At 37.0% G+C, this 72089-nt stretch overlaps 5 protein-coding genes across 8 annotated transcripts; 1 reads left to right on the plus strand and 4 right to left on the minus strand.

Moving 5' to 3' along the window:
* Positions 1-5647: 5647 nt before the first annotated feature.
* Positions 5648-29016, minus strand: LOC121878272 (cytosolic Fe-S cluster assembly factor narfl-like). Of its 2 annotated transcripts, none has more exons than XM_042384367.1 (10): positions 26941-29016; positions 14195-14281; positions 13479-13591; positions 13117-13250; positions 12513-12665; positions 11966-12102; positions 9993-10104; positions 8498-8702; positions 7675-7832; positions 5648-6185 (listed from the first exon to the last, which is right to left on the minus strand). In XM_042384367.1, the coding sequence occupies exons 1-10, from the start codon at positions 26953-26955 to the stop codon at positions 5944-5946; spliced, it is 1356 nt and encodes a 451-aa protein (XP_042240301.1). In that variant the 5' UTR covers positions 26956-29016; the 3' UTR covers positions 5648-5943. The 2 variants fall into 2 exon arrangements, with proteins under 2 accessions (XP_042240301.1, XP_042240300.1); XM_042384366.1 differs by lacking the exon at positions 26941-29016 and adding an exon at positions 15620-15893.
* LOC121878273 (decapping and exoribonuclease protein-like) lies at positions 16211-28963 on the plus strand. Its single transcript, XM_042384368.1, has 8 exons — positions 16211-16436; positions 18915-19182; positions 20347-20498; positions 20717-20812; positions 21734-21861; positions 22838-23048; positions 24706-24841; positions 26129-28963. Exons 1-8 carry the CDS (start codon positions 16429-16431, stop codon positions 26333-26335), a joined length of 1206 nt encoding a protein of 401 aa, XP_042240302.1. The 5' UTR covers positions 16211-16428; the 3' UTR covers positions 26336-28963.
* A 1375-nt stretch (positions 29017-30391) lies between the features above and the next one.
* LOC121878268 (delta(3,5)-Delta(2,4)-dienoyl-CoA isomerase, mitochondrial-like) lies at positions 30392-45022 on the minus strand. 3 transcript variants are annotated; one of them, XM_042384361.1, is made up of 7 exons: positions 44974-45022; positions 41162-41330; positions 40205-40421; positions 39295-39421; positions 38703-38856; positions 36798-36924; positions 30392-30908 (listed from the first exon to the last, which is right to left on the minus strand). In XM_042384361.1, exons 2-7 carry the CDS (start codon positions 41317-41319, stop codon positions 30807-30809), a joined length of 885 nt encoding a protein of 294 aa, XP_042240295.1. In that variant the 5' UTR covers positions 41320-41330; positions 44974-45022; the 3' UTR covers positions 30392-30806. The 3 variants fall into 3 exon arrangements, with proteins under 3 accessions (XP_042240295.1, XP_042240293.1, XP_042240294.1); XM_042384359.1 differs by lacking the exon at positions 44974-45022 and adding an exon at positions 43406-43539; XM_042384360.1 differs by lacking the exon at positions 44974-45022 and adding an exon at positions 43460-43537.
* Positions 45023-45275: 253 nt separating this feature from the next.
* LOC121878269 lies at positions 45276-54923 on the minus strand. Its single transcript, XM_042384362.1, has 2 exons — positions 54896-54923; positions 45276-46163 (listed from the first exon to the last, which is right to left on the minus strand). The coding sequence occupies exon 2, from the start codon at positions 46161-46163 to the stop codon at positions 45585-45587; it is 579 nt and encodes a 192-aa protein (XP_042240296.1). The 5' UTR covers positions 54896-54923; the 3' UTR covers positions 45276-45584.
* A 2265-nt stretch (positions 54924-57188) lies between these two features.
* Positions 57189-64729, minus strand: LOC121878271 (collagen alpha-2(IV) chain-like). The gene is made up of 2 exons (XM_042384365.1): positions 64645-64729; positions 57189-59638 (listed from the first exon to the last, which is right to left on the minus strand). Exons 1-2 carry the CDS (start codon positions 64663-64665, stop codon positions 57824-57826), a joined length of 1836 nt encoding a protein of 611 aa, XP_042240299.1. The 5' UTR covers positions 64666-64729; the 3' UTR covers positions 57189-57823.
* Between the last annotated feature and the right edge of the window lie 7360 nt (positions 64730-72089).

Below are 72089 nucleotides of genomic sequence, written 5' to 3' on the forward strand. Positions count from 1 at the left end.
CAATACCTGTTTATATGTAGACGTTCCAGCCATAGCACCTCAGCGCCCCTGCCTTCTCGAGTACGAAGAATCCAATAATGACTAGCGTGAGTAACGTCGTCACTACCCCCCAGCCGATATTGACAACTCGAAGGTAAGGAAACTATCAATGGGCGCTGTACCAAGACAAGATGGCTGTTATCTCGTTTCGTTGGCTCACGCGTTTCTCATTTGTATTTTTATGAAAATTATAAATATCCCTAAATATAACGCCAACGAATCATTTACGCTTCACACTGCTGTTGGTTAACAAGCTATAATGGTAATAAGGTATTTAGTAACCCTCCCAGTTGGCGAGAGATAAATTGCTTGTTTAAGGACAAAGTTTGCCTTTCGCCCCACCATGCTCACGTTCACTATAAAATATGTTTTACACTCTGAATATCAACAATTGTGTTTACAACTTGACCGGCATTGTAGCCTTGTAATTCGAAAAGAAGAAATACTTAAAGTAAACGATGTACAGTATATTTCCATAAGATTTCGATCATGTTTACCCTCGAATGAGACATTATGAAAAATTTTAGTAGTAGTTTACATGGAGACAAGAAAGCCGTAGACTCGGAAGAATGCAAGAAGTGTAGGAGGAAATTATAAAATACGACATTAGCTACAGACTCGCAGGCTGTTATAATATTTATTTCATTATTTCTATGCAAAAAAAAATGCATCTGTAATCACTTAATGCAGAGTAAGGTAATTCTATGCCAGTTTTTTGAGTAATTGCAAATAATTTTGACATAAGAGAGAACATTCAAATTTTATTTTCACTCAGTACAGACCTCTAGTATTTAACTATCATTTGAAAGTCCTACAAGTAATTATTTTATATTATTATTTTTGCTGCGGATAAACTGTAAGAGGTGAAGGGAAAATTATAAATAACTGAAATAACATAAAATTTTCTTGAAATCCGAGACAGTAAAAAGACCACACATTTTACAGTTGTTATAATATTACTGGGCTTCAAAAACGAAGGTCTTTAAGCACGTAACAAGGTTAGTAATTACACTATTCTAACATTAAAATAAAAATTATGAGATTAAACTCTGTTGGTTTTCATTGTGTATAAGTACTGAATAATTATATAAATAAATTAAGGGTCAGTGACTAAACATAACCACTCTAAGCTAAATCTATTTCTAGTAATACTAACTAAATCTTATGTTAGATTGGTTAAGTTGGGTCGAACTGTTATTAGTTGGTTTGTGCTTACTGGCATAAACATAGCTTACCCAGACTGCTCTTGACAAACTAAACTGACAGCCAGATTCGGGTCAATCGCCAGTTAATTCGAATGGAAATGTATTGGGAAACAGAGTTGTATATTATACAACTTCCGTCAAAAGATCAATATGTTTTTTTTTTTACCCGCTCTACAATCGGAAAACATTTGACAATGAAGAAGTGCTAAATTACCGAAGGCACCCCTGGAAAAATATAAAAGAAAATGCTAAATACCTTCATATGAGAGCAGTAACTTCACTAGTTATTACACCAAGACCTGATGAACGTAATGTCAGTGCCAGCGGCGAAAATTTTGTATAAAATCTCTTCTCCAACACTTCATTAGTTCACTTTCCAACACACATTCTGAAAGTGAACATTAAAGCCATCGTAGATAGGGAAATGTCTGTATAAACCTCAGGAGCAGTGGTACATAATACATTTCAGGAAAGGGGGCCAACGACTCAAAAACGGAACATTATTTGATTTCCTTCCACTTTGACTAGTGGAACTTACCGATCTATTGGCGGCTTCCCCCTCTGCTATGAGATTGATTATTAACTTATTTCTACTTACACTCGCGAGCTGGTTGCTTTAGGTTGAATAATTTGAAAACAGTAGCAAATGTGTGTGTGAGTGTGGGGGTATTCAGCCATGGGCACCCCTTTCTCTATATACGTCACTGCTCAGGAGGGAATCATTAACATAATATAAACATAGTATAGTAGAACAAAATCAAGGAATAATAGTCAAACAATGAACATTGTTGAAGGAAGTAATATAGAACGCAAAGAAATTAAAACGCTGCCTTCTAATAAATTTTTAAATTTCCCAAAAGATTTTTACTTAAATGTCAATATAAACCGCTCAGCGACACGGGAACCAGCGAGCAGAAGTAATAGAACAAAATTTTGTTTAAAAGACGTCAAATGTTACTGTATGCCATACCCCCTTCCTTAATCCGTCCCTTTTTGTCCAGATGATATCTCAGGCCCATTTACGGTTAGTAGGGGACGAGTTGTCACGACGTATCTCTAACCTGACGTCAGGTGAGTGACCCCCCCCCCTCCCCCACCACTGATCCATCACTGAGATTAGAGTGAACACTGAAAAATGCAAGATATGTACAGGTAATGCTGTCAAATATAGTGCGAGATGCGTTAATGTGAGCTTGACAAGACGGAAGTCTACAGTGTACCAAAATTAGTGCCCCATGTTTGGTGCAGGTAATTTATATTTACATTAAACCGCCAACTTAGTCAGTCGGTGTCAAGTTGGCAACATTTCAAAGGAATCACCAAGCTGACTAGAGGTGGATAAATAAAATGTTATTGCTTAATATCGTGAATACATAAGATATAATCATGACGATAATCATAATTTCTTCTAAAATAATCCGGCTACTGTTTTGGTGAGCCATGGACACAATCATAAACATTCAGATTTGATTGGTGGCCAATTTACACTATTTTATCCATTTAAGCACCAAGTGAAGTACAGGGGGCCCCCAAATTCGAGGGTTGGGTTCTCAAATTGGCTGCGAATCGCCAAACACCCAAATAACATTTGCGGACCGGGTGGGGGTTACATTTTTACTAGTGTACAGAGAGATGTATATTCCTTTTATGTGTTTGCCCTTAGGACAATTATTTCTTTTACCTATAGTATTGCATGTGTGTGTAAACACACACAAAACACATTCAAATAAATAATAATTGGAAAATCCTCTCACAAATAATCAGAAACAAATTTATTAAAAATGCGAGTCTACCCTCAAGTCCGTGCTCTATTAAGTACTGTAATACAGAATGGATTTGAGGGTAGACTGTCACATTTTCAATAAATTTGTTTCTGATTATTTATGAGAGGATTTTCCAATTATTATTTATTGGTTGTGTTTTGTGTGTGTATTGTGGTGGACGTCTCCCCTACAACTGCGTATCCGCATTCCGATGCGCCGCCGTATCCTAGCAACCAAGCGAGCGGCTACAGCAGATGTTACCATAACCTAGCAACGGAACTAGAGACGGGCGACTTTCTCGGGTTTTCCCAACATGACTCATAGAGGACTCACGGCTGCTGGGTATATAAGCTCTGTCTCTCCACTGAGATTCATTCTGGTCTCCTCTTCTTGAACAAGCAACACCTCCTCCTCCGCCGCTGCCTGGCGGCCCTCGCTTCTCCTCGCCTGCCTGGCGGTCCTCGCTCCCGCCAGCGAGCATGGCGACCCACCAGCTGTCCTTCTCTGAGCTTCCTCACCAACCAGCTCTCATTCTGCCCATCTTCCTGAACACGCAACACCTCCTCCAGCAAGCTCCACGCTGTCAGCATTCATTCAACCAGGAGGCCAGCAACAGGCAACATCTTCTCTAACGAAGCTCCTGCACATCTCCCTCCTTCAACACGCTACTCACCGAACATCTCTACTGAGCAGCTCCTCACCACACGGCACCTCCAGCACCAGACTGTCTATCATATAACTTATATTATACAAGAAAACCACCTTAGAGTTTCCATCCATCCTGAGTGCTAGACAGTATCTACGAGGTTTGTCCAAAAAGAAACCAAACTTTTAAAAAAATAATTTTATTGCTTTACTTACAACTTAATCAGATTTGTTGATACACTGCTCCCAACATTTTTTTCCAGTTCTGGAATGCGTCTTGGAACACGTTTTGAGGGATGGTGTGCAGGTCTCGCAGCGAATTTTCTTCCATCTCTTGTATCAGTGGATTTCAACTTTTGGAAAAAAAAAGTCCGCAGGGGCCAAATCCGGAAAATAGGACGGCTGGGGACGATAGTCATCTCGTGCTTCGCCAAAAAGTCACGGATAAGGAGCGACGCGTCAGCAGGTGCAGTGTCACGGTGCAGCATCCAGGTCTTGTTTGTCCACGCCTCAGGCCTCTTCCTTCACACTGCCTCCCTCAAGTGCTTCAGGACCTCCAAGTAACACTCTTTATTGACTGTCTGACCACGTGGAACAAACTCACGATGAACGACGCCCTTCCAATCAAAAAAGACGATCAACATCACCTCCACATTTGAGCGATTCCGACTTCTAGATTTGGGATCGTCTTCTGTGGATGTTCTTCCCCTTTTGAAACACTGGTACCACACCTGGCATTGCATACGGCTCAAACAATCCTCCCATAAGCCTGTTGCAATATTTGAAAAGTCTCCTTAAAAGTTTTTCCCAATTTGAAGCAGAATTTCACGCAAACACGTTGCTCTTCAAGATCCTTCATTGTTCAACTTGCAACAAATCGCCAAGTGCACTAAACACGTTCACTCTAGCAGGTGTAGCTCGATGACTAATTGACGTGGCGAGATGCGGCTAGTGTTAGACTAAAGGTCAAGGTCACCGCTACACAGTGCTCCCGTCGCGCGCACGCTGCGCCGGCTCGTTGACGCGCTATTTAAACAGTTCGGTTTCTTTTTGGACAGACCTTGTACACACACACATGTATTTACAATACAGGTAAAGGAAATTACTGTCTCTAGAACGAATGGCTTTCTGTCCCAACCGCAAAAATGCCGGCAACTTTAAAACTACCCACAGACATTCTTGGGTACATCCAGGGTATCATCCGCGAATAACCGAGATCCACGAAGTAAAAATCCGCGAACTTGGGGGGGCACCCCCAGTACCTAGTTTATCTGCATAATGGGCTAATCACATATAGATCAGCAGCTAAAGTCATAAAGCACGGATTTGAGGGTAGACCGTCACATTTTTAATACATTTTTCTGATTATGCCGGCAACTTTAAAACGACCCACAGACATTCTTGGTTACATCCAGGGTGTCATCCGAGAATAATAGAGAACCACGAAATATAAATCCGCAAACTGGAGGGCCCCCTATACAGTAATCCAGAATATTGGCTGCTGTATGCTAGGCTAGCATTTCCTATATGCAAAATACAATGGGAAGCATGTAGGTTATACAGAATTGATAAAGTCTCTCATGATAAATTTAATAGACCATTTGTGAGACCTTTTCTCATATTAAATCTACATTACCAGGAAACCTAAAAATTGGGAGGAATGCCCTCTCCTGGCCATGTGACAAATGACATGGTATTGAAATCAGCACACCATTAACCAAAATAAACACAACCCAAAATTTGGAGTACAACATGCCTATTATTTTTTCTGAAAATTTAAGTGCATACAGTACTCCATGGGACATAATTCTATCTCCTTAAGTTATAGATAATAAAGGCAAAACTTACCAAGACTGAAGGGACTGGTAAAAGTAGAACAGAAAAGTACTCAATCTGTAGTAGTTTAAATGCAAGAACTGGTCCACTAGGCCATTTGTATTCATATTTTAAAAAATAACTTGGATGGTTTAATTAACATTGGAAGGTACAGTACTGTTGACTTTATAGCTTTATTTCTCCGCATAAATGTGCACGACACACATAGAAAGTACAGTACATACATATACAACTTAGTGACAGGTTTGACACCCCACCGTAAGCTGCCACCCGAGACCATGACCTAGCTGGTCTATTCAGAAATCTGGCTCTGCCCTCAGTTAGGTGCAACTGATTTTCAATTTGTGATATTTGCATTCCCTGAGGAAATATCAAAACAGAATCTCACAGAAGAAGGCAGAATATACTACATACAGTAAAATATATACAAAATATATATAGAGAATACTATTTTGTTACCACTTAATACCTAAAGCATTGGTAGTCTTTTCCACAGCTTTATATTTTGTGTGTAAAAGCATTTGAGTCTTCTCTGAATCTGCTCCTCCAAGCCATTCTGAGTAGCAATTTTCCACTCTGAGATCATTACTTGGATTAACAGATGGTAGCAGTTCATAGGCTTCTTCTAATTTTGATATTAAATCTTTAACTGAGGTCCCACTGTCTGGACGAATCTGTGCTCCACCATTTAAACATCCTGTAAAAACAGAAAAAATGGATGTTAAACATTTTATGGTGAGTAGTGAAGCATTGGTGTAGAATTACAAATTGATAAGAGGGATTGGAAATCGAGTTACTGCTAAATGCAGGTCAGAATGGAATAAATAATTGTTACACTTAACAATAAAGGAATGTTGGAGAGCACAAAGAGAAAATAAAGAACAGTACATATGTTAGATGGACAAGATGCAGATATTACAAAATCTTAACTGCAGCATTTGAGAACACAAGAGACTTGATAGATTATTTGCTATTACAGTACATCATAACACCGATAAAATGCAGTTGCCTGCTGAATGTAAAAATATTTTGGTTATAGAAAACCCAAGTTTTTACATGGTTTAATGTGACATGATTCAGAGCAGTGTGACAAATGAGTAAAAAAACAATTCTTCCATGGGTCTCTGCATCAATGCAATTTCTACATAAAAAATCACATAGGTGTCCTATGGTGAGAGGTGATGACAAGTAACATCATTACTTATAACCTAATCCACTCTAAGTCAAGAAAGTTTCCTACAGCTGTTACTTTACTGCAATAAAATTCAATGTCAATTAACCATAAGGGAGTATGAGTAGTTCTTAATTGCCTGAGCAAATTGCTTTCCAGTTCTTTATGTTGTGATTAAATACCAGTACGTACATTTTTAATACAATAAAAAGTCAGACACCACACAAAAATAATCAATAATTAAAGCAGGGTTTATAAATGGTAGGATGTGTAGAGTGATACAAATTTTAATGAGTCTGACAATGTAATTCACAGCTGGGGAAGCTGAGCATGAGATCACCGATGGAGGTGTGGCATGGTAGAGATGTGAGGTGTTGTCTGTGTACTGATTGGCTGTTTAGTATTTGACACCTTTACTCCACCAGAACAACCTTGATGACTTTGTGAATTCACTGCCCAATTTCTGTTCACCACCACAAACCCAGGGTACCATCCCAAGAAATAAATACAACAGATAACAGGGGATGGGCCTAGTTCTGGTGACCCGGTTGACATCCGGCAAATTGAAGCAAAGTTTTACGGATGGATGCCCTTCCTAATGCCAACCCACAGGGTGCCTTTCTGTAAAATGAGGTTTTAAAGTACTATTCCCTCCTAGTATACTAAAATAATCTAATACCTGGTCAGAATACTTGTAGTAAGAAATAGAAATGAAAAAACCCATAGAGCAAATCATGAAATTCTGTTCCTAAATTCATAGTAAATAGTCTCAATGGTGTTTGGTAAGTCAGAGATGGTGGGAAAGCACACGTGCTGTGGAAACCACTCTTTCCCATATTCTGTATAAGCCACTTATACAGTATAAATCAGTTTCAATTTAATCTTACTCTAAGCATATAAAACCTTTTAAGATCAGGATAAGAATAACGGGGGCAAATATGATTAAAAGCACTGTGTCCAATTTAAGGTGTCTAATGTAAGGGTGTATAAGACAACAAAAACTGCTAAGTCTTACCTGAGGGGCAGGCCATGACCTCAACATAATGATAGTGACTTTTCCCTCTCTTAAGTTTCTGCACAAAGTTCTGAATATTTCGGAAGCCATAGGCCAGTGCAAATCGTAACACAACTTCTTCATTGACTTCCAAGGTAACCTCACGGAAATCTGCATTCCTGAATTGAAAAATACATCACATTAAACTTTCTTTGCTGACTGTAAGAGCACATGCAACATTGACATTTCTATAAAAAATAAATAAATTGTGCATGAGCTCCTCCCCGACTTACGACGGGTTAGGGACCCAAATCCAGGTCGTAAGTCGAAATGGTCGTAAGTCGGAAATGCTTAAATAATACATAGAAAATCGAAAATGGGTGTCTATTTTTCTTCTCAGCACCACAAAACACTCACTTTTAAGCTTGCCAGCCATTTTAAAGTGAATTACGGTACAAACAAAAATGTTGTCTGTGTACCGACTTTGGGACTCGAAAATACGTAATTTTACCAAATTTTGGTACGACTGAGGCAGGTCGTAAGTGCGGGTGGTTGTAAGTCGAGTAGGTCATAAGTCGGGGAGGAGCTGTACTGTATATTTTTATACTTATAATGTCTAAGCAATATTCAAATAAAACTAATAAGTTGCAAGTTACAGTACAGTACAATACAGTACAGTACTGTACAGGGTATAAACAATTATAGTAGACTGTCTCCTACCTACAGACAACCCGTTGCAGAAACATAACACAGATGAAAGATTATTATAGGCTACAAATAGTTGACAAAATCATGGGTAGTGATGGAATGGCACAATTAGTGGATAATAAAGTGTCTACCTTACCTTAAGGTTTTCCATTGTAGCTTATCTTGATCCTGGTTAAAGAGTTCCTTGGCAGCACTGATAAATACATTGTGAGCATAACCCCCAGATGATGACCCATGATGGGAGGTCAACACAGGCCCAGAGCTCAGGTCAACATCCAATGATACTGGGCTAACAGAGGTTATATCAACCTGATCCCTAATCAGCATTTGTTCAACCTCCACTGTAAGAGTGACATTTGAAACATTAACAGATCATGAGCAGATGAAGACATATACAATACAGAACAGTCAATAAAATAAGTACTGTAAGGACTACCCTGCCGTGTGTAACAACATGAAACATGGTGCGACAACCATAACTCTGGTTACTGGCGTCAGTTGGTTGTTATCACTCATTTTCTATTTCACTGACCTTGGGGTGGTTGATACTTATTTTACTGACTGTACCTATAATTAATGATTTGGAAGTGTAGGGCTGTTAGGGCATCTCAATTTTGTTCATTTTTGGGGGGGATAACTGAAGTTTGTATTTTTGAAATGCAACCTGTACCAGTAGTGTACCTATGGTATTGGTTTATATCTTAACAACTTATTACTGTATCTGGTGAGTTTATATTAAAAATATGTAGTAATTCATAATATATACTGTTAAACTTTTTATTATAGTGTGCTTACATGGGGAATTAAAGTACAGTACGGTACTGTATATTTTTATAATTACAGGTATATCAATATTGTTATTTTATTTCATTAGACTAAATGGTAGGAAAGATAGAAGAAACACAGTACAGTGTAGTGGAGACAGCACAATTTTTTACTCATAAATATTTGGATAATTATTATTACAAAGAAACAGTAGACATCAACATGTAGTGTACATTATGTGTTTGTACTGAAAATAGTGGTTTATGAAATACAATAGTTAATTTATAGAATTTCCTCTCAAAATTCCTACCAACTGATTTTATTACATATGTCCAGTGAGTGGGAGATATTGTAGTTTAAACAGTGTTGGTCACATTCTTAAATGTACAGATAGTCTACCAAACACTCAAATTTTCCTTACTTATTCTGAGGTTGTAAATGGAAAGCAAAATGCAGAAGTATTATTCTATCATACTGTTCTTTACAGTATTCATAAACACTAATTAACTTGAGCTGAAGTTTTGAAAGATGAAGGATGAAAAAGTGAAAGTTGAAGTCACTAGTCATAACATCTGGAGATGAGATGAATTAGTACTGCAGCTTAATTTGTAACCATGGTAATGAGTCACAGAGTGATGGATGAAAACTCCCAACTCTCGCACAATTGGCCATTAATACCTTCAAATATCCACTTTGTAGGGACTATGGTTGAACAGGAAGAGATTTATTTTATGGATTTTTTGTAACTTAGTCCAGGTCAGACACTTAAGATTACAGGAAACCCTGGGCTGTCAAACCCATAAATATGGTGACTGCAAGAGCTAAGAAAATTGCTATCATATATTACAGGAATATCTCTACCATACCTGATGTAATAACACAATCCACCTCACGTGTTGCATACAGCTCATTGTAAAAGTCATCTCGAGCAGCTTCTAATTTCTTGTCAAAGCAAGGCATAACAGTCACATGATAAATCTGAAAAAGTTACATTTATGATACTTTTTCCCCTGTGTAATGCCTTTTTGGGTGATTCAGTAGCCTGTGAGTACAATACAGTATAGTATAGTATAGTATAAATGCAAGCTCTCCTGGATAATTAAAATAAAAAACAAAAGATAATATAGATATGAACTCTGTTGATAATTTAGCCTTCTAAGCTCCAGCATTTCCTTTAATCTAGGATAAATATTAATCAAACCTATTTCTTAATTAAAATATTCATATCGTCCAACATAGAAACCATTTCCATTATGTCAACAAAACTTTTAATCAACAACTGCCATATTCATCATTATGTGGTCCAGAATGATTCTGTGACCCCCAGATGCCATGAAAAAAATATTAAATAAAAAGTTAGACACAAAATTTTGGCCCTGACAGCTGAATAACATGTTCCACTAATGACCTTTCTTAATCACCTGACTAACTTGGGAACAGATAGTTTGCAAATACAGTGGTCCCTCGGTTAACGAACACAATTCGTTCCACAGAGTCGTTCGTTAACCGAAAATTTTGTTAACCGAATCCATTGTTTCAATGGGATATTGGGTAATTGGTTCCAGCTCACAGAAAAGTACATGCAAAGCAAAAAGAAATTGCAGTAAAGTACACTTACTATGAGGTGTGTATGTAGAAGGTTCCTGGTTGATGATGATGATGATGGGAATTAGAAGTGGGGGTGGAGGAGAACGGAGAAGAGAAGGAAGTGGGGATGGAGGAGAAATCACCTTTAAGGGGACCCATGCTTGATGTATTAATTTCACCAATAAAATTTTAAGTTTACTAAGTGTAATTCAAGATTATTTTATTTAAATTAACACTGCACTGAGCTATATATTATCAATATGTTAACTAAATTACAGAATGACCAATAATTTTAATGTAAAAATGCAAAAATATTCGACACCAACAAAATCGATGTTCACTCCACTGTAAACAAAACCATACTGACACCTGGTGGGTGAGTCAAGCAGCTGATGGGCGCACAAAAAAATAGTTCCCAGTACTGCATATATTATCAATATGTTAACTAAATTTTAAAATAACTAATAATTTTAATAAAAAAAATGCACAGATATTAAAGAGCACAACTTTCTTGATATTTACTCCACTGGAAATGAACGTAAACATAGGACAGATTACTGAATTGGCAGACTAGCCTATCAGCTGATCAGTTGATACTCACAACAAAACGTGTTTGTCGTAAGGATTTCGCTAATCGAAGTTTTATTCGTTAACCAAATTGAAGATCCTTATGGGAGGTAGTTTGTTAACCGAAATTTCGTTAATCGAACCGTTCATTAACCGAGGGACCACGTCAAAAATATTCATATACTGTACAACAAATTCAAAAATTAAAATTTGTTTTGCAGAATCCTGAAGCATCTAAAGGGGTCCATTCTTAGCTTTTGTAGAATACATTATATGCAGAGTAGGGGAGAGTACCTTAGCTGCAACTGTCCTATTGGACTGTAAGCCAGGAACTAACTGCTGTTGGTGGACAGTAGCCTTGGCATGGTGAGTGCTGATTGAGCAGTCACAGTTCTAATAAGACCTCAAGCCCAGAGGGGCAACAATTTTGCAATTTTCCCCTCAATTGAAACTAAAGATGCTAGGTGGAGGATAGGGTGATAAGTACTTAGAATATCCAAATGAATTAACAGAATAACCAAGGCTTACATTATGAAGGTTTGTACTAAGACATATGACTCCCTGGTTAGCTGCCCTTTACTGTATTTTGAGAGCCCTTCACTTGAGGGTAATAACTAGAAAAATCTTCAACCACATCTTGCCTAGCCTAACATATGCATAAGCCAAGACCTGGTTTTTTGCTCACCTTATTGGAAGGGATACCCTTCTGTGAGGCCCATAAGTTCTTTACTAAAGACCCCAGCACCTGCTGTGGACTTCTGGTAGTGCTGATATAAGGCAAAATAAAAGACCCATGAGTTTTTTCTGCATAACATATCCAACCTGTAACAAAAAAAAAATTATATTGATCATACAGAAGTTAAGTAGATCTGCATAAATTCAATAAATCCAAGGTTTTCTGAGAAAATAAGCTACACTAAATTCAAAGGCCTACTACGTATACTAAACCACCATGATGACATTAAACAAATTCTAATACTCACCATTTGCTCATTTAATTTATACACTGTCACTGAATTCCAAATCTCTTTTCTATCATCATATGCTTTTTCAGGATTATAAAATACTACAAGTGGATATTTTTCTCTTATACAGTACTTTTTAATGCAATCTAATTCACCAATTTTCTTTCTAATCTGATCCCACACGCTCTCCCCCAATTACACTCTTCTGTTGTATTACTATAAACATCAATAATATACATCATTACAAAAAATAATACTGTACTTAACCTGGGCAGGCAGAGGTAAGCATTGGTAAGGCTTTCGAATCAGATTCTCTTCTTCTGTATCGTTCTAGAAATTCCTTCTGTGCTTCCAACAAACTCAGGCTTCGTGCAAAGTTAGTGTCAAAGATGTAGTGGACACCCAACTTTTTTAAATAACCTGAGAATAGGGTGCAGTTTAAAATTAAAATCTGATCTGTGATTTATTAAAAAATTGCAAACAAGACCTATGGAGAGTGCTGATGGTTTGACAAGGAAGGCAGAATGATCAGCACAGTACTGTATATCAAAAATGGTTCAACAGATCAACTCTGGTTGGCAAAATGGTTGTAGTCTGAGAACCTAGAGCCCCAGTGATCAACTTGTATTTACCCAATATTGTAGTAACTATAAAATCCAGTAAAGTGGTCTAAAATTAAGGGTGCTATAACCAGCAAGCTACCAAGATTTTGGCATCAATTTCTAAAACTGCATTTGCCAAGTGACACATTTGTAGACAAGGTGTCTCAGATTCTCGGGCATTATGAACAATAAAACTACAAAGATTTACAAGTTTAAGCCTCTCAAGATATTTGACTATAAAACAGCTATAAGACAAATTCTCTACATACCTGCTAATCTTTGAGCACATTCATCAGCACTAAGGAAAAACTTAGCACCAATGGAAATTATTGCCTGGGGAGACAATGACACTACAACTGTCTTCTTCTCTGAATCCTGAAGCTCATTGTTTTCTGCAAGAACTCTGAAATGTCAAAAGCAAATTTAATGTGAAAACAAAATTGTAGAATACAGTACAGTAGTATGTTAAATAGCTATTTTCATAACATGTATTCTCCTTATAGTTTTTTAATAAGGTTTCACAGTAAACAATAACAACCACACGGTGTATGATTGTATGATAAAAAATATACAGTTTTTACATTAGAATATCTTTTATAACTTAAAAAAAATTTAAATCATTAATGCACACCTGTAAAATTCATCATGACTTTGTTGGTTGACCAGAACTACCTCCGCTGATGTGATACAGCCGCTGCATGCCAAGCAGTCATTCAGTGTAATCTTGGCCTTTTCAAACTTTGGCTGCAATCATCATAATAATTAGAACACAAACATTACCTACCAACATTTTTCTTACAACATAGTACAGTACAAATATAAACTAATTAATTGTATTGTTTTGTTTGTTTTACCTGAAATCAAAGGGTATGGCACAAAATATTTTATCAAATTTTACCTAATGTTGAGTGTACATGATAATTATATTTTGGAGTTATACAAAGAACAATTTTGCTTTTATTACCATATTAATTTTTTTTTATTTTTATAACATTTTAGTCACAATTTTTCTTTTGTTCTGGTTAATGTTTACAGCATAAAATAATGAATCCATAAATATTTTATTTTAATTTTGCTTCATGCAATATTATCCACTTCAATATGGTCATTTAATTTTTTTTATCCCTATCTTACCTCTCAATATCTTTCTTCCATCAAAGTACAAACATAAACTGATTAATTGTATTGTTTCATAAGCTTTATCAGCTTATGGAATAATGTTATCTGGCTGCATAAAGGAAGTGTGGAGGACCTGGCTAACATCATGGCATCCAGGCTATGAGCCTAGTGAGGTAAATGTAAATGACATACCAGTATTTCAAATTTCTATGACAAAATATACCATACCGCTGCCAAAGCATCTGCTCCATCACCATCAATGCGTATCACACCACGACCAGCTTTCTGTTCAACTTTCACTGGCTTGATGCATTCCTGTGAATAAAATCCAAAAATAATAAAAGAAATAATAAAATGTGGTAGCTAAACAGTATTGCTGAATAGCTCTCATTTTCACTGCAACTGATATTAAATATTATGGATTATATTTTCACCATTCAATAAAACATTAATTCAGTTTAGCGATTTTTGTTCTTCACCCTTTCTCACTTAACGTTCGGTCAAATTCTGGGCGAGCCCAGCCGTGCTCCCGTGCAGTTCGACTGCCTAAAGCATGTTGCAACAAAACTGTTTACAAGCCAACAGAATATTTTGAACTCAGCTTTATGCTGCAACAGAACCCTCAAGCAATTTCTTGCATTTTCCAAACAATTTACCCTATCTAGAGATTTTAGGAAAGTGACCAGAAAGTGAAATGAGTAGCAGCAATACCCCTTGGGTAAGATATTCTGCAAAACCATTACTTTGGATGTTCACAGTGGGCAGGGCTTTGAAGTAGAGGAAAAAAGTCGGGTAAAATACTAAAAATAACACTAAATAAACCATTGAAAACCTTATTTAATGTTTCTTAACTTGTAAAAATGTTAAGAATCATTTTCAAGTTTATGGATCACTCTTCATCTGAACATCTAAAACAACACCAACACATACTAACCACTGAAAACATGAATAAGGTTAGGAAATGGCAGGTCAGGTTTTCCATCATCTGTTTTGTGTTTTTTACCCCACATTTACCTGTACTTCAAAGCCCTGCTCACTTTAAACGAGTAATATTGTTTTAGAATTGTCTAAACTACTGATTCCAAAAGTTTAAATCCTAAAATTCGCTACAAGACCAAAACCATAATTTTACCGGTTAGCTTTGGTTAGCCCCCCCCCCCCCTAGTAACTGTAGAGTGGCCATTAAATTAAATAGTGTAAGTGAGTCCCACAGGCCTAACTGCCTGTTAGGGACAGTGTGGATACAGCACACTGTATATTAAGCCTTCAGTACACAAGGAGACAGCATGGTATTATTATCATTTCGATTATCCAGCGAATTTTAGGATTTTAAGCTTAGGTTAGGTTGAAAATTTGTTTTTGCAATGGTTTTTTATGTATTTTGAACAACTTCTGAATACCCGGATGACCGGGTACCCATTTACAGCTGGTTGAACTGGGAGTTCCAGGGAATCGAACAACCGACCCCTGGAGGAGGAGGCGAGCGTTGTATCCACTCGACCACCGCACACCACACACTTTCAGTAAATAAGGTAAAATAGAGGTATCCTAATTTTCTAAAGTGAAGCAGCACCTCAGACTTTCAAAACCTCCAGATTCCAAACTTAATAACGTCACAAGGGCTCCCAATTGTTAAATGTAATACATAATTACCTGGGAAGGTGCAATGAAATCATCCAGATCTGTCAACCTCAGCACTCCGCTAAACCCCGCCATGTTACTGATAATACTGTACAATACTAAATATGAGACGAATCTATTTCAAATATTACCCAGGGGTTGGGATAGCACTGAACCATTTGTCATATGAATTTCAAACACTATAATTGTTATATTTTCAGTGAAGTTTCAACAGCAGGCACAACAATGACTGAAGATGTACACTGTTGGAGACGAACCACTGCCATTAAATATTTTATTTCCAAAAATACGTTAACTAAAACTCCCAATATATCCTAAAATATTACTAATTAGTTTATAATATTTTGGATTTTATCGTTTATCCCAAAATATAATAAACATATATATGACTGTAGTACTAATTCAAGATGGCTTACTATATTGCCGCTGCCATTTGTTGTGTATGTAATAAAATAATGTTTCTTTATTTTGGTACTTTTAACATGTAACCTTTACTTTTATCCTCGCCTCTTGGCATTTAAATACCCAATATGAGCGACAAATAAAAATTACGGAGATAATTAATTTTTGTTAGAGGGCTAAATTTAACAACGGTACATAAACTAACAATCCGAATTCATGGTCGGCGTGAACTGTGAACACGACGCCAAACAATCACATGTTGTTAGTAAATAAAACGACAGGACTGATAGTCGTTTATGTGAGATTGTTTAAATAAAGAGGTTATCTATCCTGACCAGTAAAGGAAAGAAGTGTTAGTGTAAACTGCATGCAGAAGAGTGAATTAAAGCATATACTGTGAACATAACAAGAACTTTAACATGTCCTCGTGAGTATTAACCCAAACTTGGTTGGGTTACCGAATGTTAATTGTCATCCCCTGAAAGTCTTGGTGGTAAATTTGCATTTTCAACCAATATGGCTCTCTAGTTGAGCAATGTGTTTTTTCTATATTTTGTTTTTTTAATTCGATTTTGATAGTGATTTTTAGGTATTATCGTTTCGGTCATGTAGCGAATTTTAGGATTTTAAGTTTTTGGAATCAGTAACTGAGACAATTCTACTACACTGCTATAGCGTTTCCGTCAGAAATTTGGTCAATTTATGATAGTAGCTAGGTTTCGATTTTTTCCATAAAAAAACACATTTTTCCTATGATTCTTGTTGCGATTGGAACAAATCTGACCTTCGTTTCTGGTGCAAACCGCCCTAACCTTTATATAGTTTTAGTATTTTTAAAAGTTTGGAAACATTAGGTCAGGTTTTCAAAAGTTTTAGGTTTTTTTTTAGCCCACATTTTCCCACTACTTCAAAAACAATGGCCACTTTAAACAATTAGTATTGCTGGTAAAGGAATTTGTTGTATATGCATGAAATAGCTAATGTGTTAGCTATTCTGTCGGTGCATAATCTGCTGAGTTCCGCGGATGACTCCTTGAGAGGGAAAAGCAAACACCTTGATGAGGCATTAGCGTGTGCAACGCCCGAATAGCTAACAACCAATCAGCGAGTTTCTCCAGTGGGCAAATACGCAGATCATGGCCGCTTATGGAGAATATTTTGATTAATATTGAAGAGTTGAGGGCATGTAAGGCAATAAAAAACTGTGATTTAATAATAAAAATAATTCTGTATACAGTATTATATTGGATAGGACCTAAAACAAAGAGTATGGCGTGAAAAAAATTAAAAGGATCGCACCTAGTTGAAACTGTTTTGGATCCCCGCTTTTATAAGTGGGCGCTGTCTGATTTCATTAGCTGTTGGAAACTTTGGTGTAACAATATTGATAATTACTCATATTGATTGAAACCTTACTACCATTACTCATAAGATACTTTAAATAAGGATGAATAAGTTGATTACAGTTCTGTAAGTGTAAATATTAAGACTTAAACAAACCTGAAATTTGTCATATTTTGTGTATAAGTATGAGAACACCTAGCCACGAGAGAAGAAGCGTAGTGGAGCAGAATGCTCTGCTTGTTACGTGTGGTTTCAGAGTCCGGGAGAAATCACCATTACAACGGGCCGATATTTTTTTAGTCTTATTTATTTTTGACTTTTTTCCCTTTTTGTCTTTCTTTCCATAATTTTCCATATATTTCTTCGCAATTTCTTTCCATATTGTGTCCAAATAACAGTTCCCCTAATTTTATTGTTTTCTGAAGACTGTGTTGTACAACAGTTATTCCCAAGACGCAGCACGGTCATATTTTGAAATGACAGTCTGGGAAAGCTAACGCGTTAGCTATTCCGTGCATCTACAAAAAACGCCTTAATTTTATCAATTAAAATACTCAAAAAATATAAATTTCCGACGGAAACGCTAGAGAAGAAAAGTGTCTTAGAATTGTCTTAACTACTGATTCCAAAACTTAAAATTCGCTACATGTCCAAAACGATAATTTTACCCGATAGCCCCCCTATAAAAATCACCAAAAACCATTGGAAAAGCACATTGCTCAACTCAAAAATCAATCTAACCTCACCTCACCTCTAGAAGTTAACTTATGGGGTTACATCAAGGATTTATATCATATACGTAATAGCAAGTTCTTTGTTTAATATGCGGGGGGGGTCCAGAGAGTTGAGCCTCACGGCTAGTTAGTTAGGTGAGTTTCTTTGGTTAGGTTAGGTTAGGTCTTCTAACCCCACAACCAGAAAGGGGGGGCAAAGCCCCCTCAGTTAGGTTAGATACAGTTCTTGGGTTCTGGGGTGGGGTGGGGTGGGTTGGTTGGTATATCTAAATACAGGACTGACCGAAACTATATTTTTACCTAATTTAGAAATAACCACTTTTCAACACATTTGCCATAAATACAAGTGTCCACTATTAAAAAAAAAACATTGAAATTACGGCATTTTTAAATTTGTTTTCTATGAAAAATCAGCAGCTGTGGGGTCCTAGATAATTGCCACTTTTGGAATTGAACCAATATTTCTGGAACTACTATTTGCATGATATAAGACGGTAATGTTACATTTTCAACCGATATGCAGCCAAAGTTTTTTTTACTTAAAAATTTATTAGATCTCATTGAGAGCTAACTTCTGAACCCTACTTTTACTTGTTGCTATTGAATAATAACCAAGACATGGGGTGCCTTTGGCTCCATATTGGTTGAAAATGCAACAATACCGTCCTATAAAATACACCAATAAGTTTGATGTATGTAAGGCTTACCTAAATGAGAACATCAATCAGAAAATATTGAGTACAGTATATATACCAAGAAATTAATGTTGAATTATTTGAGAAAGACAGAAGAAAACAATAATGGAATTATTTTCTTTTCTGTCCCAGGTTAAAGAGAAAAATTAATCACAGGGAGACTTATATACCACCCTACAAGAGAAGAGAAACACGTGATTTATCAACAAATCGTGACTCGGGAAAAGATAACAATGGTGCCCAGTTCCAGGTTCATCCTCGTAACAAATATGACCATGATGCACCTTTGTTTAGAAGGCCTATGTTTGTTGGTGACTTTTCCTTAGATGGCAAACGACGATTTTATCATGACAAGAGAAATCTACATTACATCAGCATGGATTGGCAAACATCCAAGAAGGTACAGTATACGATCATACTCGACAGTATTTATTAAATGTTAATAATATGTACAGTACTCGTAAGTTTTGTTTAATAATTTTCATTTACTGGTAGTAAGTTTGATATTGATTGTCATGGTTTCTGAGCCCATACTGTATTCACAATGCAGCTCACCAAGTGGTATGTCATATACAGTACAGTACTGGCCACTGTAGTACAATATTTGGAGGTTCAGTTACAGAATGCTCCAGTATTTTCACTTCTATTGTACCACCTTACTGTTTATGTCACCACACCTAATTTTTATTTTGTGTATCTTCTCTTTGGCAGCAAAAATTCTATTTGCTTATTTATTACTGCAAATATGTTGCAGATATAATATATCTGCTACAATATACCCATAGTCTTATCTTTTATATTATAAAAAATATGACTGGGTATATAGTAGCACAAGGGAAAGGTGATTATATATCCAAAATAGAGAAATAAATCCACCCTGGTTGATATTATGGGGGTTGTCTAAGGACCATAACCCCCCAGTAACAAGTCCTACTTTACAAGAACTTCCTGGCAATGAACTCCATAAGGAAAATGAATTTCAAGATCAATCTTACATATACTGTATAACTGTCATGAATTACAATATTTTACAAGTATCCCTCACCGTCTGAATGGGTTAGGTTTCAAAGGGGTCTGGTTCCGAAGTGGGTAGGTTCCTTGAAAATTATCCAGTAATTGAATTTCTGGATAATGAATAACATCCCTGTAATACAGTAAATGGGAAAAACAAGGTTTCGTTCCCAAACAAAAACACCCCAATATTTAAAAAAAAAAAAAAATTAATTTGGTTCACAAACAACAACAAAAAAGCAATATTATACCTACCTACAAAAAAATTATAAAAAAAAAAAATACTATGTACTATGCAGTATACAATAGGTACAGTACATTACCATATGCATCTAGGGGCCAAAATGTAATGCGATTTGAATATTCAATTGGACCAACATTCAGATAGCAAGTAAGAGGTGTAAAAACAGAAAATTTGGATAAGTGAATTTTTGTATAGCGATCATTCAGATATTGAGGGATACCTGTACTTGCACAGTTTGATATATTTATACTGCAGTGTAGTTAGCTTGTGATTTTTGCATTCTTATTTCCACATATGGTGTATCATCAGGTGGATTATGATCTGAATGTGGCCATGGATAAAATGATACGGAAGAATTTTGAAGAAACTAAAACTGAAAAACTTGATCGTTTATTAGAATGGATTCTCCAGAACTTGTATAAGTTTCAAACAAAAGACTCTTCTGACAAACCACTTAAATGGTAAGCTTCATTATTTGTCCTTAGAACTTACGACTTTACAGTACAGTACAGTATTATGAGTATTATTGAAATTGAATCTCAAAATTGGTCAAATACACATCACCCAAGCTGAAAGAATTAAAAGAATAGTTAGATATTATTTTATTACTGTATTGTTGTCACAGTATTGCAGTATTTATTATAATTTTTACCATAACTTTTTTACTGTCACATCATAGTCTTTCAACAGATTTCGTCTGCTTTAGGGGACTGCTCACCGAGTTACTTTGTACACCATATGAAAGCAAAGAGGGCTGGATTATATGTGCAACCAAGTAAGTGGCTTTATGGTTAAGAAACAATATTCATTTGTTTATTTATCTTTTTTTTGGGGGGGAGAGGGTTTGGTGCATCTAGAATGAGATCAGTTATAAATTTTCTTGCTTATAGTTAACTTCTTACTTAGTTTTTTCTTTTAAAGAACTTGTAGTCAAAGCTTACAGTGGTGTAATGGTCAGCATGCTCACCTCGCAAGCGAGCAGACCCAGGTTCAATCCCCAGGCAAGCTGAAACTATTGGTTAGTTTTTTACGCCATTTGCCTCTGTCTACCCAGCAGTAATTAGGAACCTGAATGTTAATCGATTTGCGGATCATGTTCCTGGGTAATGGTTTAGCCCAAGCGGCTAATGAGCCGAACAGTGGTGAAGAGGATAAAAGTAATATTTATCAAACTCTCCCTTAGGTAGATGCAGTGAATCTGTTGTTGTCCTTAATTCAAATAACATGCAATAGACTTAATTACCCACATTGTAAAAACTGTACATATACTTGTACAGACAAGCACCAATTAGCCAGTCTTTGGCCATTCAAACAATTATCCCAAATTTTGTCAACTAATGAGAGCTCAAAATAGGCTATACACAGCATACAGGCCCAAGAAATAGTGCAGTTTTAATGACTTTATAGCCAATCACACAAGGTTAAACAAAACAGGTGCTTCACTTTAGCAAATGAGCAATACGATGAAGTACAGTTGATTGCATCTCAGCGTGTGCATCCCCCTGGAGCTTTGTGAATCTTGAACCAGCACCAAGAGCAAGGTAACTTCTGAACAAAAAATATAACATTTAAAGAGACTTGTAAATTTTTATTGGTTTAGTTGATGTGTTTTAAGCGTCACCATGGCATTGCAGGTTTGTATTTCCGATATACTTTTTCTTCTAAGTTCTGTAACACTAAATACTTTTTCTTCCAGGTTCCGTGACACTATATACTTATGTGCTTATGAAACTCCTGAGAAACAGTCCCAGCGTGAAAATGCGACCGAGTTGCAGAAGACAATGTCAGCTTGGGGTTACAAGTTTGAACAATATATGACAGATGGTATGTTTTTTTTTTATGATATTGTAAAACAAACACATATTTCGCTTCTTCCATTCTCAGCTGCCATTTCCATTTGGTCTCCATTTTTCTCATTCTCTTGAGTTCTATCCAGAGCAGCTTTTTCATTTTAAAACTTTGTGATAATCGTTTCCCCTGTATTTCACTTGCTCTTCTTTCACCATTCTCTTATATTCTCCTTTGTCGCTCTTTTCTTGTAGTTGATGCCCATAAGCCTTGTCTTTTCCTTGATGAACTCGGGCAACCTCTCTTTCCCTCTTCTTATTTCCTTTATTTTTTTTATGCCCATTCACCTCAGCTGCTTTTTTTTTTTTTTTTAAGACTGCACCCTCTTAAACTGTTCCCATTTTCTTCATGTACAATATGTCTTCATTTTGTCTCCAGTAATATATTCATAAATTGTTCAGTCACTTTTTCTTTCCTCAGTTCATCAACTTTTATAAACGCCCTCTCACTTATCTAACTGTTTCTCACTTCTCTGAATCTTCCATTTCCATATTAATCTTGCTTTTACCATATGATAGTTAGTTATCTATGCACCACTCTTCATAGTACAGCCACATTAGCCTACTTGCATTAAATTCTTCTGTCCTCTCTCTTCTCCATTATTTTGTCTTCATGTTAAGTGTTTGTTTTTCATGTATTCTCCATGATCACAAAATATTAAGTGACAAGTTTCTGGAACAGTGTTTCTTGATTTTGGTGCATGCTTGAGGACCAATTCAAAATACAGTAGTACTCCCTTTTACTGCCGCTACAAGCAAATGGTTTCTCTAGTGTGATGAGCAGACCTGATAATATAAGTTTTCAACAAAACATATCTTTTTCTTGTTTAGTACTCATTAATATGGTACTGGATGTGCTCACTAAAAGGAATATAATTTTATATATATATATATCATGTATGTATTACACATCCCTCAAAAATTTTAATAACAATTAGTCTTCACAATCATAGGGAGTGACCCAACAAAAGGAGTGAACGAAAATGAAGAGTACTGCTGTGTAATTCGCTCACGTTTAGAAAGTCATTCCCTTGTGTATGGAGCCGAGGTGGATGGAGCTGATCCTTCTACATATAAAACTCCCCATTCTGACCTGAAGTCTTTTGTGGAGCTCAAAACTGGTAAAGAGCCTGTACAAGACAGAGACTACCGTGCGCTGTGCAGGTGAGATTACTGTATTAAAGTTAGTAGTTAGGTTGATGCTCAGTTATTTTGAGAACTAAATATTTTAATGGTAACATCTAAAGGCCACTAATTGGAACATCATTTTGATATTATTTAATGTAAAATTATCTTTGAACTTTACATCTATGAAGTTTAAGATTAATATGGTGGTTCTCTTAATTCATGGTGTACGGAGCCTCATGAGAGACCTGGGAAAGAAATACACTGCCAAGCATCTCACAGACAGAAAGTGCTGCTGGTTGTACTCTGTACAGTATAGTGCTTGACAGCAAGGGACATTATCTTAATAAGGAATAAATTTCTCCAAACAAAAAATGCATAGCAACTCTCCAACCTTTTGAATCCATACAAATTCAGTGTTTGTCTCAGGAACTAGTAGCATTGGCAGCAGACAATGAGATAAGAGTGTAATGATGCAAGAGACCAAGGCAATACTAGACTGCGGGATACATCAGCCAATCACAGGTATCCCATGCAGTCATATGACAGTACTGTACAGTACTATGGCCAATCGTGCCCGGCACATGTAAACACATGATGCAATCTCGGAAATTTGTTCAAATGCCTGGAATGGTGGTATTTATTTCTGAATTTTCTGGAAATGTGGATTATGCAATCCTCGAAAATTCGTTCAGATACCGGTACCCAAATGGAAAAAATTTCCGGAATTTCTTAGAATGTTCAAAACAATAAATAAATAAAATCCGGCTAGTAATGGAGAGTTTTGAGGATTGAAGATTCAAGCTAACGGAGAGATAAAAAAATAAATACTGAACGATAATTGCTAAACTAAGTCAAATATACTGTCCTCCAGATTGATAAATTACCTTATCGGAGGGCAGTCAGGGCATCACCACGGGATGATTTGAATTTTCGATCAGACCCTCTTTCAAATAAGAGAGGATTTGTTTTCATTAAGTGGAAAAGACTTGGAAGAATAAAAATTTTGGATAAGCAAATTTTTCAATACTGAACATTCAGATAATGAGGGATATCTGTATCTGAACATAAGTACAGGTGCTCCTCTACTTATGAACGATTTACATTCGTGAGACATGTTTGCATGTTTAATTTCTCGTAAGTCCAACTTTCCTCTTGTAGAAATGAACATATTGTAAAAATTACAAAAATTATTGATATACAGTACAGCTATACCATCCAGTACAGCCTTAAACCTGACATACTCTTCGCCACTTCAGCAATGTATGTTCTATCTCGCATTTCTTTGATATAATCCAGTCACATCCACATTAAGCACCTGTTTTGGCAGGTAACCCCTCCTCAGTGATCATGTTCATAAGTATACTAGCACTTAATCAAAGTGCAAATGACTGACGACTGCATGAGAGGGGAGCTGGCTGCAAGATGCACATTTATTCATGCCACAGTAGTTGCCCGTAATTTTCAAGCATATGTATGATATTTAAAATTGCTGTACAGTATTAATATTTTATTCACCCCCCACAAATAGTCAAAAGGCACAAATATAAAATATACAAATAATCAGGGATTACTGTACTGTACATGGTTATTTGGTGTAATTTTGCCCCTTACAAGAATGCTGCTGACTAATTCATCTGTACATCTTTAATTTCTCTTAATTAAAAGGGTTTTTCCTTTTCTTCATTTTTATCAGGTTTAAGCTTATGAAATGGTGGAGTCAGTCATATTTAGTTGGCATACCACGTGTTGTTTGTGGATTTCGGAATACGGACGGAAAAGTCCACACTTTGAAGACTTATGATGTTGAAGAAATGTCATCCATAGCGCAGGTACAGAAATAATATATTATATATATATACTGTATATATGAAGACATTATTTGAACAAAGGAGAGATATTATTTTTAGCTGGAATGGAGGAAGTGAAGTGTTAAAAGATATCTGAGAATGGAAGAATCAAGAAATGGAAAGGTGAGTGATGAATTGAACTTAATTATAAATATAAACTTTGAAAGTAGTAGATGCATTAAGACATGTGGTTAAAGAGTTATATCATAGGAGTTAACTATGGGGATATGTAGAGGAATTATTGGGCCAATATTATATAGGGATGAAGAATGGACTTTAAATGCAGAAAGACAGAGCAAATTAAAATAGCATCATGGTACATGAATGATCGGAGTTCATCTCATTAATTAATTTTTGGTGAAGGACATGCTGCTATTGAGTGATGCTAAGTTGTGTGAAGCAGCAAGAATAAACCAGATGAATATATGGGGACTGGTTGTGGAAATGGATTACCACAGTAGAACAAATCAATTACAACAGTAAGAATGAGTGAATGAAGGGAGAGTTGTGTGAGGATTTACAATGATCCATCTTCTATTATAATGGGATATGCTTGAAAAAAAAAAGGTTACAATGAAGGAATGCAAGATATAATTGATACTGTACCAGGTAGTTATATTGGGCCTCTGGATATTGGTTTGCCCGAAGGAGGGTTATGCTTATGTAGATAAAAAAATATTTACAACTCACCCCTTTCGAAAATAAAACTAAATAAAACTATGATAATACATTTTATACAACAATAATTTTGGCCTATGACTTAGATATAAATGACAAATTAATAAATGTAATGAATAAAAAACAATAATAACTTGTAAAACACAAATAAAGGTGATTACTTATTTAAATAAGTGCTTACCTTTAATTCCAAAGGGCTCCTGAATGTAGTGCAGAGGTAGGTAGTGTGGGGCAGTTATTTTAATACTAATATATATGTACTGTACTACTGTCTCATTCATACACTAATTTTGAATCACTGTCTCAAAGATCTGCACTAATACACCTATAGTTCTTCATCAAACTCATCAGATTGTAACATCTGTTGAGGAGGTCTAAGAGAAGGTGTAGTAATATATACTGTATATACAGTATTGATTTTCATATTTACCATTTGTATTACAGTGTGCAAATGTGAAGAAAAATTAACTTAAAATTGGGAAAAGTGCAATATTTCTTGTTCATTAATAAATACTGTAACATCATTCATTTCATGAGTAACCATGCATGAGTACAATTTGGCATAGTCTAAATTATAATTTCTATTCACAGGATCACTGGAAGCCAGAAATAATGCTGAATTTCCTCAACAAATTCCTGGAATTTGTCAAGACCTGTGTGCAAGTCGATGATCCAGAAGCAGTATACAAGTTTCAAAGAGAGTGTAATGGAGGTGACATATCTTGCACATATTTAGGGCATGATCCACAGTGGGCATTTATGCCAAAATGGTATTATGAGAAAGCCTTTTCGGCATAACAGATATATACAGTACTGTATAGTGACGCTTTTATAAGCAGAGTAGTAATTTATTAGGATGGTTCACAGCAGCAGAAATTATATTGTAACAAAGTTTATACCACTTTCTTGCACCTCTAAGTGCAGCATTAACCTCAGACTATATGAGGCAGACACTTGTTCCAGAATGTGAAAGGTTAACCTTACTGCAAAGTGTCTATTGTTTTATCTAAAACATACTCTAGGTTATTATTACAGTGTTCAAAAACAATTAATGTATGGTGCATATACTAATTAATTGTATGGGAGGGAACCCAATCCTCGACTCCAGTTAGGAATCATATCCATGGCGTAATATGATGGTATGGACATAGTGAGAGAATGATTGGCAAAAAACAAAATATAAATGATTCAGATGTAGGGCATTGTAGTTTGTAAGATGGGATGGGATGGGATGGATTGAAGTATGCCAGGGGGAGGAAAGAGCACATTCACCCACTAGTAACTGATTTATAACTGAATTTTGAAGTTAGTACCAAAATGTAGAGACAGTACCTCCATGATTTATAATTCTACAACCTCAGTTCTGTTAAGTACAAGAGAACACTGACTAATGCATTACTTACAGCAGTTACAATCATCTGTTATCAGCACAGCCTGCTACTGGAACGTGTTGAAGGCAAGCTCAAATGGGGCGTTCTATTGGAGATATCTCTCAAGTCACTCATCTTTGTCCTCAGCTATAAAACATGTTCTTTTTTTGGTTCAATCTTTCAATTTTATACAAACTCAGTGTAAATAAATATAATGAAAACCCAATATAAAAATTTATTACAACTATGATATAAAACAGTATGGATTCAAAGTACCTATACAAGAAATGTTTGTAAATCTCAAAATTATATCATATAGAGTACTGTACTATATATATATATTTTAAATTGTAATAACCTCTGTTATCATCAGGTCCAACCATTGAGCTTAAACAGTGCTAAATTATTCAGAGAGAGACATTCAACCACTATCCTCAAGATATGGCCATTCACAATTTCTCTACCTTCCCCCTCATTTAAATCTCTTCTCCTTTTCTTGTATCCTTTATTAAACCATCTTACATTTCTTAAATCCTTATTAAATTATTTCCTTTGTACATATTTGTTGGGAAAACCTCCATTCTTCCATTTTTTAATTCCACATAAAAAGTTATATTTGTTGCACTATGTTAACAAACTTGAAGGTGATCAGTAAATGAAGTGCTCGAGGAAGAAATTTCATCTACCACACTAGGTAAGTTCATAGAAATTTAAATGATCTTCAAAACTATACCTGTAGTAATTTTGTGCAGTAAAATCTATTTAGAAAACAAATCCCATTAATTAATAAGAAAGAGATAAAAATGCAAGCTTATCAGGGTTCAAAAGTTTTTAAAATCATACACACTACTACACTGTATACCTTTGAATAATTTAGAAAAAAAAAATTGGACAGAATAAGTCTGAAATATACATAGGGTGAAGAAATTCTTTAAAGATACATGGATGAGTTAGGTAGGAAGGGAAGAGGTAGATAATTAAAGAGGTGATTCGAGTCAACAGCTAAATTGTTTTAGTACAAAGTAATTGTCAGCAGTGTGCCAGAGAGGGATAAAGAGACCACACACAAAGGAGAATAATGGAAGAGTTAATGGGCAACAAAGGTCTAAAAATGAAGCAGCTTAGTGAAGAAGATGTGAAGATTTTGCCAATATGATCCCGATTTAATTTTTGTCATACACAACAGGAATTGTATACTGTACTAACTTTAAGGAGTTTATTTACTTATTTTTCTAGTACTGTCTATAATAATTTTCTCATTCCACCAAGGTTTGATACAGCTATTCAACCCTACTGACTTAGAAATGGTAGATGGTGTTGAAAGAAAATTCATGATGTTGCTGATTTTTATGATACTGTACTGTATTTATGATATATTTCACTTGAGATCATTGTAATACCAAAAACATTGTCTCTAATGTATGACCAAATAATCATAAATTAATAAAGAAAAAAGGGCAATTTTTATAATTTAGTGTCCTATTTAAGCCTTTGTTTGGCTACCATTACTCTATAGATCCTAATACATGTAGTGGCCTTGTGACATGTTCTTCACCCCCTTCACTATGGGATGCCAATTTTAATATTTTATTTGACTAAAGTCACATGATTTTATTCAGCTCAGTGGGGACCCTAAACACAAGGGATTAAAGGCAAACTACCAATAAAAACATGTTCAGTTTCAATTTCCTAACTATTTCTTGCTTCCCTCTTTCTTACAATTTTTCTCAGTTCATATTTGTCTCTTCATCTGCTAGAGCAACCCACATTCATCTCACTTGTACCACTACTTTCATACCTTTTTGTCGAGGAAAATTAGCAACTGCTCCACATTGATGACAGCAAAAATTAAACTTAAAAGATCTTAGTTTCTGTGTTAACTTGTTACTGTAGGAAAGGCATCAATTTATGTTATAATGGACCAGTCAATATTTGAAAATTGATTTTAGAGTAAGTATACCCTTACATAAACACAGCTACCTTGGAGTGAGCTCTGTTTCAGTCTCGTAGGAAATGAGTTTGAACCTTTTATGTTAATTCATAGCGGTATCCTAAATGTCTCAATATAATACTAAAGATAGGAGTAATATATATATATATATATATATATATATATATATATATATATACTATATATATATATATATATATATATATATATATATATATATATATATATATATATATATATATATATATATATATATATATATATATATATATATGTATTTTTTCACTTAGCGTTTTCGCATATACATGCCTTGCTGAACTTTCACTTAACGCGGATTTTTCCACAGCAACGCGGTGAGTGTCCGGCTCGAGAGCTATTTTTAGATTCGCACCACCCCCCACCCGCCACCCTGCCTGACTGCCTGTTTTAGCTCATAAAATTCATACAAATTACCCAGCCAGAATATAGTTTACATTGCTGGAATTCTTATAATTTGGTGATCATTTTGAATATAAACAACATATTTTTTGCATTAAACATACAATTTTTAGATAAAATGTTTAATCTGAGTAAGTATGTTATCTTTTGTCCAAAATATATGACATTTATATTCAAAATATTCCTGGTCTTACAAGGAATCCAGCAATGTCAATTATATTATCCTAACTTTAATCTGAGGTATTATTTATTACTAAATGTTAAAAACTCTTGAATGGAGGATTGGTGGGGGGTGGGGGAGGGTTGGGACTGACCGCGCGGTTGGAAGAGGGGGGAGGCAAGGTGGGGTACTTTGATTGACAGATAGTGTTGAAGAATATATTTTTTTTTATTAACTGTAGATATTTGTTTTAGCTCATAAAATTCATACAAATTATCCGGCCAGAATATAATTTACATTGCTGGAATTCTTATAATTTGGTGATCATTTTGAATATAAACAACATATTTTTTGCATTAAACATACAATTTTTAGATAAAATGTTTAATCTGAGTAAGTATGTTATCTTTTGTGAAAAATATATGACATTTATATTCAAAATATTCCTGGTCTTACAAGGAATCCAGCAATGTCAATTATATTTTCCTAACTTTAGTTTGAGGTTATCCCACACATCTCCTTGGGACGGTTGGTGGGGGGTGGGGGGGGGGAGGGAGGGACCGACCGACCATCTGTTAGCTGGCTGTGTACTGTAGTGTGAGAGGGGAGGGAGTTGAGTCCATTATTTGAATGGACATTAACTTGGCGACTGTATTTCTCTTAAGTATTAATTGTGTGCATGTACCATCATAAAATTAAGATGTTATTTTTACTACAACATAGTTATTTGTCGTCAAAAAGTGGAGTTTGGGGGTCGGGCTGGGTTCTATTGGAATTAATCCCATATGTTCTGTTATTCACTTAACGCGGTTTTCACTTAATGCGGGACCCTCTGGGTTCAATTGACCGCGTTAAGTGGGGTACCACTGTATATATATATATATATATATATATATATATATATATATATATATATATATATATATATATATATATATATATATATATATATATACAGTAATGTATGTCTATAAATTAACATTTTTCACTACCACAACAGAAACACGTTGAAAATTTTCCAAAACCCTTTAGTTACCAAATCTTCCTCCAAAACATTAATCCTTTGTTTTATTGCCAAGATAAAGTGCAATGGGTTATAAGCACCATTTATATTTGTTAACAACTAATACAATTTGAAAGTAAACCCTAACTAAGGGACTGGTTAAATAATATGATTAAAACTGTAATTCATCATCCAATTTTCAGAAAATAAACTAGACAGACAGATTGCTCTATGAGTGTTTCACCAATGTAATTACTGTACTGGAAAAATTGGATACAAACCTTATAATACTACCTGTCTTCTCTTTACTACCAACAGCTTTTTATTGTCTTACGAAAATGTTGTATTTATAGTTTTGAAAATGTTGCCTTACTCTTTCCCTTGCTCATCTCTGCCATGGCAGCAATTCGCACATCTTCACTTTGTAACATTGACATATTCAAGTTTCCCTGTGAAAAAAAGAATAGATTAATGACATGATTTAACAAACACTAAAAGGAAAGGCTTTATATGGAAAACTTAATACAGTGTATAAAAATTAGATAAATATGAAATTTATATGATAAAATGAATGATTTAAATAGGCAATTACATTTTATCAGCAAGGGAAGAAAATATGCAATACCCCATACAATGTAATGTAAAGCAGAAAGATTTACACTCCTCATGCAGATAATGTTTATGCTAAAATATAGCCTTCTCACCCAGTGTGATTCTCTCAATGACCAAGCGGTCACTGCATTTCAAACACCTGCATCACTATAAGTAAACCTTGCACTAGGAAGGAAGGAGGGAATTTAAATCTTGGGTGCCATCCCCTCAGCCGTAACATAGTATTTGATGTATCAGTCCTTCATTTATAATCCACACAAGTGACCTGTGAAATCTAAACCACCTTAGGAATCGGAGCAGTTGGTGATGTGTCGAGATCCATGAGACATTCCTCTTTTTTTCTTGCTGTAATCACTTATGGTAAATGGTGATTATTTTTCATACATTTTCTGCTTCACAGTATTAGCACTAAGCCATTTCCTTGAGTGGTATATACTAATAGTGCAAGAGGAGTAACCTTTCAGAATTACGTATCAGAATGTTTTTCATATTCTACAGGCACAGTACATGTGTAAATGGGTAAAGGAGTTTATTCACATTTCACAGGTATTGCTGTCAGATGTCTTAATACAGTAATACAGTATCTCCGTTAGCTGGAATCCCTTTGAACGGGAACCCTCCGATAGCCGGAATTAAAATTTTCTCGGAAATCATTCCCAAAGCCAGAATTTTCTGGAAAATTACGGCTTTGGGAACGATTTTCCAAGGGTCACATTTTCTGGAGAATACCAAAAAAATTTCCCAGTACCCGTAAAATTCAGGGGATGGGGATTTTTTTCCGGCTTTGGGAGATGAAATAATGCATCATTCTGCAAAATTCCGAGAAAATTCTGGTATCCGGAAAATTTTAACATTCTCCGATTTCTTTGTAAATTCGAAAGTGGTTTATGGGAAGTGAATGTGGTTTTATCCTCAATGTAATGTTACAATAAATTATATTTTTTCATAGATTATAATGTTTTGTCTGTAGTGATATCTCCGTTAGCCGGAACAATTGGTGCAGAGCACTTCCGGGAATGAGAGATTTCCGGGTGACTCTCTCAAAGCCGGAAAAAGACGTTTTCTTCTAAAAACCAGTTTTTGTGATATACAATAGTCCAGAATGTGACGTCTAGCTTTATACCTAGGTATGTAAATGCCTAGCATTAATTTGCCAGGCCAACATACAGGCAATTAAAACATCTAATAATTACTTAAATACGTAATATTAGGAGGACAAGTCACTACCTGGCATTTAATTGCAATTTTCATAACCTCCTCCCGCACCCTCCACCCCGGAATTTTCCGGGTATTGGAAAAATGTTCTCGGAAGTTCCAGAAATTGCCCATTATATCATCTCTTGAACCCGGAAAAATATCACTCATCCCCGTAATTTTCCAGGTACAGCGAGTTCTGCTATAACGCGTGTTTTGATAACGCGAATTTGCTCTAACGCGATTTATGAATTAGGAACGATATTTGTATAACGCGAACGCTTGTTTGCTATAACGCGATTTTTGCTTACTATTTCTCCAATTTTGTGGTACAGTGGGGTATGCTATAACGAATCTAATTGGTTCTAGAACCTTGTTCGTTATAGCATTCGTTCATTATAGGATTAATCCGTTCCAGGCCCCCAAATACAACCACTTAACACTGAAAAATATAATATAAAATTGTAAAAAAGTGCATAAATATGCAAAATAAAGAATATCATTAATATTTGTAATAAAAAAACAATAAATTAGAAAAAAAAAAGTAAATAAATAAATAAATAATGTTCGTTGTAGGAGTTTCGTTCGTTATAGCATTCTCAATTTTATAGGTAAAACCGTTCGTTATAGGAATATTCGTAGTAGGATCCGTTCGTTATAGCATACCCCACTGTATTAACTGTGAATATAGTAAAGAAGAATATCAACAAGAAGCGTTCTGGTGATAGAATTCCCGGTGATGATCGTAAAAGAAAGGATATAACACTTGAAGAGAAGCTCGATTTTATCAACCTCAAAATCACCCTTCTCCCCCATCAAGTAAAGTGTTACATTTACTGTATGATTTCATTATTAGATATGAATGTAACATTTATTTAGACTGTGCTATCCTTTGTGTTAGGCTAACTACTAAATTTTTTCGATTTCGAGTAATCTGCACCTAACCCTATTTTCTCCATAAGCCCTGTTATTTCTATTACGCGATTTTCTATAACACGATATTTTACAAGAACACAATTATCGCGTTATAGCAGAACTACCTGTACCAGGAAAATTTTCTCAGAATTTTCCGGAAAATCGTTCCCAAAGCTGGAATTTTCCGGAAAATTCTGGCTTTGGGAAAGATTTTCCGAGAAAATTTCAATTCCGGCTATCGAAGAATTCCGGGTTCGAGGGATTCCGGCTAACGGAGATATTACTGTACTGACCACGGTTGTACATGTTAGTTTACGTAAAATCAGACGATCCATATTACGCTCAGTAGCCCATAAAACATGTAGCTGTAACTTCTTTACTGAGGCCCCCATTTTCTTACTGCTTCAGGAAGCCTGAGGCCTCCATTTTCTCTCAATCATGTACCTCAGAGACTCCGATAGCTCTTAATAACTCATATCGTGTTCAGATATTTGAAATTGAGAGAGAGCACAGTTATACTATGTCAAATTAGATATGTCTGATTACAGATGAAACATTCAAGATCCCTTATGAGTGATGTTGAAAGCTTCAACTGTATTTACTGTTAGTAAAATTGTCAAGTCAGTTTGAATAGAGTCTGCCAGTAAAAATGACAAAGCCCTAATATCGCCCGTAGGGATGCCCTGAGTGCCAAACTAATACAGTAAAACCTCGATTAACCGACTTTCGGATTAACCGTCAATCCCGAACTCCTAAAAAAAAAAAAAAAATGTTTTTTTTTTTTAAAGGGATTAGCCCACCCGGGCACATGTCACTGACCCATATCGAGGCCTGGGGGGCGATAATGTAATAATATTAATAATAATAATGGTAATAAAGAACCATAAATAAATGCAAAAATGAAAAAAAAATCAAGAGTGAGAAACAATATATGTATGTTGTGTTGTCAATAGTAAGAGAAGCAATTGAGACCCTGCAATTGTGTGTAAATGAGGTAGAAAGTCAGATCAGCAACCTGGGGCTTGGTCACAATTTTTGTGATGACATATGTTCTTTGACTTTTCCATTTTTTATTCACGGTTTTTGTGCTGGTTCATATTTATTTACTAAAGTGGTTAATGTTTTAAAGCAAATTTTATTGAAATATGAATGGCAAATGAACAAAAATGAATAGAGGGAATTAAATGAGGTAGGTTAGGGAAAGGTACTTTGAAAATGTATGTTTTATTTCCGTAGACTTTATGTACTATTAACCGACCTTTCGGATTATCCGTCGGCCCCTTCCCCCCATATGTGGTCGGTTAATCGAGGTTTTACTGTACTGAAGTTAGATCATTTTGATTCCCAATCATCAGAGAATCTGATGTTTGTATTGAAATTTATTGTCAGCTTTATATTTTAGAAAGTAATTAATAACCTGACAAGAATATGTCAGCCTTCTTATCTCCAAGATCTAATGGCAAATTATCAGGAGGCTTTTGTCTGTATTTCTCATGAGGCCTTAAGAAAGACGTTACCAGTTTGTGTGTTTAACGTCCAATTCAATATTGCCTGGCAAGCTCAACCTCTGTTTAGATTGTAAAAATAGACGCAAAAAATTCATCTGACCCATAACACTCATTTTCTTAGCCAAATGTACAGCAACTGATTTAAATGAAGTACTTGTATATGTTAATACGCGTAATGCCCGTTTGGCATGCCTGAGTTGCCAGTTAGCCCACATATAAACGCATGCACAAGGAAGCGCGACACTTTTGTGATGCCCCCCCTTGTCTCTCAGGCCCAGAATGTTGTAGCTGAATACCCGCAGTTACCGTGGATCGGTAGCCAGATTAAAACCAGGGAGTAACGAGCCCTGGGAACCAAGCCCCGGAGTTATATGTGCAAAGTAATATTGTTGTACATGAATGGAGATAATTAACAGAAATAAGTTATCCCGAGTTGAGTATTGAAACCATAAATGTTGCTATTGCCAGTATTAAATTTGTTATATGTGTGAGTAAACCATCAATGTATGCTTCCAAATTGAGAGGCTGGTATATGTTCCATGCTGTTCATTAATATCTGTGCTATTGACAAGTGTGTAAAATAACCATCCTTATTGTCAAGTAAATAATATGACAGTTGTTGATGTTGTAACAAATAATTGAAGATCTATTTTGTTACTTATAAAGTAAGACCTAGTGGTCCATTCTTGTCTGAGTGCATTTAAATTATCATCTTATTTACTTTTGATTTTAATAAATATTGATTTAGTGAACTGTGAGTATCACCGCTCTTTCCCTTCCAACAATTGCTTCACATAAAATAAATACTGTAACTCACGTGCCTAAGCTCGTGTCTACCACGCTACCTAACACCTTAATTATACAAGTTATATTCTAATAAAAGCCTGGGTGGTGGCAGTCTACCCTTGTGAAGGTATATAATTATACTAATACAGTAAGTGTTGTAAAAGAATAATATGGTTTTCCCAGGTTAATCCCTTGTATAGAATACAACTAAGCACTGATAAATATTGAAGTAAGAGGACACTATAATAAATGACACTGAAAGAAAAAACAGTAAGTAAGAAAAGTAAAATCTAGAAAAGAAAATAATATAACTAAAAAATTAAAGGTTATATAAGACAGAAAATATAAACAAGGAAAATAGAGAAAGTGATACGAAGATAAAGTGATGAGCATACAGAAATAAAGACTTAGAAACAGAGAAAATAAAATAAGATAAAAGAAAAGAGAGATATAAAATATACTATAGATATAAAAGAAAAATAACTCCTCTCACACAGATATATTAATGTAATAATACCAAAGAAACAAAATAAAAACTTATATTAATTTCTCCTCCCCTTACATGTCCTGATGATAAATGGATTTCAACCCCTTAGAAACTGCTAATACTGAAGGTCGGGGGTCACGAATACCAACAACTGAAATTCACAAATCCAGAAACTGCGAAAATTGAGTTTAATGTAATTATTCTTCTTTTACAGGTGCAAATTTTCTTTATGTAAAGGTAGTAGTTATACAAACTATTAAACCAAAGATTGAGTTAATCAACCACATGAGGGTTGCATTCCCAAAAAGTTTGTAAGAATCAAACACCTATGGTATTTAAGCATAAAAAATAGCAAATTTTTCTATTACAACCTATACAGTACTTTACTGGCCTAATCCAATTTTTAGCACTACCTCATAACATTCAAATGACAATCATCTTTGTAAAGAAAATAATAATATGTACAATCAACTGGGATGGGTAAATGTAATTAAAAACTGGGTCCCCATATTGATACAAAACCTTGGATGATTGGTAAAAACAGCCCAAGAACATTTAGAGTGGAGGACTGTGGTCGCCAACCCTCAGACATGAGGATGGTACTCTGACTGATTGAGAACATATTGCACATTAAGTGGGACCTTACTGTACATATATGTTTAGTGAGGATTGTGCTGTCATTAACGGCACACATGTTCATTCTTATTAAACAAATCTTATTGAAAATCTATTCATTTCTTTCTAGGCCAGTTTTTGCTTTAAAAATAATACCTTCAATAGTTTTAGAAGACAATTAACCAACAAAAAGGACTTAGCTATGTAACCTAGGCACTTACAATATAGTCCAGTCCCTCTTGAACAGAGTGGTCTCGGGCATGTACTAAGGCCATTTTAGTAGTCTGGACAGCTACAGGAGACTTGCTGGCAATAGTAGACGCCATGTCTAGGGCTCCTTCTACTAAGCTGTAAGTAAAACAAATAACATTTAGTTCAGAATAAGACAAAAATTATGTATTAATGTTTTTTTGCCCTTTTTCATGGAAATACAATGAGATGTACACAGAAACATATTTGTTAAAAATAATCATTTGAAGATAAAGACAATAAGCTGGGATCCACCATAATACTAAACCTCATCTCAGAATAAATTAGGAGTATTTTCTGTACTGTATAACAGAGGATAAAGTCTTCACAAAAGATACATATTTTCTTGTGCCTCTTGGGTAAAAAAAAATAAAAAATCTTGAGTAACAGTTTTAAGTACAAGGGTACAGTACAAAATTTTGTATTATTAAGTAGATGTGAAGATGTCGTTACCTTTAAATGCTGTACTTGTACAGGCATTCCCTTAAGTACAAAAGAGTTTCATTCCTGAAAAACCTTTTACCTGTATAAATAAATTTTTCTTAAATATGAAAATTTTTTCACATAAACTTTCATTATTAACCCTTAAAGCCTGGATAATGTTCCTCTACATCCTTAGTTTTTGTGCAAAGGATATTTATTTACTTGGCAACTCAACTCACACATAATCTTTGTCTAAAATCTAGTGGTCCAGTTATCCACCAACTATCATGATGGATGCACGTACTTCGACAGCTAGCTCCTCCACCCCTAAACGAGGGTATTTTCTTGACAGTACTGTAGTGCTATTCATTGAGAACTGTTTGACTTGAGTGGCACTGATATAGTATCGGGTGATGATTTTGAATATACAGTATAGTCTGCATTTACGCGGCTTTTGTTTACGAGTTTGGTCATTTACCCTTGCCAGAATGAAATGTTTTAATTACGCGATAAATTTCATCATTTACGCGGATGAAGTATAATTTGTTTATTTACTGAAGATATATATGTTTTTAGCTCATAAAATATATAATTTACATTGCTGGAATCCTTACAAGATGCTGATCATTTTAAATATAAACATCCTAAAATTTGCATTAGACATAAATTTTAGATGTAATTTAATTAGATGATGAAAATTAGCAAAAAAATTATCTTAAGTGCAAAATATATGACATTTACATTCAAAATATTCCCTGTCCTGCAAGGAATCCAGCAATGTCAATTATATTATCCTAACTTTAGTCTGAGGTATTATTTATTACAATACCTTAAAATCTAGTGTTTTCACCCAAACATTTCTCAGAGAGGGAGGAGCCAGCGAGCGTGGGAAGAGGGGGAGGGGGGGGAGTTGAGTCCATTATTTGAATGGACATTAACCGGGCTACTGTATTTCTCTTAAATATTAATTGTGTGCGCATACCATCATAAAATTAAGATGTTATTTTTACTACAACTAGGTATTGTGTCGGAAAAAGTGGAGTTTGGGGGTCGGCCCAGTCTCTATTTCAATTAATCCCATATGTTCACTTATTTCATTTACGAGTTTCTTGTTTTACACGGACCTCCACGGGTTCAATTGACCGCATAAATGCAGACTCTCCTGTATATATATATATATATATATATATATATATATATATATATATATATATATATATATATATATATATATATATATATATATATATATATATATATATATATATATATATATATATATATATATATAAGAGATAACAGAAAAAGTTTAGTTAATTTCGTGTAATTCACATCAGTCTGTACTCACCCCTGAAGATGTGAATTACACGAAAGCGCTTGGGAACTTCGTGTCTTCTTGTTTCCTTGTGGTGATCAGCATATACAGTACTTGGATCACAAATAAAAAATTTTACCTTTCTTTATCAGCAAAAATTCTTGATACAAAGCCACACTGAAGTGCTTCACTGGAAAACATTTTCCTAGCAGAGAACGACAACTCTCGAACAAGACTCTCATTTCCTATGATCTTTGGAAGGCGTTGCAGTGTTCCAACATCTGCTGCCAAACCTGTGGCCAAACCAACAACACTAATCAATAAGAATTGTGGTATACAGGTTAGCACATTGAAATTACTACACAAATATCTATTATTCCATGGTTAATCCCAGATCCCAACTGAGTAAGTTCTTGCATCAATACTTGTCAAATGGTGAAAAAAAATTAAACCATATAACACTTCACAAAACTGATAGACTACAGTACTCGCCTACCATGTGACTACAAAATATCTCTGCTGGTTTCTCCATTCAAAACTCTTTTAATCTATAAAAATTCTCTCATTCTCTCCATATTAATTTTAGTCTTCCTCTAAATACATCGCCTATTCACCACAATGACATATTTTCCAAGTCCATTTCTCTATATCACTGCTACCTTCACACTCTACTACTGTATACTGTACAGGGTAATTCTCTAATACAATGCAGAGAAATGTTAACAACTTACCAACATCCACTTCTTTTACTTGGAACCATGCATCAGAGGAGCAATATCTGATATCTGCAGAGCAAATAAGGTCTATTCCTCCCCCAACACAGGCATTGTGTACAGCAGCAATTATCGGCTTGGAACACTGATGATTGCAAGGCCATCACAGTGACAAGTATGGAATAGAAGAAAAAAAATTAAGTTCACAAGATTAATGCCTCTACAGAGAGCAAATACTATAACTTTGTATATATAAATGTTTCAGTACACCATTAAATAGTGGTCAATCTGTGATATTACTCTGTCATCGACAGTATGGTACAGTCAAATAAGCATAAGCCAACACATACTGTACATTTGTTATGATTACTAAAATATTCCTTCACTTCAATCAATAATGAACTATAATGCTGAGAAGCATATGACAGCAAGATCTTCTGATACCTGGCCTAAGTTTACAGTAGACCAGTCATCATCTTCAATATTTTTTGGTCATTTTCTAACATCCAGAAATGGTGGAACTAATCAGAATCTTTCTCAATCAATTGCTATAAATGGTCTCAGCACCTTAAAGTGTTCAATACTCAAGCAAGCGTTCATGGTGTCTACTTAAAAAAAACTTCAATGGTTGTCACACCATAAACCATTCAAAATCTATGATACCTAGTTAACCTTGGAGCTATGTATTACCTTGCTACAATTACAAAAAGTTGCAATTAAGAGACGGACTTAATATATGCTTAACTACTGTACTCTAGTCATGGAGATGCATTAGTTGATATGACCAGCATGCTGTTATCAAAATGGAAACAATTAGCAAACAAGTTACGGAAAATACAGTGTGATAAAGTATCGTAAAAGTTGTGAAATGCCGGGACCAATGTGCATCCCATCTCCCCCGGTATCCTAAACAGATAAAAAAACTAACCTTCTCTAAGGAAGTAAAAGATTCTTGATATGTTGTTATGACTTTTCTCATTGCACGGCATTTACGGGCCAGGTCGTCATCACTCATAACAATGCCAGCCAACATTGCCAAGTCAGAAAGATCAATTCCTGATGTAAACATTCTACCAGCAGCAGTGAGTACCACTGCTCTGCAGTCTGAATCATCAGCCAGCTGATTAAAACACTCACCTATCTCCCTGGAGGGGGATAAAAAGAAGAACAAATTATAATGCACTTATAAAACTGAGTTAAAATAATTATAAAAAAATAATGATAAGGTCAATCAAAGAAAAATTGCCTACTCTACCTACTAATTCTGATCCAGTACAAATAACTCCAGTGGTGGACAAAATACTGCAAAAAATTTGAGTAAAAGTACTGTTGCTGAGAAAACTTACTGAAGTACAGTCGTGTCGCATCTTATGCGCATCTGAAAGAAAATGAATAATCAAACAAAGTGTCTTCTCAACACTTATCTCACTTTAAAAGTAGTCACTTCATCTTCTGGAGACCAACCGGGAGGAACAGGAGTGTTGTTAGTCCTAAATCTAGCAGATAATGATGCGGAATAAGAATTAAATTTTATGGCTGAAGAGGATTTCAAAGCATGCAAATTGATCAACCTAAGTCAATCTTTTAAATTCATTGAACCTAAATCCTCCCTAGCCTCTGGGTCAACCATTGGTTTATGGAATTTGATGATCAGAATCAAATGGGTGAGAAGTGATACTCACCCAGTACAGTACAACATAGAACGCAACTACAGTATCTGCCCACTCTGAAGGGCACAGAGAGATAGCTTAATGGTCGTGTTGTCTCAGGTCACTCGTCACAACCCATCAGTCAAAGAATAAAGTAAAGTCATACATACAAAGTATCCCCTTGTCAAAGAATACAAAATTATTTAAAGGAAACCTAATATCCAAATGGTTCTTACCTCCAAAGAACTTTGTTCAAAGCATTAAGCTTATCTGGACGGTTAAGTTGAACATGGAAGACATTCTCCTTGGGCACAGACACTGCTAATGTCTCATATGAGTACCCATCAGTTGGTGGAGATGACATTGTGCGTATACTGAGCACTGCAGGTCTCATCCGCAGTAGTCCTGGAGTAGAGGAAAGATTGCAAAGTTCATTAAATTGTATGAAACTTAAACAGGTAACTGTTATAAATTATTTATCATCATTAACGTTTTACAACCATTTTCCAAATTTACGTGAGTTAGCCAGGGTTACATGGTGGGAACTCTCCATGCTGCATGGTCTCGTGCAGCCTCTCCCATCAGATTCTTAACTCTAATGTTATTTCAGTAAAGATAAAGGACCATCCACATTATTTGTGGACATGTCCAGAAACAAATGATGATCTCATCGGTCATGTTTATCAAGATTTATATTTGATTGAAATCTTTAATTTTTTCTAAAGATGTTGTTTGGATAATAGGAAGAAAATCAAAATGACAATGCACAACAATGCACAGGTTAGGAAGTTAGGTGAGGTTAAGTAAAGTTAGTTATATCAGGTTAGCTTAGGTAGGTTAGGAAAGGTTAGGTTAGGTTAGGTTAGGTTAGGTTAGGTAAGGTTAGGTCAGGTTCTATGCATTCTCGCCTTCATTTTCGTGTTCAGTTTCATGGAAATAATAGCTATCTCCAGAAATTGGTTCAATTCCACAAGTTATTTCTGATGATAACAGTCTCCTCCTCTTTTAGTGGTTAGCTCTTAAAACCACTCCTCATGTCATTCTTCACCTACCTCTGCCTCTCGCCTCCACAATTAGACACATGCATCTCTTGAACCAGTCGGTCTCATCCCATCCATTCCCTCCACATACCCAAACCATCTCAGCCTAACTCTACACAAAACTCTGCCAATATTCTCAATACCCAGCCACCCTCTTAGCTCTGAACAGGGCCTCCTGTCTTTCAGTGTCACATTACATATCCACCTCAGTCCTCACCATTCTCATTACAGTTCATGCAAGTCTGTGTATGTCATCCTCTTTAACTACCCATTTTCACTGCCATACAACATAACTCTACTCCATAATTATGCATTTCCCAAAACTGTTATTATCACCATTGGTATTATTGCATAAGTCACCCGGTATGGAGTACGGGTAATTTGGTATGTACAATCACTTTTCTTCTGTGACGTTTCTCTCGAGAATTAATTAAATATGCCAGGGGATACAGGGGGTGGAGTCCTCCCCCCCAGTTAAGAGGTTAAGTTAGGTAATTTTAGGTTATTTGCAAGGGAACATCATGGAAGTGTCTTAAAATTGTCTAAACTATCGGAAAAATCATAGTTTTCTCTTATCGCAAATTTACCTCAACATTGTATTCAGTATGAAAACTGCATTAATATTCTTGGTTTTCATGCCTAAGCCCTTTGCTAGTGTTTGTGGAATATTTACCAATAAAACAAACCATTATTAATTCCACAGTCATTCAAGATATTAACCATTATTTCACACAGGTTAATGTACAGGTACGTACAGTACTGTACATACCAGGTAGCACGTACAGTACTGTCCATACCAGGCTCTCTAGGTGAGATCTAGATAAAGAAAAGGCTGGTAGACTTTCAGTAAAATTATTACAGAAGTTCTCGCTGGTCCAAAATACTGTAAATTTATTATTTTTTGTAGTTATTTTTTATAGGGATTAGCCCACCCGGGCACAGGTCACTGGCCTGGGGGCAAAAAGATGGTGGTGGTAATAATAATAATAATAAATAAAATTTATAATAAAAAATATAAATATAACAATAATGATAACTACAATAATAACACTGTAATAATAATAATAATAATAATAATAATAATAATAATATTAATAATAACGAACCATAAAGAATTGCAAAAAAAGAATGATCAAAGGTGAGAAACAATATAAGTATTTTGAGTTGTCAGTCGTAAAAGAGACAATTGAGACCCTGCGATTGTGTGCAAATGAGGTAGAAAGTCGTAACATCCACCTGGGTTTCGATTTTCCCATCAAAAATACGTTTTCCTGAGGCTCTTGTTGTGAATCAAACGAATCTGACTTTGGTTTCTCGTGCTAACCAAAATGAAACCCGGTTACCATCCCACCGGTACATTGACCATTGAGAGCCAGATAGACTCCAGCCATTGTCCATTTCTAAATTATAAATAATATAAGTTTCACCACTATATCTTACCTGACATACACTTCGTACTGAGCATACTGAATTATATGATAAGAGTACTTCAACCTGATATGATGCCCAATCACTGGTTAACACAGAAGTCCCGTGGCCAACACAAGGAGAATACTTATAAATATTTACGTTTGATTGAGTTGAATAATAATACGCAAAAATAAAATACACATCTTGCATCCTTAATAATTAACTACGTAATGACCGGATAGATAGAAATTACCATTGCAATAAATATATTTGCCAACTAGACATAATCCTGATAACTTTGTCCTCTTGTTCTACCTTAATACAGCCCATGTTGTACTGCTTCCCTCATCATATTTATGTTTTTCAATTTCACTGTAAATTTTGTATATACTTTAAATATTGTAAAAAAGTAAATAAATAAATAGCAAAGTGATAACCGTGGTAACATTCTGATGTTTTCTTATTACCACCATGCTATGTGTACTATTCCAGATGTTACTGAATGTTGAATTGTAACAGTTTATTTAGCCAGAAAAATACAGATACAGAGTGGATAATAATAACAATAGTAACATGGCTGAGCCAGTTGAGAACCTGAGCTCTCTTTGAGGCACCTGATATATACTATACATTTATCTCAAGGAAGTATTATGTAACATTTAGTATCATCTGGAATAGTACAATAGCATGGTAGTAATAAGTACATCTCATAATGTTACCACGGTTATCACTTCAATATTTATTTATTTTATTATTTATTATTTTATTTATTTATTTATACATACATATACACATACCTATACATATACACACAGACACACACACACAAATACACACACATACATACACATATACATATAAATTAGAGTGGAATTTAAAAACATAAGTATAATGGGGGAGCAGTACAACCTGGGTTGTGCTGTAATAAGGTTGAACAAGAGGACAGAGCTTTATGTCTAGCTGGCAATTATGTGTAATGCAATGGTAATTACTTATTTATTTACATGATAATTTCCGATAAAACGGATTTGGTGGTACAATAAAAGCAGGTACTGTAAATATAGTAAGTGTTACAAGAAATTTTAATACTTCGACAAAAGATATTTTTTTAGAGATGATTTAAAGGAAGGGAGTGTAGTCTTTGCTCGGATGGGTGGGGTTAAGTTGTTCCACACATTCACACCATGATATTTTATGGAGGTCTGGGACTGAGAGGAGCGTATGGGGGGTGGTCTTAGTAGCTCTGGGTGCCTTAAGTTGTATCTCTGATTATTCCGGAACTGGAAGTAATTATTGTTGCATTATACTTCCTTGTGATAAATGTACAGTATATATCAGGTGCCTTCAAGAGAGCTCAGGCTCTCAACTGGCTCAGCCATGTTAATATTATGATCTTCAATCGACTCTGTATGTGTTCTGACTAAATAAACAGTTTCAATATCAATGTTTTGATATCAAACAGGGAGGTACTACCGCCTGGAAAGATATTGGAAGCTTAATGTGTTGTCTGATGGTAGACCCTGTTGCTATATGGCATCACGAAAATTGTCACCAAGTCGCAGGTTGCTGATCTGCCCCATTTACATACTTTTACTTACTTTTATCCTCTTCGCCACTGATCGGCTCGCTAGCCGCCCGGGCGATCGGTCACGTCTCTGTCACGCACTGTTGGCAAGTACTGGGCATGCACCGGCTCCTGACTGTACCTGAACCTGCTCCAGTGTTGGTCGTCGTGTCTTGAAAGAGCAGGGTCTCATTTGTTTCTTTTACCTTTACAACACAACATAGGTACATACATCGTTTCTCATTATTATTTTTTGTTCATTTTTGTATTTCTTTATGGTTCTTTATTTTTATTATCATTACAGTGCTGTATAGATAGGTCAACAAAAATACAAAATAATAATGAATCTGGTGTACATCTTTAATGGCTGGTTACCAGAAGATACAAGCTACTAGCTGTTATCGCTGTACCTTTAAATAGGAAGAACGATATGTGGAGGAAATAGGAAATAGTAATGGGTTTAACGCAAACATGCGCACACAGTTTGTCAAACATGCCTGTCACATCATGTAGGCCGTACTTCATTCTTGCTTGTACACTCACTAACTATAGTTTAAACTAAAGTAACAAGAGTCTAGGATGTACAAAGTTATAATTAAAAAAATGCAGTGGTTAATAGACTATGCAGGTTGTGTTATGTCGATCTTAGAAGGAACGCTGAGTGACGACTCGACTTACCACTCCGGTGCCAGCCTCAACGAAGTCTTTGGCATTGGTCACTGCTTGTTGGACGAAATCTCCAGTAGCCTGCCCGGTTTCCACGACGCCCTGCAGCACCATCTTCCTCACACCCTCTAAAAACTGTCCGTTGGAGTTCACTGCATCGCGAATTACGCCCAAAGTGCTCTGGGCAGCTCCCTCGGCGAGTCGTCTGGCCTCCTGAGCTCCATCGGCAACAAAAGTGTTAGTAGTCCTAATTGCGTCTCGGACCCCTTGCACATTCTGGTCAACTGTGTCTGTGGCAACAGCGGTGAACCGCTGCATCGTTTGTTTGCTGTTGTTCCACATATCCTTAATCACGTCGCGCGTGCCCTCCCCCAGCACACGGACTGAACCTACAGTGTCAGCAGCCAAGTTAGAGACAAAACTTCTAGCTTTTCCTGCTATTTCTGCTCCCCCAAAGTCCCCGGATGCGGCCATTGATGCTACGTCGACTAATTGCGGCCGTGCCTCCACTGACACGGTCACCACCACCATTGCTGTTAACCATCGTACGATCCACATCTGAAAAAAAGAAAGGGGGAGTTACTTTTTACGTACGTCTCACGTCCGTTTGTTTAAAAATTGAGCAGTTTCCATATAAAAACCTGAAATACTGAATTTAATTTGTATGCAGAGCACCTCCAAAACATTCATTTGTCCATTTTAAGAAGTATAAGCAAAATAACAGCGTCAGATTTTTTGTTGCAGTAAGTTTATCCTCTCAGCAGATCACTGCAAATTAACATTTCATGTTATAATCTAAAAATAGCTGCGTTAAGATAGAGAGCTGTGATTGCAATTGAGTTTAAGATGACCAGTGATTGACGATACAAGCAGCTCGTTTATGTATCTAGTCTTATATTTTCTACAAATATTTTTTTCATTAGCTTACAAAGTAATAAGCGGGGATTCACACAAAAAATGCGAAACATTATTACTCAGCTAGCAATAAATGAAAACTAAATGAAGAAAGTCTACCATGAAGAGATTGATAGCAAACTTTATCGAAGGATTTAGAGGCATTTTGGATAATTAGATATATGTTAAAGTTCGGACTGGAATGGCCTGAACGATACCATAATTAAAGCCCCCCAATTCGTTTTTTCAATGTGGCGGAGAAGTGTTCATTAGTGGCGATCTGTAGACCGCTTGCAAAAGTTTACAGTCGGAATCGTGTTGAGCAACGCTTCCACCAAGGTTTATATACGAGTTTTTGTGGTTTTCGGCGATTTTAATACACTAGAATACCCCAGTTGCTGTACTGTAGGCTGTATGGATAGAAAAACTGGACAACACAAATCTTTACAATTGTATCACGCCAAAAGGTAAATAGCTGATCGAAAAACAAAGACGTGTTGCAATTTTATAGGATACCTGCCATCAGTAGAGAAGAATGGAAGAATTCAAGATCAAATATCTCGAGTAATGATTTGTGGAGAACATTTTGTTTCTGGTAAGAATTTGTGTCCCTATTTTAACCTTTGGATTCCGTTTTAGTTTTCCTAAGTTCAAAGTAACTGCATATGGGGGATTAGGTCAAAGCTAAAACTGTCTTCCTCAACTTACGTTAGTATTGATAAAAGCATATTCCTTATTTATTTATACAAAGTAATTTGTTAGGGTTGATGAAACAATTCACTTTCTACTGAAATACTGTAGTAAAAGCCATGACTGCCATGTGCTTCAAGACAGTGACTAGGTTTTTCAAGGAATCTTTTGTAAACACGCTAGGAGAGTCCACTTTTTCAATCACGTCTCTCCATGAAATGTTGAGAAGCTTGGTGATGTCAGTCCTTGTCAGGGATGGCGAATAAATCTGCCAACCTCTATTTTGGGGTATGGTTAACTTTGATAACTTGTGCAATCTTTTTTCATTCCAAGGCCAAGAAATGAATCTGATATTTTCATGTATGCATTTACAACTCAACTATATTTATAACAGTGAATATATAGGGATAACATGTGTTTACTAATGTATTAGGCCGCATGTTTTGCCTCACCAAGAACACACACATTGTTTACATCCAACTGTTACGTCTACAATATATAACTTTAGATAAGAGAAGTAACTTAGTGAAGGTTAATAAGGCTGGTTCAAAATCTCCGTATTGACCTTAAAAGAGAAACCAAACAGTTGGAATAAAGAGGTTTAATTTACAATGGAAACGATACTCCATTCTAGAACTGACGACAATCTCTGAACGGCTTAACACAAAAGATACCCTGTAGTGTAGAACTTAATTTTAAGGCGTGACATGCTCTGCTGTTAGATGCCATGAATTGTTATTTTTTTGTACATTTGTAAAAAAAAAAATATAGTCAACAGATGGGTATTGTGTACTTAAATGACGAATTAAAACTTCAGTACATGTTAAAAAAAATATTGAAACTTCTCCAGTTTGATATATTCCGATAAATATGAATGACAGCATGTACAACTTAAATTCATTCTAAACTGGACAATATCCCCTGACATCTTACTGCCTTACAGCCCATATCTTTTAAATCCACACCCCACACAACTCTTGATGATCGGCAAAAAAAAAAAAAAGATGTAATTGATCAAAATAGATAAACAAACACAATTCTTGGTGACCATACACAAAGTCCTAACAGGAACCTCCTACAAACACACACAATCCGTGGAGCTCTACGTACCGCTGAGTAAGAGCACCGTGCGGACAGGCAAGGATAAACTAGATAGCCTAGCAATAAGTGGGGCCTGTATTTATATGCTGCGCCCAGTCAAGGCTTCAAGGACGGATCCCGCGGACTCACCACCACGCCTACTTTACCTTAGTAAAGTTTGAAGAATGAGTTGGACCGGCCTTGGCAGTGAAGCTTAGGGGTAATCCACATGGTGAACCAAGATAGAGTGTATATCGTAGGGAAAGGGACACTGAGTTTAAGAATACTCCAGAGTACAGTACAGTATACTTGTATGCCTCAAAGGGATATTGACAACCCGTAAGCTCCCTAACACATCTAACTGCTAAAACTATATATTCTCGCCCAAAAACTCTTACCAGTCACTCCACGAAAATACACAAATACAATTTCGCAAGCCTTACTTTGTGGAATACATATACTGTACTGTACATATTGTTATATGCTGAAAATATTAATTATACTAAAATCAGATATTTCTGTTGCATAATTGATACTTACTGATTACTGCAATTGATGAATAATATTTCTTGTTACATTTTGGTCACAATTATGTTGGAAATATTTAAATGAATAATAATTTATTTTATTTCATTATAACAGATCAAATTACTGTATATTGATAAAAATGTTTTATTTCATGTTAGAGTGGAGTAATAATGGTTTCTGTTAATTATTTTTATCACAGCTACAACCGATGAATACTGGTATGTAACTGAACTATATTTGTCAGTTAATTCTGTCAGTAATATGGTGCCCTAAGTATCAGTACAAATAAGTCTTTTTATTACACAGTTTATAGTAAATTTTATGTCTGGTGAAATTTTGGTAACTGCCTGGTATTATAGGCATTTGAGAATCTGGCAACATTCCAGTTTTTGCCAACAGTGTGTAACAGAGACGTGACTCACCGCCCAAGAGGCTAACGAGCCCATCAGTGGCGAAGAAGATAGGAGTAAAGTAAATTTGCTGTCAGTGTATTTACATTATGCATGTTCATCTGCTCTCAACTTCACCTTAAATTTTAGTTAGGTGGGTTAGATCAGGTTTGGTTAGTTCTTTTGGAATCATTAATGATTTAATCAGATATGACAACAAACATGACCTGTAAATATTCGGAAATTGCCATGGGAAATGGGTTTTATAATGTTTTTAATTGTGTTTCATACGAATTTGACCTTCTTATCCATTGGAAATAAGTAGCTATGGAAATATGACCCCCCCCCCCAATTACGAACATTGTGGGGTAAATACAAGCAAAAGCAACTCTCAAATATCAGTATACAATGTATACTATACATTGTCTAACTTAACCAGAGAAACCAAAAAGACCTGACCTATCACAGTATGGGAAAATTGGCAGTGTAGGTTTGTTAGTGAGTTACTCTTTGAGGTTCTGACCAGTATGACTTCTTGTACAGTACTTCACTGTGTCAGGTCATAAGCAGGAGCTGTACTGATCCTTGTTGAGGGATGGAAGTATCCATTATCTCTTGTGTTACTGTTTACAGAAAATTTCTTTTAAATATACAGTAATTAAAGTTGTATATAATTAAAATATTGAAAGCAGAACTGTGGCCTCATTCATGAATGTTGTTTCAGGCAGGATGGTCCATAACCCATTGGCCCAAGACATGATGGGTGACACCAAGGCTTCCCTTCCACCACGGCAAGGTGAGCACTACTTCTGTTTTTATTGTGACACAGTGGACAAGTGTCTTTATTAACATTTGGTGTTAACCATAAACAACTTTAGTATCATGGTTGTTCCTTTAGTTGAAGAGTACAATTATTGATTAAGGTTAAATAGAGGGACGAAACCTTTTTGGGGAGGGAGGCTGAATAGTTTTTGATATGTTTGTTGTAATGCATAGATGCAGATCTAACAGGAGAGTAGAAAAACACGTAGGAATGTGAAATATATAATTTTCCTTCAGAACTTTATGATCTTCCCATCAAACCTCCCTCAGGAAGGTACTACTGTTGGTTCATAGTCATTATCTAATTCTCTCCCACCTAATAAGCATTTTTACTTTAGAAAAAAAAGCCACAACCTTAAGATCTTGCCAATATATAAAGTGGTACAAGTGGCGACTTTCTCCTTAACCTGTATGAAAAATTTTATAGGAGTAAAGTGGAATATAATTTTAATCTGATTTTTTCCAGGTAAGTGACAACAGCTCTTCGAGGGACAGTAATACACCATAACACATCACACTTCAGGTATGTCCAAGTCAGTTTTATATATCAGATATTATTTGGTATTTGCTCGGGAGTCTTACGTCGCTGCTGAGTAAGTCGTCATTACCTCCCGTGCTGAAGATAGGTTTCACGTTTGCTGTATAAAGTCCCTCTAGAAATGTTCTTGATCCAGTGATTTTGTAGACAGTGACTTGCGTATATTATTAACTCAATCAATTTCACGAACTTTGAATTCCTTTACGCCATTATTACATGATCTTTTAAATATTTTTCCATTCTAGCATCATGCATACCCATCTTCTTAGAACTGGCACGTTTTGCAGTATTTCTTGTGATTACCAAAGATCGGGTCCAGAGTGTATCATAATACTGCATGCAAAAGTAATTTTTCACTGTACTTTTTGCAATATGGGATTCAATCTGGATTCAGTCAGATCTTGGTGATCCTTTCTGGAATGAGGGCGTCTCTTATATGTATGGTTCTTCCTTCAAGACATCCCTCCAGTCTGTTATGGTCTTCTGCTCTCATGCGCTGGTAGTTATTTGAAGGAAACAATACTTTATTCCTACTTGAATGTCGTGTTTTGTTTTTCAAATAAAATACATCGTCGTAAAATATGGTGCACACTGCACAAACAAAATAATGTAACTTCATTGGGCGTAAATTATAAATATGATTGAAATAAAATTAAGCTTCGTGACTGTACTATCGTCAACACTGACGTACACGCTGACAGGGTGGCATAGATCTGTGCAATATGGCACAGGATAACCCTTCATCATAACGCCTGTGAGTGGCCGGCCAAGTCAGGTAGAGGACACTGTAGGTATACTCCACCACCAGCATGTGTTACACGGTCAAGGTCACCTCCAGCACAGCCTGGTGTACGCTGCCAAGGGAAGCTGCTGGACCCTTGCGACTGGGGCCTCCCGGGTGTGACGAATTTGAGAGGCTTCTTCGTGCCCTAACATGTTCACTGATACATTTGTGAAAATGTATGTGATGCAATGTGCATTCTGGCTCACACACACACTATACAGTATATTGGTGTAAAACATTTATTTATGCGAACTATATACCAAAGCAACTAAAAATGATGGTAGAATACTATACTGCATTAAAATACATGCATATACAAACCCGCCTAAACATTAAAAACATGAGAATGGGGGAAAATGCAGCGGGCCTATTGGGCCATACTGGACAGTCCTGTTTACACCCAACCCCTATTGTTCCATTCAATTATGAAAAAGAGAGAGAAACATGCGACACCTGCCCAAGCCAAAGGAACAACTTGTGGTGGGTGTACTCTTCGCCCGTCACGTAGAGTCCTTCAGCTGCCTTAGAGCGCCACTGCCAGCCTCACTCCTCCTGCTGGTAATATATTCTGATGCCTTTTTTTTGATTGCCCTTTGAGAGATGTACGAAGTCATTGAGGTAAACATTGGGTAACTAACTCAGGATTATGTACACACGGTAGTAAAAAAGCAAGTCATTTTTGAATTATTTTCTTTCTTGGAAGTCGGCGGAGAATTTCCAAACGTCCACGTGTACACCGTAGAAAGAGCGGTAACAACTAACTCTCTGACTGATCTTAATAACAACTTATCTCTGTACAATTAAAACAAGAAAAGGTAACACCATTCATTCAACATTACGACCACGTACGGCAGAGCAGTGCATTGTAATAAGTGAATTAAGCTTTTTTGTGGGTTTGTAAACAATGAGGTATACCACATCCACGCCCACCACCTGCACACCTCCGCCACACTCCCTCACTGTCTCAGTACCACCACACGCCTAACCACCACCACACTCCCTTACCACCACCACACAATGTTACAATGCTTTACATTTTATCAAGATAGTTTTAAGGTTTAGTAACAGATGGGTTACACTTTCAAGTGGTGGGGTGAATACAGTGTTGCTGGGCGCTACGCAGTATTAAATGAGGTGGGAGTGTTGTAATGTGTGATTATAACTAGTTGATGACAGAGTCTCGTGCTCCCTCCTGCCTCTCTGGTCTGCTGGTCGTGTTGGTGAGCGACGTGTGGCTGCTATAACAGGACACCTCTTGTGTCTCCCTCCCTGGGATCACTTCTTCACCAAATATGGTATGACGACACCTGTGTCGCCATATCATAGAGTAGTGGTATAGGTCAGTGTGTGTTGGGTTGTTACCACTCTAAGTCGTGTTTGGGTTCACGATTATTAACGTCCCCCGAGTGTGTACCACTGAATGTTCACGCCACCGGTGAGCTGCTACAGCAGTCAATACATGTTCTAGTCACTAGCAGATGTCGTCATCGAGGACTTGTCGGTAAAAACACACACGCGCTTTTTTAACAGCCAGATCATATGCTTCATTATTGTTGCCACTGTTGGAAATAAACAGCTTTGGGCGTGACAGGTTATTTTTCTTGTGGTATAAATAACTCATAACTTGAACAATAGCGAACAGAGAGTGTGAGAGGGTAGCAGTCCCCGGGGGTGATGGTGGACGAAGTCACTGGGGTGAGAGAGACAAAGAATAGGAAGAGAAAAAAAGTTTGAAAATCACGGAAGTCCACAGTGGTATAGGGGTGAGTCACGCAGGTAGCCGCCCTAGGGAGAGCGACCTAATGACAGGCACACAAATCACGCGTGACTAAGGTAACTCCCCTAATCAGTGTTGCCAGGTGCCTTGCCTGAGCATGTTCACCCAAGTTGGGGCCTCAGAGAGCAGCTTAATTATCGTCTCACAGTGATCTAGCACAAAGGCACACGACAAGGACAACACGTACTGTATATAGACATCTGTTGATACACCATGAGTATCTGAGACTGTGCGGGGAAGAATCTCTTTCTAACACCATTAAAGATCATGCAGACAATATGACAAATTTATTCATGATCAGAAAAAGAAAGCAATATAGAAAGTCTATGACAATAACATCTGAATCTTTGTTAGGTAACTTTACCCATTACTTGAACATACAGAGTCAATGCTCGGACTTGTGTGTTTCGTTAGATTACAAAAATACGTATTACAGCTGAGGGCATCTTTAGTTTTATTGTACAACCAAAAACACAATGTAAATACATTTCATATTTTGTTCTTAATATCTGAAGTTTGAACAGCTCCTATTATCTGTATTTGTTTATAATAATAGACAACAGTCGATAATCCTCACGCTGTTGAAGCACAGTTTTGACACGATGAACCACTGTACTAGGTCAACACCAGCTGTAACATAACACGCCTTGAACAAAATAGTGGACTGATTCTCGTGTTTCAGTCTCTGTTGTCGTAAATGGGAAGGGAGGAGCAGAGGGCAGGTCTTGGACAATATTATATATATTAAACTGATTCCTGACCTTTGACGTGATGTAATGGGTCACCAAAGTGTTTCCGTATCTAAGATGTTACGAACTATTTGCTTTTCATCTTTTGGCTGTTGTAAAATGTGTCGGAATTTTGCATAAATTGGAGGAAAACTACAGGAAATGTGGAGCGTGAGCATAGGTAAGATAAAGACAATGTAACACTCGTGTCTAGAGAAGGGTGTTATCCAGTGTAACCCAACCATTCATCACAGGTTTCTCGGTCTCTGGTTTCCTCCTGTACTAACACTGGATAGGCCAACAGCAAGTGAAAAGGAAAAAAAATAAAAAAATTACAGGTGAGAATAGGTGGATGTAGATCGTGATGTATTTTAATGTAGATATTGTAGCTTTTGTTGACATTCACTCCTTACAAAGGGTTTGAACTTCAGCTCCCCCGTAGGGTTAAAGGCCCCTTTCCGTCGACGGGGTCTTCGTATTGATAATAGAATTTTAAGAAACTCGAGTCGCAAATGACACAGCTCGAAGGGAAGGGTGTGGCTGTAAAACTATTAATATTGGAACTAGTTTTACCGCCACACTTCAGTAAATAAGATGCCTCATATTCCTTATTAAAGACTTTCCGAATATTTAAATAAACATAGGGAAGCTTAATATATTATCCCTAAAATGCTTAGTAACGATATTTGTTCAACACACAAAACATGAAAGGGTAGACTAGTGTTGTCAGTTGCCTTAAATCACAAAAAATCCATTTTCAAGCTCAGGTCTAGTTACAGTATACACCGAATTAGCTTAAATTTTGAACTTTTATTTTCCAGTTAACTCTGTTATTTCCAAAATTGCCAATAACTGATTCGATGAGCTTTACTCGTCAGCAAGAAACTTAGTTATTTTCTGTCTAGTTTTGATATATTTCTTTATTATGAATTAATTATCAATAAGAATGATGGATATAAATTCCCGTATTTTGAATCAAACTGAAATTTCCACAATCAATAAATTCTTCCAGCAAACAGTACAGTATTCAGGAAGTTACAATAACTTTACCGTCACTCACTTTACAACGAACTGTATAACACAACGTCAACCCACCGGTCTCTTTATAATAACCGACCGGAGCACCAAGCTGCCACAAGTCTCTAGATGAAGTGTTTGTATCTGTCATAACTCGAGTGCGACAGGCCTTAAATAGCCATAAGTCGAGTCTCCTAAGGTATGATAAACATATTAACATCAAATGGGAAGGCGGAATATACAACTTTATAACATATAAAATTATTAACAAAATGAAGGAGTAGGATGCACTTCTTAACTTGACCACGAGGCGCATTAAGGGTTGACAAAAAGAATAGTAAATGTCAAGGTTCTTTACGAAGTTTACAGGCAACAGTTTATTGTAAGAAAGAGAGAACAAGCTGTGTATGTTCATGTATAATGTGAAGTATATGAAATTGTTAACCAGGATCCAATAAAACGTTTTTTAAGCTCAATAACGGCACACAGGACACACACACACAGTAACGTAGAGGAATCACAATGGACTCATAATACCACCTTGGGACACCCCTGTGTATAATCGATCATCTAATATTAGCTGTGGTAAGACGCTTAGGATGTCTGCCATTAAGGAGAGCCACAGTGAGCCACAGTAACATGATAAGACTGATATTCAGTTCAAGTCTAGAAGCTCCAAGTTTAGAAGCTCCAACAACTTTCCCTGAATACGAATTCGCAACCTTTCGATTTACAACAGGTACCTACTTTACTGCTAGGTGAACAGGGACCAAGGGGGCTAGGAACAGTGTCCAAACAACTTCCGCTTGCCCGGGAATCGAACCCATGACATCTTGCTTGCGAGGCAAGAGCAGTACCGCTTCTACCACAAGCGCCCCTATGACTGATATTGAGTGGCCTTGTGGAGTACATACTGTATGCTGGGGATATACTGCGAACAAAGCCAACCATCGGCTAATATATTTTCGCATTAAGATGGCGTCGAGTCAATAGCGGGCAAACTGAGACGTAGATTCCGCCCCGACAGAGGAAAAAACAAATCACGAACATTTATAATATTCTGTATCATTATTACGTGGACAGTATTTGTAATATTGTTCAACATATTTTATTTATTACCAAAATCAATAAACTCACTTGTACTTAAATCTACATCAATATCTTTCCCAGTCAATGATTTTCCTCTTGAATATTTCTCCCTTATCTTTTCCCCAAATCTAATCTAATACTTCCCCTTTTCTCTCTCTCTTTCTTTATCTGTTTATCTCCTGCTTTCTCTCGTGCACATCCCCTCCATCGTCACCACCAGTAAGGCCTCACTCACATATAAGATTAAACAAAGCATAATTATCAAATAACTGAACTGGTTGACCTCGACAAACCCTCGCGTGCGTTGCGGGAACCCAAGTAATTCAACTAGGCTAACTGTTCGTGTAGGCTCGAACTTCAACCTTTTATGTATGACAATGTGTTTTTAAAACTCGTCTTTTACGTTAGTTATCATCAACAAGTTTTATATTCTCGAGGTTTAGTAGTTTAGATTTTTTTTACTATTTTTTTTTTCGTTTTGTTGCTTTGGTTTGGTATTTAAACACATTTCCTTGTTCCTTAGTTAAAGATCTGTTATATTTTTTTACAGCAAGGTTGCTTATTTTTGTTGAATATTTGTTTGGTGATATAAAAAACACTATGTTAGTCGCTTTGAGTTGTCTGAATGAAAGAATAATACAAGTGTGTTGTAAAGTCATAAATAGATATAACAAAACTGTAGTGTTGACTGGATAAATTGCTGTGATATAACTGGTGGTATATAAATAGATTAATAGTAATGGTCAGCTTAATCTCACATCTAGGGGGTGGTAGTTAAATAGGTTAATCGTGCCTTTTAAATTAATTACATGTTCTTGATTTTCTTAGGAATAAGTAGAAATCTGTTAGTTAATAAGTACGGCAGAGCAGGTTTTAAGCGTTCAGTGGTTCATTTACCAGTTGTCACAGGCCATTTACAATCTAACTTGATAATAGATGAAACCAGCAATTTGACATCGTTTAACTTAACGGGATGTTCTCTAACTATCTCACATTTTAAATATTAATTAGAGTTAAACTACCAGTTATACAATTAAGCTAATGTGACTGGAATGGGGTTGACTGACATTAACTTCGTCTGTGTGTTTTGATAAAGTTCCGGATATTGAAAACTTCACAGATTAAAACTTAAAACTTTCCCTAACCGGTGATGGAAGGAACCGTGTCATTGGTTTACTTAAAGTTCGACGATGTAGGCGTCTGATACATAATCGTTGAACACAAGGATAATAAAAAAATTACTCCCGTCAGTTTATTAAAAGCTTTATTTCTCTCATCAGTGACTAAAGCAGTTGTAGGAGGTGGCGGCAGTAACAGCGTCTCTCAACCCAGGAAAACACTAGTCGTTGTTTATGAACCTCAACCAATAAACTCCATCCCACATACTTAGGCCGTGGTTCGTTATGTGGAGGCAACGGTACATATTACATCAGACACAAGGAATTAAATTTTTAAATATTTTACGCCAAATTTTATCCATAGAATTTGCGATATAGGAATATACTCATACATGAAAACGTTTATACTGTATATGCTGTAAGTGTATGATATTTATTAAGTACTGTATACATTAGCTGTATGAGTCAGGTGAAGAATGCGATAAAATATACTTTAGCTGCAGTAACTTGATCCCGTCCACTAACTATATTTGCAACTCGGTTCAAGAGTACAGGACTAGTGCAAGAAGATCAGAAGCTTAATGTTTTGGCTTACTGGCAACACACACACACACACACACACACACACACACACACACACACACACACACACACACACACACACACACACACATTCTCCAGTGGCTTGTCTAATACTGAATTGACATCAAGGTTTTCAGTAGCTCATTACATCTCATAAATGTCTAAAGACTTGACCTCTTGTTTTAATCTCTGAATGCTCCTGTTATGGCGCGTATGTTGTCGGTCGCGACTGCCTTCTTATTTGAAATAATACCTTCGACGGCTTTCGACTTAGTCTCAGACTGGTCACTCACCAACGTTCTTGTAGCTTGTCCTTTAGTGATCAAAGAATTAAGGAACGCTAATTTTAGATCACGGGCAAGTCGCCCGAACGCACCAAGAGTGTCTTCGACCCTGTCATACGTTGCCCCAACTGTGTCTTCAGCGAACCTACCTACGTTCGTCGCTGTACCTTTTGCCAAGTCACCCACGGAACCTCTTCCTCGCAGCAACCCACGGTAAGAGTTTTGTCCTACAATCGCGGCGGTTAATCCTGCCTCCCGGACACCATCAAAAACATCCTTAATTTTTTCTTCTCCCTGAAATTGAAGTTCATCTCCAATGAATCTCAGTCCTAAATTGGAGCTACGACTGATATCATCTACATTAGAAGAGGCTAATTGGGCAAAGGAACTGAGAGTTTCTGGGCCTAGCCCAAGTGCCCTCAGAGGATTACTCTTACTACCGCGGCCAACGATGGATGAAAGCAGGCCTCGCAGGACACCCCCACCAGACGACGAATGCCCTCTACCGCCAAGAGCCCCTTTAACAATATTAGCAATACCTCCTAAGAGACCACCCTGGCCATTTCTGTCATCATCTCTTGCAAAATTGCCATTACCAAGGCTTCGGCCATCATTACTAACTGGATTATTTGCAAAGTCTCTCTGACCTGAAGCCCCCGCAGTATCCAACCTGTCAAAATCTGGACCTGAAGAGAAACGTGGACCAGTGGCTTGTACATGGTGATTGCCTTGACTGGATATAGGGATAATAACGTCATCGCCGGAGAAGGAGGACCCAGGTAAATGGATCTTTGCGTCATCACCATCAAAGACAACACCAACTCCTAAATCATCACCAAACCCTCCTGTCCCAAAACCAGTGGCAATTCCTGGAGCGCCTATCCCAGAAGTTACGTCAAGCCCTGAAGGAAATAATTCGGTTCCACTAGAAATTGACACACTAGGAATTCCCACCCCAATGTTATCGTCAAATCCTGTTGAGAATCCTGGGGAACCAATCACGATGTCTGCGTCGGAATCCGTTAAAAATGGAGGGGGGCCTCCTGGTCCAAAGCCGCCACCAGGTCCCGTTGGGAATCCTGGAGATCCAATCACGATGTCTGCGTCAGAATCCGTTAAATATGGAGGGGGGCCTCCTGGTCCAAAGCCGCCACCAGGTCCCGTTGGAAATCCTGGAGATCCAATCACGATGTCTGCGTCAGAATCCGTTAAATATGGAGGGGGGCCTCCTGGTCCAAAGCCGCCACCAGGTCCCGTTGGGAATCCTGGAGATCCAATCACGATGTCTGGCTCAGAATCTGTTAGAAATGCAGCGCGAGGTCCAGTTGATAATTCAGGGGATTCAATAGCGGCAGATCTTCTTGTTAATCCAGTATATCCTGGTGCAGCGGCTGCACCAGTCCTTGAAGAGAAACCGAAGTTAGAGCCTAAATTTCTAACTGTTGGTGGCTGATTATCATTTGCGTCGTTCACTGCTGACTCATCGATGTTTACTGCCGGTGTGTCACCATTCAAAACGGGGGGTCCTACAGGAGAGTTTCGATCTTTAGCATTAGCAGTGACCCCCCCTTTTTCTGGATGCACCTGAGGAAGGCTCGGGTCGCCTTTACTGGGAATGTATCTTTCGTTGGGTTGGACGCTCTGTGGCCACGCTCCTGACGGCTGCCATACCACCGCTAGCGCCACCACCAACGCCGCTAACACCCTCGGCATCTGAGAAAAGAAATTATTTTTATAGTAGAAATAGTATATTGTAGTATATTTTATGCATAAAACCTCTATAATCGTTTTGGATAAGGAAGTGCAAATTTATATAGAACCCATTTAGTAATAATATATGCAAACTATGTAGGGTTTTAGCACAAGTAATAGTAGGAACATTATATGGAGAGGAAGATCTAATTAATCTGTGTTAAAACCGCTGGTGCGTAGATTGGTGGTAAGAGAACTGGACTTGAAGACTAATGGTGGATTTTGGAGGAACTTGGGGTTGGTGAGGAAATTTGAAAATAGTAGGAGTTCATGGCAGGTGGATGGACCTGCATCCAATAGAAAATTAAGTGGATGTGCTCATGTCATATACTATAATGATCAAATGGACCTTCTTTTGTTATCCACAGGAATTGAAGAGGGCTTTATTAACCTAACCTAACCTAAATGTGCAGAAGTGCTTGGATTTGGACTTACATACGTGATCATTTGTCCAGAGGAAATACTTGGTGTTTATATAATAATTCATCACTAAGGCTTCACTTCCTCTTGAAACATCCTAGACAAAGCTTAATGGAATTTGGTAAACAGCTTTAAATTAACAATATTTAAGCTTAATTTGATGATATTTACATTCCGTTTATATTTACCAGAGTTGAGAGCAGTCTGTGTTCAAGGCGACAAACTCGTTTTCACTCATTCACTCCCTCGAGAATGACTCAGCGGATCAAAATCATATTAAGAATACAGCATTATGGTCCTGCTTATCTTTCTCGAGTTTCATTCTTGTCGTTTTTCTGTCGCGTTCCCCCTCATGAAAAAAGTCTTACACGTTACCATACAAGATTATATTTGTCAGTTAAGCGACCATTTGGAAAGTTTATGCAAATCATTCGTATATCTGTGAAGTAAGTTCTAAACAGTGTCGTTCCCAGGATAATAGAAAGTTGTTGTTTCTCGACTCCTACAGCTTGTCGTAACCCTGCGACCCAAACTACTTATCCCAGGTTTGTGTCTTCTCCTTCGTAACATTATGGCTTAAGCTAACCCGAATAGTATAGACGTGTGGCAATTATCTCAACAGACAACATAAATACCGTTAACCTTGCCTCTCTGAACAACTTTACCGCCTGATCAGTAAAGAGATCAACTATAGGATGCAGCATTACCACTTTGCAGAATGTTGAATTTCTCCTGCCAGTAATCTAAAAGCCTTGTTTCTTGGTACTGCTCAGCTGCTTTTATATGTTTTATGTTGTGTTTATAAGTGTTAGTGGCTGCTTGTGGATGAGGTGGGCGGGTGAGGACTAAAACAAAAAGTGGCTACACCACTCTCACCCTCCACTCACCCAACATCTTGACCTCAGTTGAACCTCGAATCAGTTTAGGAAAGTGTGTGTTCATTATGTGGTCGCTTGGGAGTCCTACACCTACACCATCTTACACCTACATCATCCTACACCTACACCATCCTACACCTACACCATCCTATACCTACACCATCCTACACCTACATCATCCTACACCTACACCATCCTACACCTACACCATCCTACGTACGTATACCACTCGCGTTCACCACCTACACACGATGCTTATACCTGTGTACACCACCTCTACACACACACACACGCACACGAACATTACCTCTATATTTAATGCACACACACACAATGGGGAGGACAACACGTACTGTCACCACTTGCTATCCTCCACAACACCACCAGTAAGGCAGGTACAGGTATACTACGAACACGTCTCGTTCTTTACAACAGCATCTTATCACCGAGTCAAAGATTACTTGCTTGGTCACGTCAAGTTTTTTGTACTGAAAGTTTATGTCTGTCTAAATCTTCCCCCAGCCTTTAACTCTCTAAGACGCTTAATTATTAATTATTATTATTATTATTAGTAGTAGTATTATTTGTGTAGTTATTAGTAGTAGTATTATGGGTAAATCCACGCTTCACCCTGAGGCAAGTCATATCATAGAATGGTCCGTCGTTATCAATACAACGAAGTCATAACCTTGATATTAGCACCAACAGGAAACCATATTTTTTTTTACAACAGTGGGTAAGTGAACAAGTCAAGCTGAACAAAAGCGTTCACTCAAAGTTGATATAATACACACACAAAAAAAAGTTCCTCTTAGCGCACCGTTGCCTTACCACTTTTTACATCCCACATAAACCACTTTTGTCAACAACAGATAACAAAAAGTAGCTTGGTTTTTTTATCTCTCTTCAGTATCTTGAGAAATACTATAGGACATGCATGCACCTTGGGGAGTCTTGTTCCTGGTAGTTAAATGTCGTTTATATGTCACTGAATAAAAAGGGTTACTTCCAGGTGTGTACGTTTAATAATCGCAAATTAACACCAACCAACACGTCTAGTTATGGTAGAGTCTCGGTGGAAATTATGTTATAGTTTATGTGCTAACTTTGTCTCGTGAATGTTTAACACTTGTGAGTCCTTACTAACAGATCACTGCAGGAGACACAGAATCTTACAGGAACATAAACAAAACATGTAGTGACACAGACATAAACATTACGACATAAACATTACCATTACCAGGAAGTTAACACCACCATGATGTAAACATTACCAGGAAGTTAACACCGCCATGATGTAAACATTACCAGGAAGTTAACACCACCATGATGTAAACATTACCAGGAAGTTAATACCACCATGATGTAAACAATACCAGGAAGTTAACACCACCATGATGTAAACATTACCAGGAAGTTAACACCACCATGATGTAAACATTACCAGGAAGTTAACACCACCATGATGTAAACATTACCAGGAAGTTAACACCACCATGATGTAAACAATACCAGGAAGTTAACACCACCATGATGTAAACATTATGTAAATTAACACCAGCCATTACCGTTAATACACCACATTACCAAGTGACATGATGTAAACAATACCAGGAAGTTAACACCACCATGATGTAAACAATACCAGGAAGTTAACACCACCATGATGTAAACATTACCAGGAAGTTAACACCACCATGATGTAAACAATACCAGGAAGTTAACACCACCATGATGTAAACAATACCAGGAAGTTAACACCACATGATGTAAACAATACCAGGAAGTTAACACCACCATGATGTAAACAATACCAGGAAGTTAACACCACCATGATGTAAACATTACCAGGAAGTTAACACCACCATGATGTAAACAATACCAGGAAGTTAACACCGACATGATGTAAACAATACCAGGAAGTTAACACCACCATGATGTAAACATTACCAGGAAGTTAACACCACCATGATGAAAACAATACCGGGAAGTTAACACCACCATGATGTAAACATTACCAGAGTTAACACCACCATGATGTAGTTACCAGGAAGTTAACACCTACCATGATGTAAACATTACCAGGAAGTTAACACCGACATGATGTAAACAATACCAGGAAGTTAACACCGACATGATGTAAACATTACCAGGAAGTTAACACCACCATGATGTAAACAATACCAGGAAGTTAACACCGACATGATGTAAACAATACCAGGAAGTTAACACCACCATGATGTAAACAATACCAGGAAGTTAACACCGCCATGATGTAAACATTACCAGGAAGTTAACACCGACATGATGTAAACAATACCAGGAAGTTAACACCACCATGATGTAAACAATACCATGGTGTAAACATTGGTACAAAGTTAACATTACCAATACTGTCACATTACCCTCCCAATATCACCATACACCATCATACTTTATCACCACACATACACTATCATACTATAATACCACACACCACCATACTATAACACCACCAAACTACTACACTATAACACCACCACACTACCATACTATAACACCACACACCACCATACTATAACACCACCAAACTACTACACTATAACACCACCACACTACCATACTATAACACCACACACCACCATACTATAACACCACCATACTACTACACTATAACACCACCACACTACCATACTATAACACCACACACCACCATACTATAACACCACCAAACTACTACACTATAACACTACCACACTACCACACTATAACACCACACACTACTACACTATAACACCACCACATATAACACCACATACACACACACAAATTATAACTCACACTACCACACTATAACACCTTCACACTCCACACCCATAACACCACACACCACCACACTATAACACCACTGACACCATAACACCACAACACTACCACACATAACACCACACCCACATCACTCCCACACCATAATACCACACACCACAACTCTACCACACCACACATCACAACACTACCACACCACACACCCACAACACCATAACACCACACCTGTATAACACCACACACAGCACTACCACACACCACACACACAACACCATAACACCACACACCACCACACCATAACACCACACACCTCAACACTACCACAACACTACCACACCACACACACCACCACACCATAACTACACACACCTCAACACTACCACAACACTACCACACCACACACCACCATACCATAACACCACACACCACCACACCATAACACCACACACCTCAACACTACACAACCTGCCCACACCATAACACACACACCTCAACATTAGCACAACACACTACCACACCACACACCACCACACCATAACACCACACACCTCAACATTACCCGCAACACTACCACCACACCACACCACACACCACCACACCACCCACAACACACCACCACACACCACCACACTACCACAACACTACCCACACCACACACCACTGTAACTTCCACACACACCTCCAACATTACCACAACACTACCACACCACACACCACCACACCATAACACCACACACCTCAACATTACCACAACACTACCACACCACACACCACCACACCATAACACCACACTCCTCAACATTACCACAACACTACCACACCACACACCACCACACCATAACACCACACACCACCACACTTTACCATTCCTCCGTGGCGACACATTTGAGTAAGTCTCCGGACGGTGGGTGTTAGTCTACCTCTTATATATATACCTTCGTGTCTCCTCCCTCCCACCTTGTTCGCTTCAATGCTACCAATAGCCCCTCCCTCCCTCTCTCTCTCCTTCTCTCTCTCCCTACCTCTCTCCCTCCTACCTTAACGATACCAATCGCCCCTCCCTCCCTACCCTCCCCTCCAAGGCTGCTTTGGTCTCAGCTTCTCCCCTTGAAGGCCAATAATATGTCAGTTTTTGCCCCCCGAGTTTTTCCCTAACGTAGGATGTACTCGTTTTTGGACCCGGATTTGTCTGGGTTTTATTCCTGTTTTGGAGTTTTTCATCGATCTTGTTGAAAGTTTATATTCCGGATGTGTGGAAATTTTTTATTTTTTTTTTAGCATTGATTTTGCTGATAAAGTTGCGACCCCAAATGTATAACAGTGTTCATGGGTAGTAATAGGATGATTTGCGAAACAAGCAGACAAGATTGATAACAGGTAAGACTTGCTGGGATTATAAGCTTTACGGCCTGAAGTTATTAACATCCGAGAGTAGGGGGTAGACAGTGCCATGCCGCTTTTACTATAATGTCTTTGGTGGAGTTCCCCCTCCCCCCCTCCCCCCCTCCCTCCCCCCAAAAAAAATAATAAATAAAAACAATAGTAATTGTACATGGGCATTTTTTGTTTTTTTTTGTTGCTGGGTAGGAAAAAAATACCTACTTTTGACTTTATGTTGAAGCGGGAAGAATCATAATCTGTGCATGGAGACTCATTTCACTTTTTCCCAGGTTGCTGATCTGACTTTCTGCCTCATTTACACACAATTGCAGGATCTCAATTGTTTCTCTAACTATTGACAACACAACATACATATATTGTTTCTCACTTTTGATCTTTTATTATAATAATTATTATTATTATTATTATTATTATTATTATTATTATTATTGTTATCATTATTATTATAATAATAATTACTATTATTATTATTATTGTTATTATTATTATTATTATTATTATTATTATTATTATTATTATTATTATTATTATTATTATTATTATAATTATTATTATTATTATTATTATTATTATTATTATTATTATTATATTATATATTTTTATTTATTTTTTTAATTTTTAATACTTGTATAAATTTATATTAATTATTATTATTATTATTATTATTGTTATTATTATTATTATTATTATTATTATTATTATTATTATTATTATTATTATATTATATATTTTTTATTTATTTTTTAATTTTTTAATATTTGTATAAATTTATATTAATTATTATTATTATTATTATTATTATTATTGTTATTATTATTATTATTATTATTATTATTATTATTATTATTATTATTATCATTATTATTATTATTATTATTATTATTATTATTATTATTATTATTATTAATAATATTAATATTATTATTATTATTATTATTATTATTATTATTATTATTATTATTATTATCATTATTATTATTATTATTATTATTATTATTATTATTATTATTATTATTATTATTATTATTATTATTATTATTATATTTTCTTAAGCCCTGATGTGGAGTCATTGACCTGTGCCCAGGTAGAGCTAATCATAAATAAAAACCTAACCTAACCTAACTAACCTAACCTTTGGCCTCGAAGTTGCTTAGAAAAGCTGTAGAAAAATCACTTGCGGATCAAACGGCCTCCAGTCCTAATTGACACCGCCGTAACCTAAACACGATGATTAGGGCCAATTAAGTCTGAGACACATTATGACTGGGACCTATTGGACTAAGACCCATTATATCTGAGACCCATTATGACTGGGACCTATTGGACTAAGACCCATTAAGTCTGAGACCCATTGTGACTGGGACCTATTGGACTAAGACCCATTATGTCTGAGACCCATTATGACTGGGACCTATTGGACTCACACCCATTAAGTCTGAGACCCATTATGACTGAGGCCTATTGGACTAAGACCCATTATATCTGAGACCCATTATGACTGGGACCTATTAGGGACACAGACGCCAAAAGCCATTTGTTAAGAATTGAGGGAGTGAACAGACGGTCGAGTTTTTGTCCATTTTAATGAAGTGGAAGGTAGCGGGAATTCCCAGAACTAACAAGCACAAAAACAAAAGAAAAGAAAAAAGTTAAATGTGGTTGCATGAATATTTGTGAAATATTATAGTCAAGGCTGGAGTCACTCAAAGTTTAAGAAAATTCCCGTATTGAAATGCCAGGGATGATACCACAACCAAAACAAGAAAAAATAAAAAAAAATCAATCTCGTAATTTTTGTTTTTGGCTAATATTACTAATATTACGTACGACAACACACATTAAAAAAACACTACAGTGAATTATGAGGCAAGGAAATGTCATGGTTTTTATTGACGATCAGTGTAAATACATACCTAGTGTAGGACTGTATAGATACACTCTTAGAGGCCTGAGTTGTTGAAGCGGAGTAATATAACATTATCCTTACATTTTCTCCAGCTCTCACAGACAGTTCATAAAAAACTAGGACCTTAGTTTTTAGTTTCCATTTGTAGTGAATCTTCAGGATTATTAACAGCTTGTAATGGAATGATATTTTTCAGTGTGTTAATAGCCAATTAATAAGCCGTAGTTGAAGTTACGAGTGTAAAGTGCCTGAGTGCAGAGAAGAATGTTCGAATAATTCATAACCTATGTTACGGTAAATGTCTGAATAGATCAAAACAAAATAAACTAAATAAATTCATGGGTATTGGTGTTAGATTGTATGTCTGATTAAGTCTGATATATTTTCAAACGTGGACGAAAATTGTAAGATTAAAATATGTATTAGCGAGTGGCTCTGTGAGTGACCTTCATTGGCCCGACAACACTGATAGGAGGGGATGCTATACTGTACCGTAGTGTATGGTAAAGGTAAAGTCTAACAGTAAACATAGATATATGCAGTATATTTTATCTAATCTGTGTCTGTGTTTTAAAACAACACACACACACACACACACACAAACACACACTTTGTTTACTCTGAAGACATCTGCTTGTCCGACAAAGGAAAGTGTTGAAGGTATATTATTATTATTATTATTATTATCATTATTATTATAATTATTATTATTATTATTATTATTATTATTTCGACACAATAATCGTATCAACATCAGTAACATAATCGCTCTTATGTTTCATCAGAATTTAGTATTATCAATTCAATTTCAATTTCAATTGTTTATTCCTTGATAGAGGAAGCGGGATCCTAGTGCTGTCACTAGGTACCCCTGTACAATGACACCAGAAGCATCTGGCAAGTGTGACAAGTATATACAGTATAAATATTATAAAGGGGCTTACTAAAGCCTAAGGAAGGAAGGATATTCCTTTAACACATAATCAATATTATTTACAAAATATCTGGCCAGTATGGGGAGGATCATCGTGTCTCCGTCAGGGGGTCGTGGAGTGGTGGTCCAGCAGGCGTCACGGAAGCGTTGTGTGTGGGGACATCTTAGGAGGTAGTGGATAAGGGTGCTGCTGTCGGGTCTTCTGCATAATGCACAAGAGCGTTGCTCAGGGGATGCGGGGATACTAATCTCCCAAGCAAAGTCATACCCAATGATGATACGGGCTCCGTAGTATTATCATTATTATCTTCAGCACCATCAATATTTTAATCATAATAATAATCTTCATCTTATAACGTAACGTAACGTAACGTAACGTAACGTAACGTAACGTAACGTAACGTACCCTAACAGAACCTAACCTACACCATACGTGTTCTCACTTCTAGTTATATTACCTTTTTGCGACGCTAACATTTACTGAACGTGCAACTGACCTTCTGTTCGTCCCCGCCAGCAGGCGTCGACCCGTTACCAGCAAGTCATCACCTGCCTTAGTGACATCACACAACCTTACGAGGCCTATTAACCTCACGCTAATTTCAGGGTCTTGAGGAAGTGTACAGATGACGTAATTTTCAGTAATCATTATCAAGTAAAAAAAAACAAAAAAAACAAACATCAGATGACTATTACTTCGCCTGTAAATGTCAACGAGCTGAATGACTGTCAGTAAGAAATAGCTAAGTCAGAGTTCACCAGCAAATGTTGAGATATACTTTATGAAACGTTTCGAAACTGAGCACCCACCACAGAGTATCTTATAACTGACTATCCACAGGCAAACAATTTAAAACTTAGTATCCACAGGCAAACGATTTAAAACTTAGTATCCACAGGCAAACGATTTAAAACTTAGTATCCACTGGCAAGCGTCTAGCTAACTGAGTATATCCACCAACAGGCGTCTTGGAACTGACTGTCCTAAAGGATGCTTTTAACAGTAGAACTCCATCGGCCAGCACCAAAAGAACTAAACATCCTTAGACCCAGGGTAGTAGGTAATAGGCAGCTACCAAACAGGGAGGTACTACCGCCTGGGAAGATATTGGAAGCATAATGTGTTGTCTGATGGTAGACCCTGCTGCCATATGGCATCACGAAAATTGTGACCAAGTCCCAGGTTGCTGATCTATCTTTCTGCCTCATTTACACACAATTGCAGGGTCTCAATTGTCTCTCTTACTATTGACAACACCACTAATAAAACCGTACTCATTCTTGATCTGCTTTATTCATTCTATTTTATCCTCCTATGTCAGTTGATATTAATACTGAAGCGGGGCCTTCTCGGATGGGTCCCACTGGTCGGGAAGGTTGTGGACCCCAGGGCCGACCTGATCACTACCAAGCTACTGGGGCTCAACTGACGCCACCGCGGTTGCTGGAGGATCGGCTTTTTTCACACTTCATTTTTCCAACATTCGCGGACTGAGATCCAATATTTCTTCTGTGGAGCACCATCTATCACCCTCTTCCCCCGACCTCTTACTACTCTCCGAACTTCAACTGACCAAAGCAGCTTCACCCAAACCTTTTCAAGTCTCTAACTACAACCTTTATACCTACAGTACTTCCGTTCTAAGGGAGGTGTATGCGCCTACTGCAATACACGTACACCTATAGCCCGACTCCCGGATCTTGAATCTCCCCTTTATGATGTCATCTGGTTCAAAATATCTCTACCTACTGTGACTATTTTTCTTTGTTTCCTATACTGTTCTCCCAACTCTACCAACTATTTCGAACTCTTTGACTATCTCACTTCTTGCCATGAGTCGTTGCTATCCACACACCCCAACACCGAGATCCTCTACCCAGGGGATTTCAATGTACATCACGGAGAGTGGCTTGGCTCTGCAAGGGATGACCCAGGTGGAGCTGAGGCACTCTCTTTTTCCTTACTTAATGATTTGGAACAAATAATCAAACACCCTACACGCGTTCCTGATCGACACGATCAACTTGCTAACATTCTTGATCTTTGTTTTACCTCTAACCTCTCACACTATTCATACTCAATTTTTGCCCCCTTAGGGTCTTCTGATCACAACCTTATTTCTATTAAATCAAACTGGGCACGACCACCTCCCCCACCCCCTCTAAACGTCAACTATGGCACTATCGGAGGGCAAGCTGGCAATCCTTGCGAGAATTCTTCACCGACTCTCCTTGGGATGAATGTTGCTTTTCCTCTCGGGATGCCTCAGTATGTGCTGACAGCATTGCTGGGGTTATACAGGGCGGTATGAGTGCATTTATCCCATCTTCTACCAAAACTTTCACATTACAATCATGGTTTTATCGCTCCTGCTCTCTTGCTTGCAGGGTGAGAGATAGGGCATATCGTGCTATGAAACTATCTCCTTCTCCTATTACCCACACCTCTTTCATTAACTTCTAGGAATCGTTGTAAGGCTATTCTTCGTAGGGCCAAGCGGAATTTTATTCAAAGAAAGACCGCTGCCCTGACTAATTCTTCCTCTAGTAAATCCTTCTGGTCCTTAACTAAAAACATCTGTAACAACTTCTGCACACCTTCTTTTCCTCCCCTCTTCCGTCCCAATAACTCTATAGCCAACTCTCCCCCTGACAAAGCCAACCTCTTTGGCACCTTATTCTCCTCTAATTCCACCTTAGACGATTCCCACTATATCCCTCCTACCCCTGCACATCCTACTGAACCTATGCACTTTCCTATAATCTCCACTCGCAGGGTTGCCGGTGTGTTATCCAGGTTGGATGTGAGTAAGGCGCATGGACCGGACGGAATACCCCCTCGTGTTCTGAGGGAGTGTGCTGAAGCCCTGGCCCCTGTGCTTGCTCGCCTCTTTCGCCTTTGCCTCAAAACCAAAACTTTTCCTTCTTCTTGGAAGCATGCCTTGGTTCAGCCCATCCCGAAGAAGGGTGACCATTCTAATCCCTCTAACTATCGCCCCATTGCCCTAACTTCATCCCTCTCTAAGATTTTCGAAACTATCTTGAACTCCCATTTTCTCCGTCACCTTGAACGCCTTTCTTTTGTCGGATCACCAGTATGGCTTTCGCCAGGCGAGATCTACTGGTGATCTGCTCTCCTGTTGCACCCATCTTTGGTCATCCTCTCTTAGGGATTATGGGGAAACTTTTGTCGTGGCCCTCGACATCTCCAAAGCATTTGACAGGGTATGGCACAAGTCTTTGCTATCTAAACTTCCCTCTTTTGGTTTCTCTCCCCCACTTTGTTCTCTCATCTCTAGCTTCCTTGAGAACCGATCCATGGCAGTAGTTGTCGAGGGATCGATATCTCGCTCTTTCTCTACCAATAGTGGCGTCCCACAGGGTTCTGTTCTTTCACCAACTCTCTTCCTTCTTTTTATCAATGATTTACTTCACACTACAACTAATTCTATCCATTCTTACGCCGATCTGTGCAGCATCTCTGAATGGGGAGATACAAACTTGGTTAAGTTCAATAGTAATAAAACTCAATATTTGCCAATTACACTTTGTAAATTAGACGATCTCCCACCAATTACATTTCAGGACGCTATCATCCTCCCAAATTCTGAAATAAATATGTAAGGCCTCACCATTTCCTCCAACATGTCTTGGAAATCACACATGTTTAGTATAACTAAAGCTGCCTCCCGAAAGTTGGGAATGCTGTACAGATGCCGCAGGTACTTCACTCCTGAGCAGTTGCTCCAAGTATATAAGGGATTCATTCGTCCTAACTTGGAGTACTGCTCTCATATCTGGGGTGGCTCTTCTTCTGTCCAACTATTAGATAGGGTGGAATCAAAGGCATTTCGTCTTATTAACTCTCCTCCTTTAGTCGACAATCTCTCTTCCCTTTCTCTTCGCCGCAATGTTGCTTCACTCTCTCTCTTTTACAGGTACTTTAACGGGCAATGTTCAGTGGATTTTGCATCCTGTGTACCGCCGGCAAGGCCCGCGGTGCCCACCATTTCTCTGTGAATGTCGGTTGCACGAGAATAACCCGTTATAGTACCTCCTTCTTTCCTC

Source organism: Homarus americanus, unplaced genomic scaffold (genome assembly GCF_018991925.1).
Source record: "Homarus americanus isolate GMGI-L3 unplaced genomic scaffold, GMGI_Hamer_2.0 scaffold39800, whole genome shotgun sequence".
Classification (NCBI taxonomy): Eukaryota; Metazoa; Arthropoda; class Malacostraca; order Decapoda; family Nephropidae; genus Homarus; species Homarus americanus.

Excerpts from the sequence above, each read along its gene's own strand:
- LOC121878273 (XM_042384368.1), top strand. Across the intron at positions 19,183-20,346 it reads ATTGGCAAACATCCAAGAAG|GTGGATTATGATCTGAATGT; the intron begins GTACAGTATACG and ends GTGTATCATCAG. Across the intron at positions 20,813-21,733 it reads TGGATTATATGTGCAACCAA|GTTCCGTGACACTATATACT; the intron begins GTAAGTGGCTTT and ends TTTTTCTTCCAG.
- LOC121878269 (XM_042384362.1), bottom strand. The coding sequence starts at position 46,163 with ATGTGGATCGTACGATGGTTAACAGCAATGGTGGTGGTGACCGTGTCA.
- LOC121878271 (XM_042384365.1), bottom strand. The coding sequence starts at position 64,665 with ATGTGTCGCCACGGAGGAATG. Across the intron at positions 59,639-64,644 it reads TGTGTCGCCACGGAGGAATG|ATGCCGAGGGTGTTAGCGGC; the intron begins GTAAAGTGTGGT and ends TTCTTTTCTCAG.
- LOC121878268 (XM_042384359.1), bottom strand. The coding sequence starts at position 43,430 with ATGCTCAGTACGAAGTGTATGTCAG. Across the intron at positions 40,422-41,161 it reads TTGAACAAAGTTCTTTGGAG|GGAGATAGGTGAGTGTTTTA; the intron begins GTAAGAACCATT and ends ATCCCCCTCCAG. Across the intron at positions 30,909-36,797 it reads AAGAGGGACTGGACTATATT|GGAAACTTGAATATGTCAAT; the intron begins GTAAGTGCCTAG and ends TTTTTTTCACAG.
- LOC121878272 (XM_042384366.1), bottom strand. The coding sequence starts at position 15,682 with ATGGCGGGGTTTAGCGGAGTGCTGAGGTTGACAGATCTGGATGATTTC. Across the intron at positions 13,592-14,194 it reads GAGCAGATGCTTTGGCAGCG|CCAAAGTTTGAAAAGGCCAA; the intron begins GTATGGTATATT and ends TGATGATTGCAG. Across the intron at positions 10,105-11,965 it reads AGGGTATCCCTTCCAATAAG|ATTTATCATGTGACTGTTAT; the intron begins GTGAGCAAAAAA and ends TAACTTTTTCAG.